The sequence below is a fragment of the Vigna umbellata genome, chromosome 4, assembly GCF_029865625.1.
Source record: "Vigna umbellata cultivar VRB3 chromosome 4, Vumbellata_1.0, whole genome shotgun sequence".
Classification (NCBI taxonomy): domain Eukaryota; kingdom Viridiplantae; phylum Streptophyta; class Magnoliopsida; order Fabales; family Fabaceae; genus Vigna; species Vigna umbellata.
Window position 1 is genome coordinate 8099504 of NC_142168.1, and position 72089 is coordinate 8171592.

General features: G+C 30.4%; 6 protein-coding genes and 1 long non-coding RNA gene across 8 annotated transcripts in view; 5 read left to right on the forward strand and 2 right to left on the reverse strand.

The window, feature by feature from the left end:
* Positions 1 to 8800: 8800 nt before the first annotated feature.
* Positions 8801 to 13384, forward strand: LOC124826469 (uncharacterized). Its single transcript, XM_047299296.2, has 8 exons — positions 8801 to 8931; positions 9311 to 9334; positions 9971 to 10076; positions 10187 to 10255; positions 10748 to 11241; positions 11931 to 12192; positions 12673 to 12881; positions 13008 to 13384. The coding sequence occupies exons 1-8, from the start codon at positions 8927 to 8929 to the stop codon at positions 13072 to 13074; spliced, it is 1236 nt and encodes a 411-aa protein (XP_047155252.1). The 5' UTR covers positions 8801 to 8926; the 3' UTR covers positions 13075 to 13384.
* A 686-nt stretch (positions 13385 to 14070) lies between these two features.
* On the forward strand, positions 14071 to 18227 carry LOC124826463 (cytidine/deoxycytidylate deaminase family protein). Of its 2 annotated transcripts, none has more exons than XM_088111825.1 (9): positions 14071 to 14558; positions 14713 to 14847; positions 15200 to 15299; positions 15393 to 15470; positions 15596 to 15909; positions 16528 to 16647; positions 16876 to 17121; positions 17199 to 17324; positions 17806 to 18227. In XM_088111825.1, exons 1-9 carry the CDS (start codon positions 14205 to 14207, stop codon positions 18067 to 18069), a joined length of 1737 nt encoding a protein of 578 aa, XP_087967951.1. In that variant the 5' UTR covers positions 14071 to 14204; the 3' UTR covers positions 18070 to 18227. The 2 variants fall into 2 exon arrangements, with proteins under 2 accessions (XP_087967951.1, XP_047155245.1); XM_047299289.2 differs by having other exon boundaries at positions 14072 to 14558; positions 15393 to 15518.
* Positions 18228 to 43235: 25008 nt separating this feature from the next.
* On the forward strand, positions 43236 to 47674 carry LOC124826465 (Protein phosphatase 2C family protein). The gene is made up of 6 exons (XM_088112425.1): positions 43236 to 43578; positions 43659 to 44370; positions 44906 to 45295; positions 45399 to 45516; positions 46492 to 46715; positions 46806 to 47674. Exons 2-6 carry the CDS (start codon positions 44122 to 44124, stop codon positions 47265 to 47267), a joined length of 1443 nt encoding a protein of 480 aa, XP_087968551.1. The 5' UTR covers positions 43236 to 43578; positions 43659 to 44121; the 3' UTR covers positions 47268 to 47674.
* A 2640-nt stretch (positions 47675 to 50314) lies between these two features.
* On the reverse strand, positions 50315 to 55218 carry LOC124826464 (serine carboxypeptidase-like 20). Its single transcript, XM_047299291.2, has 14 exons — positions 55073 to 55218; positions 54673 to 54824; positions 54137 to 54213; positions 53853 to 53975; positions 53521 to 53623; positions 53254 to 53291; positions 52953 to 53054; positions 52240 to 52332; positions 51864 to 52106; positions 51410 to 51475; positions 51178 to 51299; positions 50926 to 51039; positions 50792 to 50837; positions 50315 to 50646 (listed from the first exon to the last, which is right to left on the reverse strand). Exons 1-14 carry the CDS (start codon positions 55216 to 55218, stop codon positions 50563 to 50565), a joined length of 1509 nt encoding a protein of 502 aa, XP_047155247.2. The 3' UTR covers positions 50315 to 50562.
* On the forward strand, positions 54644 to 55290 carry LOC148199173 (uncharacterized). Its single transcript, XR_015786051.1, has 2 exons — positions 54644 to 54784; positions 55054 to 55290. It is a non-coding gene; the product is annotated as an uncharacterized LOC148199173 (long non-coding RNA).
* A 9909-nt stretch (positions 55291 to 65199) lies between these two features.
* LOC124826467 (transmembrane protein, putative (DUF2358)) lies at positions 65200 to 68039 on the forward strand. The gene is made up of 5 exons (XM_047299294.2): positions 65200 to 65398; positions 65817 to 66052; positions 66444 to 66524; positions 66943 to 67287; positions 67762 to 68039. Exons 1-5 carry the CDS (start codon positions 65260 to 65262, stop codon positions 67861 to 67863), a joined length of 903 nt encoding a protein of 300 aa, XP_047155250.2. The 5' UTR covers positions 65200 to 65259; the 3' UTR covers positions 67864 to 68039.
* Positions 68040 to 69238: 1199 nt separating this feature from the next.
* Positions 69239 to 72089, reverse strand: part of LOC124826466 (Eukaryotic aspartyl protease family protein) — a 5341-nt gene continuing 2490 nt past the window's right edge. The window contains exons 5-10 of the mRNA XM_047299293.2: positions 71837 to 71999; positions 71688 to 71761; positions 70749 to 70839; positions 70313 to 70388; positions 69912 to 69983; positions 69239 to 69663 (exon numbers count right to left, since the gene is read on the reverse strand). Of these exons, the coding sequence (XP_047155249.1) occupies positions 69521 to 69663; positions 69912 to 69983; positions 70313 to 70388; positions 70749 to 70839; positions 71688 to 71761; positions 71837 to 71999 (619 nt within the window). The 3' untranslated portion in view covers positions 69239 to 69520. The remainder of the gene's footprint in view (positions 69664 to 69911; positions 69984 to 70312; positions 70389 to 70748; positions 70840 to 71687; positions 71762 to 71836; positions 72000 to 72089) is intronic.

Genomic DNA, 72089 nt, shown 5'->3' on the forward strand with positions numbered 1-72089 from the left:
GAAGTCTTTAACATGGGTAACATTATTTGTGGCTCTTGTGTCTAAAATCCAAAGAAAATTACCTTGTTCATTGTTAGTTTTAAAAGACCCAATTATATTTCTTTGAACATGTTTAACAAAGTGAGTAAGGTTGTAATCATTTTCTAGAAGCTGCAAAATATTTTGCATTTTCTTAGGTGTTGATTGATTGAGAGTTTGTGTATTAATTTGTGAAGTTTATTCCTTTAGGTTGAGATTTCAATTTGCCTTATTGCCTCCATTGCCTTGATCAAGCTGATTATCCCTTATCTATTTACACCATTGTAGGTAACCATGTTTGAGTAGCACTCATTTACAGTATGGTTCATTTTATTACAGTATGAACATTGTTTACAATAGTTAGGATTTCATTCTCTTCCTCTTCCTTGATTTCTCCCATGTGTGTTTCCATGTCCTTGCATTTTCCTATTTTCCTTATCATGTTGTTTTCAATTTTCTGTCTTTTCAACAACATTAAATAGGGGTATGCTTTCCACTACCAAACTAGTACCAATTAGTTGTTGTTCTTATTGTAAGTCAGAGAGAAAACCTTATTGATATTTGATAAAGTCTCCATATGAAGAATTTTTATCTTGATAGTGTTGCATGTATCATTAAGGTCTCAAAAAAAAACAAATTGCATATTCTATTTCTATGTATTTCTCAAAGGTTTTAAATAGATCACAAGAGCAAAGAATATTAGGAATAGGTCTAAGAAAGTCAAGTTCTTCTAAAAAAATCTTTAAATTAGTAAATAGTTGACCAACATTTCTTTCCCCTTGTTTGATAGACTTTATCTCTTATAATAGATCAAAAATTATGAAATAATCTCCTTTTAAAAATCTTTCTTTCAACTTTTCCGATAAATCTTTTGCATTTTCAATATATATTACATTGTTGGCTATTTTTTGTGATAAGGTTGTGATGATCCAAGAAAGAATCATCACATTCATTTGTTCCCATGCATCACGTGTAGGATCATCAAATATGGGAGTCTTTATGCTTCTATCTAGGAATTTTATTTTGTTTTTGGACAAGAGAGCACACTTCATATTCCTTCTCCGAGAAGAGTAGTTAGTTTCATTTAAAGGTAGGGAAACCAAAGCAATTTCTTAATGTTCTCTAGGATGTAGATAACATATACTTCAGGGGTTTAAAGTCAAATTTATATGATTTACTTGATTGTTGATGATTGTCTCTGTGGTTGTACTCATGCTCTTGAAAAAGGAAGATAAAAAGAAACTTCAAGATCTTGAAACGAAAGTGAAGCAGCGAAAGTGATGGAGGACCATCCAAGTTACACATAGGACCTCTAACAAGAGACGTGTCTAGAAGAATTCAACAAGAAGAAGGAGCACTCACCACTTTACTTTTATGGAGTATCAATTATTAAACCTTCTTCTCTTTATTAAACATATTTATATTGTTTTGTAGGACAATAATCAAGCTTGGACAACATAGCCAATCATCCATAGAAGCTTGGTAAGCTATGGGAAGCAAAGGAGGCAAAGAAAGGAAGTGCTTTCTGGATTGGAAAAGCAAGGCTGATATGCTTTCGGATTACAGCATGCAGCAGCCGCTGCCACTCACCAATGTCCAAGTTTAAAGCACGTTTTTAATGTTTTCCTTGTATGGAATGTGTAACTCATGCTTGGTAGCATTTCCAGCCCATGTATCTTTCATTTTCATAGCTTGTTAGGCACTTCAGAGTCATCTCTTCCTCTATAAAAGAGAGACTCTCCTCTTTGTAAATCCAACTTGAATGTAATAGAGAAATGTTGCTGATTTTCTTCCAGCCACTCTGACTTCGAGTTCACTTGGTTGTGCCACTTTAGCACCATCTTCCTCTAGCTTCCTTCCCTCTTGGAAGGCTTCCTGAGTTGGAGAAACTTCACGCACACCTCCATACTTCACAAAGCAATTCATCAAACACCTACCGTGCGCTGTTTCCACCATCCATCTCTTCACTCCGCTGCCACCTTCTGGTTCGAGGAGCTGCTCAGTCTTGAAGATTGGACCTGCTTCCATCAGAAAGTAGAGTAGGTTTTTTAACTTGATCTAATACCATATTCGATGTGACACAAACATGTAGAAGTGTTTCCTTCAAACTAAATGGAGGTTGTATGCGGTGAAACCTAGAAGATTGAAGAAGAAGAATGATCGATGGAAAAGTTTACACACATCAAAGATTGAAGAAAAATAGGTAACACAACTTTCTTTCATATAGAAAAATGTATTTTGATATCTATAAAAGAAGAAATGAAGAATATCTTAAATAGGCTGTAAAACAAACATCACTAGGTGAAAAACAAAAAAGTCGTAAATGCAATAGCATATATCCATTTCAAATTCAAGAAACCTTAATCACAAAACCCCAATCACACACCTCTAAGTCAAATTCAAGAAATCTCAATCACAAACCTTTATTTCAAATTTAAGAAACCCTAATTGATTATGTGCGGTTATGTGTTGACAATTCTTAACTAAGAATATAAAGTTTATTGTGGTTAAAGTGGTGTTGGTTGTGTTGGTTTTGTGGAAAGGAAGATAATGCAAAGAAAGTTTCTATGTGTGTTTTGTGTTAATGATGGGTGGTTCAATGTTGAAAAAATATGAATGTGTGGAAATGAGTTTTGTATATGGAGGAAGAAAATGAAGTGTGAAGTTGATCTCTAGAGAAGGTGAAATGTGTGTTTTACGAAGATTAAAAATGAGTTTTATGAAGTTTGATATATGCTGGTATGGATGAAGTTGGATATGATGATGGAGAAAAAAGGTCCGGGAATATGAAGATGGTGATGGAGGAAAAATATTACACATCATACAAATAATGTCAATCTGTGTATTATATCGTTAACTATTTAAACACAATTATCAAAAATGACCAAATTGAACAAAATTAACAAAAATTGAAACTTTATTGACCACAAAAAATATCACATTGAATAAATTCAACAAAAATATAAACTAAATTAGTATTTAAACCTTAGAAAAATAAACAATTCTTATACAAACTAGTCCACAATCCCATATACAACATGTTATAAACAATTGGAAAACTCGATTATTTGTTTATATAAAAAAATTACCCAACAACATATCACGTTAAAATTCTTGAGTGACTAAACGTATCATCAACATATTTGTTTAAACATTTCATTTAGGAGTAAAATATAATAAAGTAGTTACTTTGTTATGTATAAACAAAAATTTAAAATAATATAAAAAATTAGAAACCTGCACATCAAGTAATTTAATTTATATTAGCAAAAGGGAACTTAATAGAAACTTAGGAAAACTTTCAAATTTTATGATTATCTTATTTCATGCCACAGTTCCATCCAAACCATCTTCCCTCAATTGTTTTTCTCAATTCCATTCTTTTTTCTTACTCGTCTAGAAAACTACAGTGCCACTAAAAATTGTACTATAGAAGTTTTAGGTTTATTGGTTATTAAAATATAATAAGTTTTTATTTGTTCTACTAAATTAGTCTTTTTTAGTTTTAGTCACCAGAGTATATAGGAACAATCGAGAGAAATGATCCTTTCAATGTAATTTATCTCATACTAAAATTTTGTCTTATTTAGATATTTTGCATTAAGCCTTGAGTGGAAATAACATTGTCTATTAATTGGAAAAAAATTGATTGAGGGGCAAATATTTTGAAATAAGGGATGTTAGTAAAATTTGAAATTACTATTAAATCAAAATTTAGAATAATGATGAAGAGAGTGTGATAAAGGGATGAGATATTGAACATTGTTTGTGAAATTGTTGTTTATGGTATTTTACTGAGTTGATTTTGTGCCTATGTGATGAAGCTATTTTAGAGAAATAAGATTGAGTAAAAGGTGTTGATTTGAGTATTGTGTGACAAAATGGTGTGATGGTGCTACCTGGGTTGATTTCAAATTAAATTGGAGTTATTTCGATACATGAAAGAAGTGAAATAACCTAGACACACTAATGGACCATTTTCATACACATTATAATTTATGAAAAATTTAGTGACGTTGAGCAAGATCTTATAGCTATGGGGCATCATTTGGAAAATATATTTCAGATAGCTTTAGGAGCTTAGAGCGTTGAGTGCCATCTAGAAAATATATTCCAGAGAACTCTAAAGGTTGTGGCACTAGGCACCAACAAGCCACCGCTGGACGCACAATGGGGTGTTGACTGTGAGTATTGCAGCACTAAGAGTGACATGCAACTTCAATTCTATGGAGTCCCTGTTTTATTTTCATTTGGTGATATTATGGTCTGGTTGGGAGTTTGAGAAAAAAAAGTTTTGTTTTTTAGCGTGCTTTAAATTATATAGAAGTATTAGGAGTGACATAATTTTTGTGTGTTTGTTATGAATATAGTAACTCCTAGGGAGAGAATGTCTACTAATATCGGACCCATGTAGAGAAATATATTGAATGGTGAAAGTCAAATATGGTTCCTGCCGTTTGAAACTAGCACATATTAAAAATGTGAGGGATTAAAAATGGTTATCGCCATTTGTTAGATCGAAACTAACAAATGTGAGGAACCTACCATGATCATATTAAAAGGGGATTAGTGTTGAGGCTTGCGTGACTTTCTTGTTTTACGGATGATTGTTGAGTAGATTGTGTTGCTTCTATTGGTGACACAAATTGTGTATCTGCTGATGAGGTTGATGTTGGTCCATGTGGTGGAGACTATGTTGCTTTTGTTGTGGAGATTGTTATGGTTGACATCTTTACGAACATGAAGTTCTATTTTGTCCAATTTCCTTGCACATAACACATCTTTCAAAACTCTTTCTTTAGTAATTTGGTTTCATCATTTTTTATCTCCCATGACTCTGGTCTTCTCTTTTTCTTAGGTCTATTGGGCAATACTTTTTTATTTAAGGGCAAGACATCAAGACAAGAAGTAATTTCCCACATCTGTTGTTTGTTTATAAGGTAGATTATTGATGTGTAGATTTCTTCATAAGATGAAGTTCTCTCTATTTAGGTTAAACAAATTTCATTGCTGCCCACACGTGACAATAATGAATTTCACTTACGTCCCGTTTTCTGCATGTGCATTTCATTTTGTCAAGATTGACCACAAATTGCTTCCTAATGTGAAGTGTGCTTGACTTCAAAAAGCTTGTTTGTTGACACTTATGATGAATATATTAATTTTTTTTCTCCTGCACCATGACCCTCATCATTATCTATCTCCTTTAACTTTTTTTCACCTACTCCATCACATTCACCATGATCCTCCTCCTCTAACTCTTTTTTACTACACCTACATTTATACATTATGTCCACAAATTAATAAACATATTATTATCCTTATCACTCAAACACTGAAACATGACACTCAAATGAGGAAACACAACTTATACATATTTCAAAGTTAAAATCAAATTGAGGACCATAACTTATACTCAATCAACAATAGAATATAAAATAAATAATACCTTATACCCCAACGACAAAACATTCTAATCTCAAAATAAAAATTCAACACCCAACCAATTATGAACATTTTCGAACATAAACTCATTTTCATTGTTGACGACTTTCCATCACCAATGAATAAACAAGGTTTAATACCTATTTTGGTCCCTCGGTTTGTAGGGTGTGTTCAAAGTTGTCCTCTTTTTTTTCAAAAGTTCACTAACGTCCTATATTTTGCAAAAACGGGTCACGTTAGTCCTTTTTGCTGACGTTAAAAAGGCTAACGACAGACTTGCTCCGCCGGCAAAAACTTGATGACATGTATAATTATTATTGACGTGTCACTGTGAGGTCATTTGATGCCAATGAAAAGATGTCACGTGGCAGATCCCTTTCCACCCAAAATTAGGGTTTCACAATTGCAACATCCATTTTCTTCCTCTCCAGCATTGACACCAATTTCTTTTGATTTTCTTCCACCATCAACAACATTGTTGCTCAAATTCTCCAGAATGGCAATCTTAGCATCCATTTTTTAATATGACATTCATCTACCCCTTTCCTAAAATTCTGATCCCTTTCTTCCATACTCCCCCTCTCAACAAATCCAGTAGATGGGAAAAGTTTGATGCAATCAAGAAACGGTATAGGCAATAACACATAAATCATTAAATGAAATAAAGAAAATGGAGGGTATTGTTTCTGTAAAGAACAAAATTATAGTGGAGAAACCTTTCTACAGCAACCAACCGCCAAGCTCCTACAAAGAACTACAACCCCCACCTAAAATAAACATGTTTAATTTTCACCTAGAGGACTTTCTACTATGATTGGATTATCTAATAACACAATACCCTCTTTCCTTGCTCTGTTAAAAAGTGTGAGCGAAATTAAACACAAAAATCCAGAAACAGAAACCCTAAATTGCATCTTCTTCCTCGCGAGTTCATCGTTCTCGCGGAACCTGTAAATGCATGAAACTCATTCTCCTCATAAGTGCCGCCATCAACCTGCATCCAAAATAGAACCAAAAACTCATTTACATCGCGAGGACCGAATCGTAGTGCCATGGCGTTCTCCTTTGTGCAACAATTGCGCCGCCGTTGTGAATACCTGAATCGTGCTTCCACGGCAATTCGTGGTAGAACCTCAAGTTATAGAGAAAGCCCTTTCCCATTCTACAATTGTGAAACCCTAAATTTGGGTGGAAAGGGATTTGTCACGTAACATCTTCTCATTGGCCTCAAATGACCTCACAGTGTCACGTCAACAATAATTGTACACGTCATCAAGTTTTTTCCAGCGGAGCAAGTATGTCGTTAGCCTTTTTAATGCCATAAGCAAAAAAGACTAACGTGAACCGTTTTTGCAAAATATAGGACGTTAGTGAACTTTTGAAAAAAAAGAGGACAACTTTGAACACACTTTACAAACCGAGGGACCAAAATAAGTATTAAATCAATAAACAATCAACTACATAAACTCACGTTCATTCGTTCACAAATTCTTCAAATTCCTAATTTTGCGTTTGGTTTAATTGCTTGCTTTGTCCCCAGCTTGGCTGCAACATGTCAAGTTAGTCCACCATTTTAAAAAAGTTTCAATTACGTCCAAACTTGGTTTAAAAGTGTCAATTTCATTCAAACGTAGTAAAATTTGCATCAATCAAGTCCCTTCCGTTAATTCTACAGAAACGGACGTTAATTTTTTTCTCTCTCCTCTGCTCCTCTGCTCCTCTGCTCTGTTTCTCTGCGCAACAGCATACCCTCTCTTTCTTTTGAATATTTATTATGTTTCAAGATTATAACGTTCAACGCTGAGGATTAATGAAATAGTAACCCAATCCCGTAAAACTTCATACGTATCTTTATCTTTATTTTTATTTTTGTTTATGATATCTCTGTTTTATTCCTTTTCTCTCAATAATGGATATATTAATATTCATTTGTATACTCTTCTAAATTTTGATGAAATACTTTTTATCACAAATACGAACGATAACAACTAATAAAAATAATATCAAAATGACATATTTTTTAATGTTATTATAATTTATATAAATTTTATGCTAGAAACAAGAAAGTATACAAATAAGTATATTTATTTTTGTTACTAAATTAAGGATTTACGTTATTGAATTCTCAGAAATAAGAGTAATATTTTTAATATGACAGAAAGTAAAAAAGATATAAATATAAAAATAATTTAATTTTATGAAATTGAATTTTGTATTCACATCAGTAGAGACATCGTAGCAAAAAAAGTTATTTAAACTATAAGAATAAAGGTTTTAAAGGATAGTCACTGTATGTGGATCTAATGAATTTCAAATTATGAGCCAACTCAAATATAATAAATATGTTTAATACTATTTTCAATCTTAAAACTTTGTGGATTTCTTTTTATGTATTACTTACCTCACTCGTTTTTCTTCTAACCTCACCCTTCAATTCCTAATTAATACCTATCCAGTGAGAACGGATTATTATCCAATGCTAATTTATTTTTCATCACTACTTTCAATGAATAAGATCATAATTTACATTGTCTTCCATTCAAAAGCATACACGGACTTTTTGTACCAGTTGAGAAAACCAAGCCTCAAACTGGATTTCTGCATATATTATTATAATAGTGTATGCAAATATTCAAAAGAAAGAGAGGCTATGTTGTTGCGCAGAGAAACAGAGCAGAGGAGCAGAGGAGCAGAGGAGAGAGAAAAAAATTAACGTCCGTTTCTGTAGAATTAACGGAAGGGACTTGATTGATGCAAATTTTACTACGTTTGAACGAAATTGACACTTTTAAACCAAGTTTGGACGTAATTGAAACTTTTTTAAAATGGTGGACTAACTTGACATGTTGCAGCCAAACTGGGGACAAAGCAAGCAATTAAACCTTTTGCGTTTTGAAACCAAAATGACCTAACATCAACATTTTATAATTTTAACTTAATAAAATATTAAAATTACACATTATTATTTAGACCTATTTATTACATATTTTTTAAAATGAAGACTCAATTAAAAAAAAATTTAAAAATCTATAAGAGATTTTCAAACAAATGAAATAACATAGTATTTTAACCTAATTTTTTTGTAAATCTCTCACCAACACATACGTGAATTTTTTCTTATAACAACTCTTTTTTAGCAAGTCTGAAAATCATTTGTGGATTTTTAAGTAATTATCTGAACGTTCTTAAATATCTTTTATTTAAGATTATTGATATTTATCTTCAACCTAACTGTTTAAGATGCTAATCAGTAAAATCAACATCAATATCAATATTAATATAATTTATTAAAAAACAATATTGATTAATTAATTAACGAATAATATAAATACAGGCCTTGGAGACCAAACTCAGTTCCGTTCTGTCCTATTCCTCTTTTCTTCCTTTCTCAAATTCTCTGTTCTTCACAACCAGCACCGAGTCACAGACTCACCGATCTTCCGATCCTCTTTCGTCTTGGTTTATGAGGTATCTATCTTCCTTCTCTTTCTTCTCTTCTTCGTACTTTCTCTTTTCTCGTTTCTTGTTTTGCATTTCACCGATCTAAACCACCGCATCGCGACCCCTTTATCAATTTCCCTCTACGCCTTTTATGGTAAAAATATTAGATCAACAATTTTTGTTGTTGTTCCTCGCGATTTAGCAGATCCATAGCCTATTTCCGATTTCCTTTTAGGAAATTTGTATCAATTTACCTTTTCACCATTTGCCCTAACGCCGTCCGATCTACCCTCACCGATTCGATTTCTAGCCATTTTTTTTCATTTTATTAAATTATTGTTGTTACTCGCATCTAGATAAGGATCAAAATTATTTCGGTTGCTAATTCTGATTTTTTTTTTTGCAGCTCGAAGGAGAGACCCACTCTTGGGTGAGTTTCGTTCTTTTTTGGCTGGATTATCTTGTTTTCTTGGTTTCTTGTTTTCTTGTTTTATTCTTTATGTTGCATGGCTGAGATAGGTTATGTTCTATTAATGCTGCATGGACTATGCTTGTGTAGTATGTGAACTATGCTTATATGACATGCCTTCAAGTGAAGGAAAATGATATTAATCTTGTAATATTCAAAATCATTTTTTTTTTTTGGATTTTCTTGCCTTCTTGTTCCTTCCCTACATCCTTAGCACGTCCCCAAAACCCTTTTGAGAGCCTGGAAGTAAAATATTTGTTGAACTAAAAGTGAGAGTTTTATTTATTTATTTATTTTATTTTAGTGCTACCTTCACGACCTTTTGTGTTGTCGTTCAATTGATTCGGATGCTCTTGCATTTCTAATATACTCTCCCACTGCACGAAAAATAAACAAAGCAATTTTTTTTTGCTTAAGATGCTTTATAACTTTTGCAGCTAGCGAGGTCTTGGTTATTTTCATCTTAATAAACTGTACTTTAGTTATTTACAATGATATAGCTATTCCATGTAACACGTATTGTTCTTATGTTTTTTTTCCATTTTTGCAAGTCTGTGTTGGGTTACTTATCCTTTTCTTGTTTATCTCCATCCCCAGTGGCACGCGGATTAAGACCCGCAAACGGAATATTGCAGCGCCCCTGGACCCTGCAGCATTCTCGGATGCAGTGGTCCAGATTTATTTGGATAATGCTGGTGATCTGGTAATGTTATAGGTGCATTTACAGTCTTCATTTGGGTTTTGTCTGCATTGCATACACACTGTCTTGCTATGATTTAGTCATACAACTGATGTAGTAATTTGTGCACGCAGGAACTTATTGCTAAGAGCATTGAATCTTCAGACCTTAACTTCTCAAGATACGGTGACACCTTTTTTGAGGCAAGCTTCCTAAACCAACAGAAAACCTCTGTTCTCTCATTGTTGATTTCAGTACCATGCATCTTTTGAGCTATTTGGAAATCTTTTTACTTTGGATTTTTATTACAGTGAATTGGATGCATAATTCGAGGAATTATGACATTCATTCGTTGACGATATCTGTAACTATAATCGTGTGGCTTGTTTAGATACTGTCTACTTTACGAAAACTTTCTCATTGTGTGCGCTTACACATAAATTTTATTTTTTGCTTTGCTCTTTCTATGGGAAGGGAGGAGATTTGGACTTTTGCTGCCACTGATCCAAGGCACTGTTATTATTGGATCCATGTCCTGATATTTTTATTAAATAATTTTTTGGATATTCTATTTACTAGAGCATTATTGCAATCATTATATTGTTACAATGTTCTTCATGCATTCTGATTTTTTAGTGTCCGTTGATTTATTTCATATACAAATGTTCTTCATGCTTAATTTTGTATCACTTTAGGTTGTTTTCACTGGGGGTCGTACACAACCTGGAACTACCAAGCCTGATGAAGGGGACCGCCATCCTTACTCCATAATAGAGTGTGAGCCTAAGCGTGAAGTCATCCTACCATCTGTAATCTATATACAAAAGATTTTGAGGCGAAGGCCATTTCTCATCAAGAACCTTGAAAATGTCATGCGAAGATTCCTCCAGTCATTGGAGCTTTTCGAGGAAAATGAGAGGAAGAAGTTGGCAATCTTCACAGCCCTTGCATTCTCCCAGAAGCTGTCTGGTCTCCCACCAGAAACTGTTCTCCAACCACTGCTTAAAGATAACCTTGTGGCCAAAGGGCTAGTTCTGTCATTTATGACTGACTTCTTTAAGGAGTATCTGATTGACAATAGCCTTGATGATCTTATTTCAATTCTGAAACGGGGAAAAGTAGAGGATAATCTTTTGGACTTTTTCCCCCCTACAAAAAGATCCAATGAAGCTTTCTCTGAGCATTTCAGGTCTTATATCTATATAGAAATAATATGCTTTACAATTATTGCTGCTTACATCATTGTTTGTGTTACTTGTACTGGCGATTGGATTCTATTCTATTTTACTTTTGGCAGTTCCAACAGCCTTGATCATCTCATTTTTGTGAACAACTTCTTTTGCAGAATACTAATGCACTCAGATCAATCTTAGTGTACTGTTTTTGCTGAATATAATATTTTAAAGTACTGTCTTTTCATTATTGTCTTTAGTATATGACCTTAGTAGGGTTTAATTACTAAGGGTTGCAAGTCTTCCTAACATTTTAAAGGACAGCATGTCTTTTCATTATTCCTGGGTTTTGTTAAACATTCAAGCTTTAGCATAGCACATGCTGTATTTTTTCTTTTTACGAGAGAAATGGAGTTTAATAGACTGCATAAGGTCTGAATTACAGCCTTACAATACTAGTGGCCAATTACCAATTTTGTTATCTGAAGTGTGTAATTATAGTTCCTGAATCTGCTGAAGCATGTTGCCATGTATATTGAGTTTTTTTAATCAGTTTAAAATTCTTGGAGGATTGATTGTGCTATTTTCATTTAATTTTTCTGACATTTAGCTTGATGTTAAGATAGGCCAGTGCACTGTGTTTTATCATTCCCTAATGTTCTGTTATCTACTATGAAAACTTATATATTGTTCACAACGTTTTTAGCAAGGAAGGACTGGTGGCCTTGGTTGAATATAATGAAAAGAAAATTTTCGAGGTGAAATTGAAGGAAATGAAGGCTGCTTTAACAACACAGATAACAGAGGAGGCTGATACCTCTGAAGTCATTGAGACAGTGAAGTTGCGGGTTAGGGATGCTAAATTGCCAGACATTGAGGTGGTGCGGGTAGTGTGGGATGTTTTAATGGATGCTGTTCAGTGGTCAGGGAAAAATCAGCAACAGAATGCAAACGCAGCCCTCCGACAGGTTTCCTTTAGATATTTTTCATCTATGCCAATGTTGTATTTGCATGGTTGAAAATTTTCATGTCTGTTATTTGGGACCCTGTGGACTCATGTTGATGGGGTTTTTAAAGTTCTTGTATTATGGCGGTGGTAAACTGAATAGGTTTTTCTTTCTAGAATCTGTATGTTAGTTATTTACCTGTCTTTTAATTTTGAACTTGAGACTCGTGTGAACTTTCATTGTCTAGTTTCAAAGAACTGCTGATGAGCCGATGGATTTGTGTAATTACAGGCTAGCTGGGTACTGCTAACATGTTCTTAGTATTGGATATGCTGTTATCGGATAGTTTAAAGAGATGCACAGTTGGATTTGTTTTAATTATATAAACTTTTATTGAGCATATTTGACATGTAACTTTATATCAAGCAAACAACTCGAATTACATTTTATGCTTGACTTTATCTGAGTAAAAGTTGTTGACGACACCCTGTATTCATGAAGGTAAAAACTTGGGCAGAACTGTTGAATACATTCTGTACCAGTGGGAAACTTGAGCTGGAACTGATGTACAAAGTACAAATGCAATGCTATGAGGATGCTAAACTTATGAAGCTGTTTCCTGAGATTGTTAGATCTCTCTATGACCAGGATGTACTGGCTGAAGATACAATTCTTCATTGGTTCCGAAAAGGAACAAACCCTAAGGGCAGGTATGCAATTTTTCCGAGGGCACGTATCGCGTTAAGATAGTAATTTATTGGTTCCTCCTTATGATGTGTGTAGATTTTCCTGCCACCATACGTGTTGTGTTGCTTACTACTGCTGAACTGGTACAGGCAAACCTTTGTGAAGGCGCTGGAACCCTTTGTTAATTGGCTGGAGGAGGCTGAAGAGGAGGAGTAAGTGTGATGTGGAGGTTCAGGGCCGAAGATAGCACCTTGTCTTCAGCTCTTGTACCATTAATTAAGATATTAGCACGTATTGCCCCAAGTTCGATTCTTCGTAGTGGTACTGTTAGCCTATTTTCTTTATGTTGTGTTTGACTATGCTTCATTGTACCCATGGGGACATATCACTGTGCCTGCGCCACTCTGATATGTTATACGGGTGCATTACTGTATCTTGAGTGGTCGTTTCAATAATGGGTGTACTGTCCCTGTTAACTTATCGTTTCTTCAAATCATTAATGCAGCCGTTGGACGTTGAAACTTTCTCCTGGTTTGCTTATTACCTTTTAATTCAACATTCATGTGTTTTCTATTTTGTTTAAGGGAAGGAGGAAAAAAGACAATGTTTTAATTGATATCCAACTGTTATATTGTAAATGTGTTTGCTATCTATTTTTTTTCCCGTTTGTTTGGCTGGTATCACGTTCTAGTTAATTAAATACTCAGTTTTGACCTGTACTTTTTGGGTTGAAGTTTTTCATCATCTAATATCTATCAAGGATACATAGACGCAAATAGTTTTAGATTTAAGTAATTTATTTGAAAGTTAATCCACGCGTATTTTGAAAGTTATTTTCCTCCTTTTGTGTAAAAATTAAGCTTCTTAGTAACCCTGTCAATATGGATAGGTAAAAAAGAAAAAATTGAAAGGTATTTCAACACGCAAAACAATATTAATATTGAGTTTGATGCGATGAATCTAATGGAATAATGGATTTTATCTTAATGTCTCGCGTCAAAATCACAGATACTTATGTAGGCAGTTTCACGTACATAATGTAAAACAATTAATCGATCCCAGTTTCACGTACTTATAAGTAGTATTTGTCCGAATTTCAAGTATTAGGATCTATTTATTGTTAAATGAATTAGAAATAATAATAATAATAATAATAATAATATAATAATAATAAAAAAAAGAGGTGAAAAAGGTAGATGATGGATGCATGGTGTTGATAGGTTGTAGAGTGATTTGGGTTTTGGAGGCATAGCGGTTAACAGGATCCAAACCCAAACATCACTACCTTCCTCATGTCGGTCACCGAAGTCTAAATCTAAGCGAACGAAACAACTCACTGTTCAAAAATGGCCCTGTCATGTCTCACTCTCAGCGCAAACCCTTCTTCAATGATCTGGAAATGCAAAGCGTCCCTTCCCACCTCACCACACGCGCTCGACGCCACCTACATCCGACGCGCCGCCCACCTCGCCGACAAATCCGCCGGCTTCACTTCCCCCCACCCCAACTTTGGCTGCGTCATCCTCTCACCCGCCGGCCACGTCGCTGGTGAGGGCTACCTCTACGCTCAGGGTACCGCAGCTGCGGAGGTCCAGGCCGTCGACGCCGCGGGCGAACGCTGCCGAGGCGCCACGGCATACCTGAACATGGAGCCCGGCGACTGCCACGGCGACCACAGTGCCGTGTCTGCTATGATCCAGGTTCTTCTTTGCCTTTCTTCTGTCTGTTACCGAACCCGCCTGTGTGTCTTATATTGTTGATGTTGTTGTTGCTCACGAATACGATGTTGTCTGGGCTCTAGTTTGTGTTTTGTAGTTGATAAATGATCCTACCCTGTCTGTGAAACCAAACTAGGGAGGGGTCAAAAGAGTTGTGATTGGAATGAGGCATCCCCTGCAACATCTCCGTGGCAATGCTGTGCGTGCACTCAGAAATCAAGGACTGCATGTTGATGTTCTTGGAGAGGATCTCACTGGTAATCTCGTTGAGGTGTGTCCATGCTTCAATACCTTGTGCTTTTTGTTTCAATCTAACAATAAAAGCAACATAGCTCGACCAAGTATCTTAATCAACTGACACAGTTGTTCTAGCTTAGTCAATGGTATTAATTTCAAGTTCCGAATTTGAGTCCCAAGCATGCAACCGCGTAGAAGTCTTGGACGGGGAGCTTTGTTGCTCGTAATAGTCTTATTTTGATCCAACAGGAGGACCTCTTGTGAAGAATATATGTGGTCTCATACAAAGAAAAAAAAACTATGTAATGTTTAGGTTTTTTTGTTAGACTTGTGTGATCGATTGATTTTTTTTATTCTATGCATGCATTGTTCTGTTCCATTTGCAGGATGCACAGAAAGAGTGTCTTCTTGTCAACGCACCTTTGATTTGTAGAGCTGCTTCTCGTGTTCCCTTTTCTGTTCTCAAGTATGCTATGACCCTTGATGGTGAGATTGATTTGCCCTTACTTGAAAGAAGTAAGTCAAACATTGATGTTTGTATTTGTCTGGTTAATTTTTACCCTCCTTTTGATGCTGCAGGAAAAATTGCAGCTAGCAGTGGCCATGCGTCATGGATAAGCAGCAAGCAGTCTAGAAATCTGGTGTTTGAGCTACGAGGTAGAAGCGATGCTGTTATTGTGGGAGGAAATACCGTTCGAAGGGACAGTGGGTATCATTATTATTGTCTTCAAATTTCTCTGAATTTGAATTTTCATAGCTTACCTCCTTTGAAACTCAATCAGATCCAAGACTAACAGCGAGACATGGAGGAGGGCATATGCCAATGCGCATTGTGATGACCCAGACTCTTGATCTTCCAGAGGAAGCAAACCTATGGGACATGTCGGAGGTTTCTACCATAGTCGTAACACAAAGGGGTGCAAGGAGGAGTTTCCAGAAGCTGCTTGCATCTAAAGGAGTTGAGGTTGTGGAGTTTGACATATTAACTCCCCGAGAAGTTATGGAGTATTTCCATGATCGTGGTTATCTTTCAATTTTATGGGAATGTGGAGGAACATTGGCGGCTTCAGCTATTTCATCTGGAGTAATTCACAAGGTGTTGTTCATACTTTCGTTTTCTTCTACTTTGAGAAAAATTTAAGTTCTACTTATTAGCATAGTTGGATACTTTTCAATGGTTAGTACTTGTTTTCTGCTATATAATAGATTATAGGCTAAAAATAGATAGGCAACAGAAGGGTTCACTGAATGCTTTCCTATGTTTTGATCGTCAAGCCAGATAATCAGTAATACCATATTTCTTGGCCTTTTGAGAGTGGGAAGTGCATAACTATTGAGCTAAAAGTAATTTTCTATATGCTTAACTTGATCATAATAGTTACTTGTTTTTCTTGCAACTTGACAAAATGAAAAATAAAATTCTATTAGCATTAAAAGTATAGACAAGAATGAAAAAAATCTTTGATATGGGATGACCCCCCTTCATGTCTGTCTAAATTTTCTCGTTCTTTGTTGTACTTCTATAGTCATTATTTTGTTTCTGCAAGGGGGTTTCTATTATGAATATTCTGCTACCTTTACCAAATTTTCTATTGGTTTAGATGGATGCACTTATCGCCAATTCCTATTAGAACTTATTTGATGTAATTAGCTTATCCTGTTTTTTGACTATTTTTATGATATGTTGGACACTGGTGATATTTATGCTCTTCAGGTTTATGCTTTTGTTGCTCCTAAAATTATTGGTGGAAAGAATGCACCATCTCCTGTGGGAGATCTTGGGATGGTTGAGATGACACAGGCTTTAAATCTAATTGATGTTTGCTACGACCAGGTTAGTAGGAGTCCTTTTGTCTTTCCTTTGTAAGTACTGGGTTTTGTTACCCTTTCATTCAGAAGATACATGCTTTGATCTAAAGTTGGAAAACTTTATGTGATATCTGTAGCATTGGATATTTTATACGAAGTGATTTCCCAACTGAGTTGCCTTGGTCTTGATATTTAATGTATAATGTCTTTACATTTCTTTGAAGAGGTTGTTTTACTAGATACTGTAATGCAGGTTGGACCCGACATGCTTATTAGTGGATTTCTTCAGCCCTTACCCGATGTGATACCCGTAATCCCATCACGTGATGAAACTTTTGTTGTTGATCCTACTGTCTCACCATATGAGTCAAGTATCATATTTTTCTATAAAACATGGGATCTTTACGGTGCATTGTCAAATTTCTCTCCTCATCCCATTCAAATACATGATGAAGACGGTGACTGTGTGACTTGGTTGAGTGTTGAGCATTACTACCAGGTACTTGATTTTTTTTATTAGTTCTGTTTTCCTTTGCTGTTTTGTGGTAATTCTTATACATATAATTCAATGCATAGGCACACAAGTTTGTTGGGGTGGATGATCCTATAGCACAAGATTGTGTTGAAAGGATTAAATCTGCAAAAAGTCCAGAAGAAGCTGCAAGAATTGGACGGTCAATGCAAAAGCAGAAACCTGATCTGGTATATTCGTCTGTGGTTTTCAAACTTTTCTCAAGCTCTTAATCGGATCTTGACCTACTGGCTCATGGACTTGATTGACAACAATATTTCCTTTCTGGATTGTGTCACTAATCTATTCTCTCAAAAGCTTATTGTTTGGTTGGAGGGAAATGGCGGGAGGGAGAGGGGTTGTTGAAAGATAGCTTGATTGATGAAGATAGTTGATGGGAGAGGATTGGAAATAAAGGGGCCAAAATCTCTCCCCTTTCACTTCTGTATTCTCTCCCAATATTGGGCAGATTGGGGAGGGAATAATACTAAAAGCTTGTAAACTTTGTTGACTAGATTATCCTTAGTTTAAATTTGTGAACTTAATGATTTTACTAGTAAATAACCACATGCATTAACTGATGTCACTGTGTCCAAATTATGTATGCTGATTTGGTTCCTTTCCCTTTTCCTTGTAAGAGGCCTGAACCTTTCTTTTTTATTGGGCACACAGATAAGATCTGACTGGGAGAACATAAAGATCGATGTGATGTACAAGGCACTGAAGTGCAAGTTCTCAATCTACCCGCATTTGAAAACTTTGCTGCTATCCACTGCTGGTTCTGTTCTAGTTGAGGCTTCACCACATGATCTGTTTTGGGGTGGAGGGCGAGAGGGAGAGGGCTTAAATTATCTCGGAAGATTGTTGATGAAATTAAGATCAGAGTTTCTTGGGGAGTCTTCATCATCAACTGAGACCCCTAGTTTAACTGTATAGTATTTTCAAAGAGAAGAGTAACAGTATTTAATATATAACTACCAAAACTGTTTGTCGTGTCACATCTTGTTAGTTTATTGATCAAGCCTTCTGTTTTGCTTAAGGGGGACTTTCATCCAAGTCTTCAATAATGTTATATGTTGTTTTTTTTTTCTCTCTTTTTGACCTGTCTTCCTTAATTGCACTTTGCTTACTAATCTATTTCTCAAGTTTGGTCTCTTGTTTTTTTCTCTGAAATTAGGTGCTTCATTTCTTTCATGTCAATGTGAAACAGAGTTTTCATATGGGTATTTTCATTACATATTGAATGCCAAATTAACAAATGGGTAAAAAATGCACAACCAAAAGATTGGGAGATCAAATTTGCACATAAATAAGTAAATCAAATTCGAAAAATACAAGTAGCAGATAGATTAATGCTTTGTTTGGATTGAAGTTGAACTGGAGAGGGAAAGAAAGAAGAAAGGTGAAGTTTTTTTTTTAAAAAAAATATTCTGCTTTTATGGGGATCACCCAATCCAAACACAGTGAAAAAGTATTATTAAGCGACTTTTGGGTTTGAAGAAAATGTCTGCAATTATATATGTGGATTATGATTGCTATTATTGGCAGCATGAAGAGGCCCTAGATGGGTCAGCCAGAGATACTGTAGAATAAAATATTGCCCAAAGTGATAGGAACATGACTTGGAAGTTTTTCAACCCTATCAAACTCCCTCTAAATAATTTTCTAAGTGGATCTCCTTGCCAACTATGAAAAGAACACAATTGAAGTAAACTGATTGAAAGCCATAGAACGTAGTTGTTCTTTATGATGAGGGATAGATAGATAGATAGAGAGTGACGACATTTCAGAAAGGGCAAAAAGCTGGTGTCTGTCATAGTGCTCCTCAGATATTGAAGTGAGAGTACTAACTCCCAAGGTAACGGGAAGTGTCATTGATTGATGTGAATGTTTACTCAATCATAGCAGTGACGGGTCTAAGCAGCAACCACTACTTCCTGCATTTATTTTCTCAGTCACGCAAACTTCAACCAATTTCAGTCATAAAAGCCAAACTGTCCCTTTGTGTTTCTGTAGAACCAGGATCTAAATTTTTAAGCCTATATAGCAGCTGCAAATTCGGCTTCTCTGATATTGAATTTTCAATCTATTTTTGTTGTTGGGATTACAAGATCTATTCCAAATTTAGTTTTTTGGATTGTGTTTTAAAGGGGATTTAACAAGCCCAAACGTTATATAGTTATATTCTGATTTGTTATCGCGAAATGTTCGGTCAATTTCTGATGGAGACAAATGAAAAAAGATATATCAAAACTTCCATCGAATTCGGCTTTTCAGAAAGTGAATTTTAAGTGGGTTTCATTATTGATGATACAAAAAAATAAGTAGAAAATTTGATTTACTATAGGGTTTGATATCATGAGTGTTAACTTGAGTGAATTTAGTTTACACCGATTGATTTATTACATGTTGAATTAAACATGAGTTAGTTTAAAGTGACTTATATTTTACAAGTTAATTTTTTTTAACTCAACTTGATTTATTATAGGTGGATTCAATTAAAGATGACTTGTTGTTTTGATTTATTATATTTTTATTACAATTGACTTGATTTACTTTTTTAATAACTATATATAAATTGTTTATTTATTTCATTAAACATTATTATAAAGTTATATTTAAATTAAAATGTCGGCTTATATAATTTAACAAATAAATAAATTAAACACTCAAATTATTTAAATATTATTAAATAATATTATATTAGTTAATCTATAATTAGAAACGGGAAACAATTATAATAAAATACCTATAAAAAATGGTAAAAAAACTAATAGAGTTGTTAGTGGGTTAGTGTTAATTTATCTTCAGTTTTGTCTTGAATTCGTTTAATTAAATGGTTACGTAATTTGAATTCAATTTAATTCATAGTAAACAATTATAATAAAATATTTGTAAAAAATGGTAAAAAGTTAATAAAAGATTGTTCTAGATAAATTAGGGCAATTTATATTCAATTTGATTCAAACTTATTTAATTTGTTAGTTAAGTGAATAAGATTCAATTTGATTTATAGTAAACTTATTTAATTTTTTGAAACTCAATCTAATTTGAATTTATAGTTAACTGAGTTGACTTATATTGAAATCCAATTGACCATTTCTATTTCTATTTGATAATAATATGAAAAAAAAAACTTAAGAGGAATTTATTCATGTATTTAAAAATGGTATTATTGGTGGAAAAAATTCACTAGTATAGAAGAAAAGAAAAGAACATAGGATAGTGATAAAGTATGATTGATTAGTTTTTGTTGGATTATCTAATTTTGTGAAGAATAAAAGGTAAATTTATTTATGATGTGAAAATATAATAATATATGTTTACATGGTAGAGAGAGTTTGTAAATTGAAGCGTGTAGAAATGTTGTTGGCGGAGGAAGACGATAGATATGTGGTGTGCAACACGTACACGTTTAAACAAAATCCTTTCTCCTTTTTTTATCTTTGCTTTCCCTTCATTTCCAACCTTTAAATAATATATTCATTTACTGCTGCTTAACAATTCAATAACTTTCACACACCATATTCTCATGTGGCTAAGAATTTTTTTTTTTTAAATTGTTCTTAAATTAATCTTGAAATAAGTAACGAGATTTTAACGCCAATTTAATTACTGGTTTTCAAAAATATTAATTATATTTATAAAATTAGTAGTCTTGTATTCATGTTTTTATTAGAATAATATTTATTTTCAGAGAATAATAAATCAAATAATAAATAATAATTGATATATAAAACTACTTAGTTAGATTTAGTTATAATATATTTAAATAAATATAAGTTTAATTATTTTTTATTAACAGACTTGTTAAACCACATTTTTTAATATATTTATTAAATAGTTTAATTATTTTCTTTGGTTTAGTTACATTGTATCAAGTTCCTGTAACATTTTAAAAAAATTTCAATTTCAGTCGGTTAAAAAGTTTTAATTTTGTTCAAAGTTGATAAAATTTGTTTCTATCTTTCGTTAAATAGGCATAAACGACATTAACTGTTTTTTTCTCTCTTTTATGTTGTTTTGTCTCCCTTTTTTTCTTGTCCATGCTAACTTTAATATGATTTGTTTTGATAGTGTAAATCCGTTCTTTAATATATTTATTAATGAATAATAATTAATATATAAATACTTATATTTAGTTATAATATATTTAAATAAACATAAATTAAATTACTTTAGTTAATAATAGACTTATTAAACCACATTCTTTAGTATATTTATTAAATTAAATAAAAACATAAGTGAATATTTACCGCATCTTATTAAGTATTCATACCTTATTAAAGTATTCACATGTTACATTCATAAGATCCTTGTAATATTTTAGAATCTTTAATATTGCTATATGATAAAATAAAGTAGCTATGGTAGTTGGTTTGTGGCCATTGGCTGATTTATGAGTCCATCCATCATCTTTAACATTTTCTTTTTTTCCATCTCTTTAGGATTAAAGGTTTGTTAAAGATAAAATTCCAAGATAAATATTTATGGGATTTCATAATATGATTTATCTAATATTGTATTCTTAATTTCTAATGAATTTAGTTTTAAATAATTAAAGTTTTATTTTTATTATTTTAAAAATACTTTTTGAAGAATTTGTTCGAACATATTTGTAAAATCGTTGGTAGCTTATTCCGTAAGTAATTTAAACAAATAATTCATAAGTATGGAAGCATCAAACTTAAAAAAAGAGAGGAGAAATTGTATTTATTTTACTTCAGATTGTATTAAATGATACTCACATTAATCCTCTTTAATATTTTGATAAAATAATACTTACAAATGTTGTTTTTTAATAGATATTTATCTTATTTTCAAAATAACTTGAATTATGCATGTCTATGATTATTTTTTTACTTGATTTCTGGTTTTGAATAGCCATATTTTCCTTTGAGGAAGCATACATACAAGTTGGATTCGAAAAAGTGTATTTTATTTTATTGTTTTAAATTGGATAGATAATTTTGGTTTATAATTGTATCACTAGGCCAGACGTCTACAGTTGACTAAAACACGCTACTCTTCGGTTTGTCATCGAAGGTTCGGCGCACCAAAACGGACGCTCACACGTCCGAGATCACACAACCTTACCCTCGTTTTCTGGATACACTAGGAGGTCGGCCGGTCATGCCGCTTGCTACATATGCCGCCTATAGGGGTCGGCTAGTTCAAAAGCCAACCTTTGGGAGGCCGGCCGGCCATACCGCTAATTAACCAGGTTTAAGGTAAGTTGAGGTTAAAAGCTATTTTGCTGAATTTGGGCCGTGATTAACTTTTCACTAATCCCAAGCCATAGCGAAAACTATAAATACAGATCTAGGGTGAGTGGTAGATAGGTTGTATTTACTGCACATTTATTACTGTTCGATAGAAAAACGTCATTGCTCTCAACTGATTTTGGCATCGGAGAATCTTTCGCAGGTCTTCCACCCGCAGACTGAAAAGGAAATTGAGGAGCGAGTACGGAGGACCGGACACACGAAGTACGAGCAGAAGAGGACGTGGAGACATAGGACGACACAACCCTTCACATCTGAAACAATAATTAAATAAACTTTTATGAAATTCAATAAATTGTTAGTTTTGCATAGTTTGTAAGTGGGGGAAAATTTCGTTCATTGAAATCTCTTTTAGTGAATAAATGATTTTCCGAGTTCTACCTCCTTAACCAATGAAGTGCTCACACAATAAATGCACTAATCACTTTCAAAATCACATAGTTTATGCTTAATAAATACATTGATTTCACTAATTGGATGAGATTTGGCTCAATCAATCTCAACTTGAAAGTAATTGGTATTTTTTTCTAATTACATTCACTCAAAAAGTCTACCATATTCAAACATGATTATTTATTCAAATACATGATCATGCTAGTAAGTAGTTATATTAATTTACGAGTTTGAAATGTTTATTGCAATGAAATTTTACATGTATATTATTAAATTATTGTATGTTATATTATTAGATTATTTTGTAGAAATAAACATATGAACCTATTAAAAGGACATGACTTTTTTTCATTGACGGTTAAATGAGTTAATTAATAAATTAGGTGGTGATAAGTAAAGGGAAGACTTCCAACATCACCAGTAAGAAAAATTTAATACAAATCTTTCGACAAATATTTGTTTGATATATGTTATATTATTTTCATTGAAGCAAATATTAATTATAAATTAATACGATAACAGCTAAGAAAACTAATAAAATAAGACTTTGAAATAAATAAGACGAAGCCTAATGTTATATACCATCAGTTATAAATATTTTATATATGATTACATATTATTTTGATGTTTGATAATTTAGTATAAATAAATAATATTACTGGTTGTATGAATTCATAATAAATATTTTTAAAAACAACATTGTAATTATGTACACCTTACAACTTGTCTTAATGTATGTATATTGGTATAGTAAAACATTTTTTTATTATGTTATAGTTAGACTCTTTCGAGTGTTACTTATCTCCCTTATAATATTTATAATGATTTTTATATTTAAAACATTATTTTTAATAAAAAATTGTATTAATTTTTTGTCGACATAGTATTTTAAAATTAAAAAAATGATTATTATTTTATTGAAAAAAAAGGAAATTTTATATTAAAAGCAAAAGAAAAAGGAATTTTTATTTTAAACAAATAAATATAGATTATTTTATTAAAAATATAAAATGTGAACATTTATTTCGGTTATGTATATTTTTTTTTTCTAAACTTAAGTGAAATTAGAATTCGTACCTATCTTATATATTTTAATCTTAAACTTTAAAAATAAATATAATTATTTTATTCCAATAACGTTAATTATTTAAAAGTTTTAAATAATATTTTATGTTGATATATTTGAATTTAAACATATCAAACAGTAAAAGAAATATAAACTTAATTTGAAATATTAATATGTCAAAAAAGTTTTATTGATTATATTTATTTAAGTTAAATTTAAATATTGAGTTGTATCAAAATTTGAAATAAAAAAAAAATAATTTTTGTGTTAATGTTTAGATATTAAAAACCTATTTAACTCTATTTTAAAATTAAAATTTACTGTATCATATTGAAAGAGATAAATACAATTTTGGTCAAATAATAAGTTTTGTACTGGATGGGCCGGACGACATCTGATCGTCTTGATACAGATTCGCCACTTATGATTCATCTTCACCAAGTCTTGGTTAGTAGACCGAACGGTCGAGAAATTATCTTGAAAGGTTTAATTAGACAAACCGGACGATCAATGATGGACGGCCAATCATAATCTTTGATTTAAGACGAGATTAAGGTAAGATGCGATTAAAACTATTGGACCGGGACTAGGCCGTGATTAAGATTCTGCTAACCTCATACCCATGGCAAAAACTATAAATACAGATCAAAGGTATGAGGTAAGGTGGTGGCTATTAACTATGCATTTATTAGGTGAAACCAAAGCGTCGGACAAGTTTTATTATTTTTTTTTGAACGATACAAAATAGAAAAGTAGAAGAGGGTAGGAAGAGGACATTAAAACGCCCAGTTAAAACGTTTCCAATTAAACCTAATAAAATATTTGTGGGTGGGAAATTATTAAATCCATTGTTTTATTAATACTTTTGAGTAATTATTGGAGTCTGGTGGTGATGTTAACTTTGAAATTAATCCAAAACGTTAGACAACTTTTTTGAAATTTTGACTGAATCGTTTTAAAAAGATTGTTCTACAGAAAATTAAATTTTACTTTCATTGGTTACGTTACACTCTCGGGGAAGTTATTCTAAGTTTCCATCATAGAATAAGCTTTCCAACACGAGAAAAAAGCACTTTTATTTTTGTATAAAAGTGCTTTTTTTCATTAACTTGTGTACTCTATTCATGATTTTTTATAATAAAAATTTATTCAATTTAGAACAACTAATCTCACCTAATTCCAACCATACTCTTTTTAAAAAGTCAATTCATCATTTGTCAAAAGCCAGACAAAGTTAATTGTTTGGTTCAAAATTTTTGTGAAGTTCTTATTTGTAAAGAAAAAGTAAAGGCATTGTTTGTTTCTTTTTAGTTGGTATATTTTTGTCAGTTATAATTTATAATTTTATTTTTAAAATTTATAAAAGTGTTATATGTATTGATAATATATATAAATAAATTCTCGTATTTTAGGAAGAAAAAAAGTATTTTGAAAGAAAATATCCACTAAAAATGACACCACAATAAATAAATACGAAAGTCTCTTTCGGCAAGATAAGATGGCAACCCTAATTAAATAAACTGAATGTGAAAAAAAAGATATATATTTTCTTGCCAGGTGATAAACTAAATAAAACATTTTTTTAAATAAGTGGTTTTAATAAATAGACTGGTCGTTGAGTGATTACAAATTAGTTTACGCTTATTGCCTGATTTTTTTTGTTAGATATTATTGAAAGAAGCGAGTAAGTGCATAATTTATCTTTATTATTATTATTTATTATTGCAATTTCTATATTTTTTAAATAACTATTTGATTTAGAGGAGAAAATGAAAAAGGGTTCAAAATTAACTAAAATCTCAAACTATAATTATCTAAACACTTGCTTTTATCTAAAAATAAAAATATAAAGATTCCTTTTCTTTATTTTTGTATTAAATAATTCAACACTAACTTCTACAAATATATCTAAATCTAATTATTAATTTCTTAAAAACCATAATATTATATATATATATATATATATATATATATATATATGATTAGTGATAGAAAAAACAGGAAATTCGTGATGAGTAGTTGATATTTATAAGTATTTATTATTTGTGGATTATTAGTATTTAATATTTTAATACATGTTTATAAATAGATTGAGTGCATATATTATATTATCCGACTTGTGGGTATGAGTTATCCATTAAAAATAAAATTTTAATTTACATTTTATTAAATTTAATTTTAATTAATTTATATTTTAATAGATTAAATTTAATTAAAATTAAATTTTAATTTATATCTAATTTAATTTATGTTAAATTATATTTTTTGTAATTTTATTTAAATTTTATTTTAAAAATGTATAAAATATATATTTTAATATTTGTGATATCCACGAGTATTCAATGGTTTTAAAATATTCATGAGTTTTTTGTTTACTTGAAACAGGTATTGTGCAAGTAACAAGCGAATTGTAGGTTGAGTTTTCATTTTGCAAGTCAATTAGACATTATCTATACTAACCTAACTTATTTTCATTCCTATATAGAATACACACTATACATTTATATGTTTATTTTGAAAATAACAAAATATAACATATGATATATGCGTATTAAAAAATATGCAAAATTTTTAAAAATTTGATAAATGTATGATTTTTATTGTGTAAATACAAACTTAAATCAAATGTATTAAATGTTAATAAAAAATATTATAAATAATCAAAATCATAAAAGTATTACTGTTTTATATACTTCATTTATAAATATCGATATGTATTGATACGTGTAGAATATGAATATGTTACACAAATTGAAGTATCACGCATCATAATTTAAAACTAAGTTGTACAAAAGAATAGTTGACTGTCAATCAATAGTCTTTTCTTTTGTGAAAAATAATTTTTAATGTTTGGCTAGCTTCTATCTAATTGATTAACTACTTTTTTAAATAAAACTACTATTAGTAAATTTTAAGTTAAATTAGTCTTTTGTTTCTAATTTTGATTGAAATTCTTTAAGTAGATTTTTTTATATCAATTAACTCCTGTTTATTGAAAAATTGATATAATTAAGTAATTTTCATTAGAATTGATATAATTAGGTAATTTTCATTAGTAGAGTAGGTTAAATACATGTAATGTGTTAGTTTATATATATATATATATATATATATATATATATATATATATATATATATATATATATATATATATATATATATATATATATTTGTTTGTTTCATATCAATGTCATGTCAATTATATTATATTTATAACGTGATAGTAACAACGTCACATGTTACTTTTTAATATCAAGTGTTATTTTTTTATACATGATTTTTAATTTATAAAAACACATATAATAAATTTAAAAGAAAACAACTAAATTAAATATGAATTGAGTGTTTTATTATTTAAAAATGATAAAGATTACATACATTTATTTAATATACTTTATCTTTATAAAATATTTTATTTCTCTTCAAATTTTTAAAGTTTTTTCCAAGGTAATTAAAATTGAGATTATAGTTAGGATAATGAACAATGAAGGACTCTTAAATTGTGGAATCGTAACACATTATTTAGGTTTAGAATTTGTTTTAACTGAAACTTTATTCATGAAGAAAGTGAATAAGTGCTCTAATTGAAAATAAAATGTGAAGTTTAATTGCATTAATTTTTAATTACATGATGTTGCTATAGACAACACACATAGCAAGATGATTTTTTAATCGTTTTAGTTTTTAGTTAGGTTTATGTCTTATTTGAATTGAATTTATTCACTAAAAAAGGTAAAGAGATGGTACAATGGACAATTTAGAAAAACAATTATCCACATGATTTTACGATTTTGTTCGACAATTCTGACAATTTTATTATACCAAGATCATGCATGAGATTTGAACCGGAAATACTACGTAAAATTATAGGTTCTTATGATTTTACGAGTTAAATCTCAATTTTAACTACATTGATTTTTTCTATTTTATTGTTTTCTTTCTATTGGAGCATTTGAATTTTGAGGTAATAGAGTATAAGACGTGATGATTTGATCACATTTGGGTTTTGAATAGATTTTTATTTAGATATATGGTTATCCTATTTTTCTTGTTAGATGTATGGATGATACTTTATACTTGTATGTGATATATAAATTGAATAAATGGATGGTCGTAATATACAAAATAATCATAGACTTGAAATAAAATTTGTTGCCCGATTTATTAACAAAAAGATGTTGGTAATTGGAATTATAAGTTAGTAACAAAAGTTGGTAATACAAATTGTAATTTACCAACAAATTTTATTTATTGTATATCTAGATTGGTTCTTGTAACCTATAATCTTAAGATTTCAAGTCCGGTGTAATTCCTCCACTTCTAGTTGAATCAATCATTGTCTAAAGTGCAAGACTTTATATTTTGTCCACCCTTTAAATCATGTCCAAACTTCTAACAAAAATGAGATAATTTGATTGCACAACAATTTAAGACTAGTTTTTTTAACTCGATTCAAATTAGTGAAATAAAATGAGTTGTTAATTCATCCAAACAACAAACACAAATAAAACCACAAACATTTGAATGAAAACATAAATACAAATCCAAGAAATATGAATACAAATAATTAAAATTGATTACATCCAACCTTAATACGAGAGAGTTCAATGCATCTCTCTAGCCTTGCAATATTGTATTCTACTCTACTATTATTTATTTACTTCTCCACTCTGTGTCTAAAACCAATACATGAGTTCTTTATTTATAAAAATTTCTATTGACACTCAACTCCATTATTTGGCACTTAGTTGCAGAGGTTTCCTTCTCAGAAGGTTTTTTTTTCTTTGTTGCCTTAATATTGAGTGTTACTTTCTTATGGTTCAGCTGCGCACCGCCTTTGACGTTTCTTTAGTCACCTTTGACTTTTCTTGTTAACCTCCTTTAGTGTTCAACAACCCTGTCTTGTGACTCAATTGCAAAAATGTTATATTCAAAATATTTTCAATCAACATTTCTAGTGTCATAACGATAAATTTTGGGAGTCAATTGCATCATCTTTAATTCATTGAAAAAATTGTTGTAAATCACAAAAAAAATCATCAGTTTGAAGTTTTTCTAAATTCCAATACCTCATTCCCTCTTTTTAAATTAAAGAGATTTAATTCACTTATTTTTTTTCTATCAAATTCATGCAAAAGAAGTGTCAAAAGATATAAAAAACGTACATAAATTTGACACTTATCAACAAATAAATTTATTACTAATAGTAATTAAGCAAATATATGAACTTATACTCAGCTTTAAAATATAATTAATTAAAATAAATCCTTAAATTCTTAACTAAGACAAGATGTAATAGAATAAGAAAAAAGAAAACTAAAAAGGAAGAGGATAAATAAACTAGAGAGAGAAATATAAGTTGGAGGAAAGGGAGGCGTGGGGCTACACGTGTACCCTTGACCGATTTGCCTTTAAAAGAAGGTGAAAATAATTTGAAATGTCATTAAATTCATGTAATTGTGGCCATATTTTCTTTATTTCCCTCTTCAATGAATACCCTCATTTGCCCCCTCACATCTCTTCATGCCTTTAATGATCCTCACATATAATAAGACACACACATACATATTATATTATTTTGGAGACACACCAAAAACAACGTAAGATACCATAATCTTATCTTCACATGCTCTTTGTCACATAAGTCCATGTCAATGCAATGTTTCATGCATCGTGTAAACCAAATCAAACTATCACAGAATAATTCAACTTACTGTTATAAAAGAACCATCAAATTAGTCAATGTATAATATGATGGATCACTCAGCGGTTATATGTGACTTTGTAATTTAATTGATTGGTCGGACGAAAAATATAATTAATGTTAAGAATAAATACATTATCTTTAAGCTATACTATTACCGTGTAGGTCTTAATTAAACTATTTATCTTAAAATTTATAAATAGTATTCAGTTAATTGATTATATTATATTCAATTAGTTAATTAAGTTAATTTCATATTTATTGTCAACATTATCAAACATAAACTAACTTTAATATTAGAGTGCTTTTTCAATAGTATTCCAGTTTAACCGAACAACAACTAACGTAAAATGAAGGAAATATTTAGATTTGAGCTTAAAGTTTGAAAAAATAAATTTAATCTCAGACTCCTTAAACCAAACAGTTAGTGTCATTATAACTTAAACTTTTAATTAATCTTTTAATTACATACTCAAACTTAAAAATCTCTTTCCAAAACTAATATTCAAAATGAAATATATTGCTGTCACCAATTTCGTACTGTTAAGCAGAAAAACATCAACAGCTGTTGGATCCTTCCATATATATATGCATTTATTTTTGAGACATGAAATATATTTAATATTAGAAACTATGGTCCAATTCCAATTTAATATGGCAGTACATTTTTGCTTTTTATTCATACTTCGATTTTATCTGATTTTAGGTTATAATAGCTATGTCCTTTTTTCCGAAACTTCTTATTAACGTATTAAAGTTATAAAAATAATTATATAATTTAATTGATGCTTCATTATTAAAAAGATAGGACTATGCGTGCTTCACGTTTTGAATGTCAGACTCAATGTGGGCATGGTTGATAGAGATATTGGGACCCTGATGCCTCATCCTTCTATATTCACTAATAATTGTGCCATTTACAAATTACAGTATAAAATATGTTAAAATGTTGACGATTATAAGATTATAGTTATACCTAAAATTTCTTATTTATTTTTATTACATTTTGGTGTACTAGGTACTGCTTAAATCTTGTAAAAAGAGGCAGGTGTGTTCTTCAATAGTTTTATAGAAATGAATGAACCATAAAACTATTTGAAAAAAATTAATTATTCATTATTATTTTTATCCAACTTTTAGTCAAATCAAATGCATAGGTGATTAAAAATGATAAATAAATCAAATATGTTTTTAGTTAAATAAACTACTATAATTTTTGTAATTATAGACATTTTTTATTTATGAAAATAAATTTGTTGATAAAATTGTTATTATTAATCGTTTTTTAGAATTTTAATTATAAACAAAAAGATATATTAGTGATGAATTTGTCCATAATTTTTTTTAATAACATTTATCAATAAATTAAAATGTATATTATTAATAAATAATTCTATTAATAATACGTAGTAAATTTTGTGAATAAATTATAATTGTTATTACTAACGAATTTATCTCTTTGATAAATTATCTATAAGTGATACTTTTCCTTTTGAGTTTTAACCAATTTTTATAAAATCTGTGGATAATCATGTCTTAAAATCTATCAATAAAATTTGTTATTAACTTATAACTTTTATCGTCAACTGATTTTTCTATCAATCAATTGTTTGTAAAAGGAGGACAAATACTTTACAAAATTTTGTGACATTTTGTTTTTATAAATTAATGATGTCTTTACTTCAGCAGATCATACTGTTTACGCATATTTGTGAGCGAGGAAATGTGATGATTTTTGTGTTCACTTCAGACGAAAGGCGAGAAAGGAATTGCAGCGATTTGCGGAAAATATCACTTTTTGATCACTCGCGAGAACGAAGAGATTTGGAGGGATTTACGATGCAATATCTGATTTACCCTTTCATTGTGGACTCACGAGTATGCACGTGCTTCAACAAAGATTCTTGAGCTGCTGAGTTTCATTGCTTGAGAGAAGCCTTACACATTAAAGATGGCCATATGAAGATGATGATTGAAGATGAAAAGGAGTTTGAAGTTGTAGAAGATGAATAACAGTGGCGGCTGAAACGAAATTTGTTGGAGGTGTATTCGGTTCCCTCCACTCGTATTTGATTCCAGGAGTGTGAAGAGTTTATATGAAACCCTGTATTCGGTTCTCAGTTGGGGTTATTCGGTTCTCATTCTACACAAGAAAGGTGTATTCGATTCCCAACGTTGGTATTCGGTTCCTTCTATGTTTGGGGTTGTGTTTCATAATGGATTCAATTACAACGTCTTCTTATTCGGTTCCCTTGGAGCATTTCTTTCGAAGCTTTGTTGTGGAGCTGCAGGCGCCATGTTGGACAAAGCTGCAGGCGCCATCTTCGACGAAGCTGCAGGCGCCATGTTCGGCGAAGCTACAAGCGCCATGTTTGGTGGTGGACACCGGAACTGGTTCGGAATCCCTCGCTCTTGCAACGACTACAGTCCTTAAAGTTGTCGCGTCTGTATAGATCAGAGTCCATAAAGGGAGAGGATCCGAGTGGCGGGTCGGGTAAGGCGGAGATGCAAAAATCGGCGAGCAAGAGGATGGGCTCGATAGAACATGAAGAGGAAGAGGAGGTGGAGAGACGGAGACCACAAACGGCGAGGGTTTGAAGCGACATCGTGTAGAGAAGACGAAGAGGTGGACGCGAAAGCTGATGATTTCATCAACAGGTTCTGTAACATCCCAAAAATACAGTATAAAACCATACCATAGAATATTCACGATTAACAATATTACAGTTCAGTTCTGAAAGAGAAGAGGTACGTTTTTGGCCGAACGACCTTACAACAATACTTCAGAATTTAAACTTTACAAAACAATAAACTGAACCGAACGGTTCCAGAACTAAACTTACACCGAACGGTTATACAAAAACAGAACAAATTCTATCGACCGAACGGTCCTACGATTTAGCTTTTACTTCCACTTCTTCCAGAGCCTCTTCCAGTAGACACTCTTCCCCCTTCTGCTCACATCCACAGGATGATCATTGCAACAGGAAATGACGGCCGAACGGATAATACAGACAAGACAGAAAATAGGGTAAGCTTATGTAATTTAATTAATTCAGTAAAACATATATTTCACATAAATCTAATATAATTCAATAGTCAATCATGCAACAACCAATCATGCATTTCCAACCATAACAATACATCAATGCATGCAATGACCGACCACTTTACTCTGACTGTCGGGACTGTATTAATTCTGTGTAGCTACGATATTTTTGCACCCGGGTGATGTAGTAGCTGGGATGTCCTCAACAACTGTCACCCGAGGTTAGTCCGTTATATCTCGCCCATTTTAACCTTATGGACTAGGACCTCCTGCCATTCTCACACATGATTTACTCCTCTCTACTTGAGAATGAGTAATCATAGAATATCAGGATAAACGCCACCTTAGCATGACCACATTCATACTTTACCATTCCATAACAAATCCTGAGATATTCCTCCCTGGAATACTCTTTCATATCCATACTATTCCATTCATTTCACAATTTAAATACCATCATACTTCATCATCAATACAATCAGACTAAACACTGAAAACAAGATCCCATCTTAGAACAACAATGAAAGAGATAACTTCCATCTTATAAGCAAGACCGAACGAGAGAATACCTTTTAGATTAATCTAACCGAACACTTAATGTAAGACCTAGCGATCTTTCACTTATCCACAAAATAGGACCGAAAGGTCCATACTAGATAAGACTTTGGTGACACAGAATGTTTACTCGATACTCAACAGTTATTACCGAACGGTCTTTACTAGACAAAACTCTAAGAATGTACGAAAAATACATATAATTAGACTTATCCTAAAATCATGAAAGCTTTTAACCGAAACCTAAGAACTTAAACCGAACACCACAAGCTTTTAACCGAACACTACTAAGTTGGACCTAACACTCCTAGTTTCAAATATAAGTACATAATTGAGGATTATGACAAGACCGAGCGCTTGGTTCAAGACCGAGCACTACTAAGACCGAGCGCTTGGTTCAGGACTGAGCACTACTGAGTTTATACAATGAAGGAATATATTCTAAATACAAATACATATAACTTATTTTCAACAAAGGATAAATATAATATTTAAGAATTTAAGTATTATTGAATACCTTAACTAAGCTGATTTAAGAAGTAAAATAGGAAATTATATGTTGACCGAACGCTTATTTACAAGTATAATAATATAAATCTGATCGGTCATTAACTGAAATTCTCTACAGAAGAAGAATCCAGCTCAAACCGAATGTTCAAAGGAAAACCGAACGGTCAAGACTGACTTTTGGGAACAATTACGTAATACTGCAGATTGAAACTCAGACTCTATTCATACCCAGTTCTCACAATGTATAACCATCACTCGCATACAGACAATCATACAACAACATTTATAATTCATCTCAACCAAATATATATATAGAACATCAAACACCCAAGCCAACATTCCAAACAAATAATCATAATTAAATTACAAGCTTCCCTTACCTCTAAACGTAGCCGAACGCTCACATATGCAGGATATGGCTCACCACTACCAGTCTTATACACTTAGAGTTCACCGATTAAGAAACTAGACCAAATACAAGACCAAAATTGCTATCAGAATTTCATAGAAGACGATGATAAACTCATGCAACCAGTATCTGGGTTTGCATGTGACAGCAAACAACTGTGCTAAGAGAAGAATGAACTTACCAGTTCAAACCAACAATTGGATCGGTGCAATAGAAAACTCTTGACACTAGGAGAACTCAGACGTGGTTTGATTGTTGATCAAAAGAAGAAAAAGATGAGAATTCGTAGAGAGAAGAATGAGATTTGTAGAGAGAAGGAGGAGGAAATGAAGAACTCAGAAGGTTGAAGAAGATGAGTGCATGCAGAAAAGTGGCACAAAATTTGAAAACTTATAAACTACCGTCAAAACGGATCGTCCACTCTGCAGCTCACACCTGTCTTCAACTTTCAGAAACTCTTGCACCTACACCTGTCTTCCACTACATGGGATTTTAAGGGTCCTGACAGATTCAAGAAGTAGTTGAGGCTGCAGAGGATTGACTCTCTTCTCCGTTACAGAACAGGTAGCTGATAGATTATCGTGGAAGAACAAAAACAGGGCACATGCGTCACTGAATCTACGTCGTCATTTCATCACCTTTGTTGTTACTTTGTACTATTATTATTAGTATAATACTAGTTTGTATTAAGAAACCATAACTTGGTCAGTAGTATGCCAAAGTTCTTGTTGTAAGGTCTTTTTATTATTTTAAATCTGCATATGTGCTATAGTAATGTTAAAAATTAATAAATATTCATTCTAAAGTGCACCTTGTTAAAGAAAGTTAGATGCTTATAGAATTACAAAAATATTACAATTAAAAATAAAATTATTTTACTAAAATAATTTTTTTGTACAATATTAAAATTAATTTTAATAATTAATATTATCATTTTATATAAACATTTTTACAATCAAATATAACATTAATAAATAACATTTTATAAACATTCCAAAAATATAGTTGTAAACTATATTTAAGAGTACTTACATTTACAATAAAATAAAACAGTTACAGGGAAAATAAAGTTAACTTACAGTTATCCTAAAATAACCATAAATTAAAAACTTTATAGAAACCTATACTGATACAAACCATAAGAGCAGACCGATCGATCATACAAAAGGTGTATCAGCCGAACAGTCCTACAAGCAGTGTATTACACCGAACGGCCCTATATTGATACAAAAATAAGCACAAGACCGACTGTCTTACTCTAACGGAAATCATCTTCTCCAGCCAGTGCCTGCTCCAAAGAACCCTCATCACCTTATGCTCACACCCACAGGGTGATCATTGCAATGACAAAGACGACCGAACAGACAACATGACAAGACAGGAAAATAAGGGTAAGCTAACATATTCATACTATAACACCACTTTGATACACTGTGAATTTCACTATCCATATTCATACTATAACACCACTTTGATACACTTTTCACTGAGACAATTACCACTTCAATACACTTTTCACTGAGACATTCCTCCTTGGAATTCTCTTCCACATTACTTGAAACATATGCCTTATTGGAATGTCAATAAAATTTCCCATACACAGTAGATCAATACAACTATCTTAACCCATCATAGTCAAACAGTGATAACAACATTTAAAGACCAAATATTCATTCATATAAGAAAACCGAACTGCAACAATACAAACCCCGAATACGACCGAACGGTCAATGACTAGTCAGGCCTAAGCATAGGCCGAACTCAATTAATGACCGAACAAAAAAACATCAACATATATGAACAAGACCGAACACCCTGTGAATGATGAAGACCGAATGGTTTCTCACTTTCTAATGGACAAGACCGAACGGTCCATAAAAGATAAGACTGAAGAAGTGGCCGAACACTATTAAGAATCGACCACTAAGAGAGACCGAATACTTCATAATAAGGTCAAACCGAACAGTAAAAACCACCAATACCCATGAACACATCCGAACGGAAAACACCCATAACATGCAAATATGACCGAACGATCATTTAAAGAGTGAGGCTCAAACGTGAGCCGAATACAAGCTAAGACCGAACACCAATACAAACCGAGTACCCGTACAGGACCGAGCACTACCAAGACCGAGTGCTAGTACAATATCGAGCACTACCAAGACCGAGTGCTAGTACGAGACCGAGCACTACCAAGACCGAGTGTTAGTACAAGACCGAGCACTTCTGAGATCGAGTGTTGGTAATTGACCGAACACTACCAAGACAGTACATGACCGAGCGGTCAATAACAGTTAAAGCCTATGATAGACCGAACGTTGTTTACAATCAAATGTTATGTCTAGACCGACTATTATATTCACTTGAATATCAACACAAGACCGATAGGTCATTAACTAAGAATCCACAAAAGTAGAACTCAGTTAAGACCGAGTACCAGAGAGAAGCCGAACGGTCAATTAAAGACCCTCAGCGAACTACATAATTCTGCAGAATAACTGCATAATTATGATCAACACCAATCCTTACCAATTTCACTACAATCTTCCAACTTCTAATCCTCTAAACATATATCAAATACTTCATTTACACTTGATTAAGATTGTTTAAACCTTTCTAACATCTTTAAGAGAGTTTCATCTCATATTTGAGATTCAATTATGCAGAATCATGAACTCAAGGACCGAAAACTAGATTTCTCATGTTTAGTACAATTTTGAGTGACTTAAGGCCCCCTACAAATCCTAAACAACTTGCCCAGACTATCTATACAAACCAAACTCACATCGAACACGATGTCCCCAATTTCACCATCACACTTCCTCACAATTCACTCGGCCACTAAACCAAAATTCTGTAGAACCGAAATCAAACATGACCACAGTAGTTAACATCCCACACAACAATAACAAACATACAAACATTCAATTTTCACATACATACAACAACAACAACCAGCATTCTCATATATCATAACCAAATCAATTAAATTAACTAGCTTCCCTTACCTCTAACCGAACCGGACAGCTTCCAAAACCTTCAAGAATTTGCTCTCAACACTAGAAAATCCTAAGAATACCTATAGTTCACCGATTGGTGATAAGAGACCACCCAAAGGACCATAATGAAGTTAGAAAGGGGAAGAGAATACAGTTAAACACATGCAAACATCAAAGCTTTCTTGCATGTACCAGAAATCCCAGAAATTCACGAGAATTTAAGGAACGACACTTACCTGTTCTAAACACAAAATTGATCGGGGGAATAGGAAGCTTGTGATGCTAGGATCACTCAGGTGCCCCCTGATTGTTGAACAGATGAACTATGGGTGAAGATATCTAAAGAGAAGGGAGAGGGAAATTAGAAAATAGTGGTTCTAGAGAGATAAACAATTTTAAGATAATGAACTGAGTGTTTAGAAATTTCTATTTATACTGTTGGTGTATTTCAACATTAAAAGCTCGGTTCAGTTATTTTAATACCTCTATCTACTTTATTATTCTATTTCTCGGTCTTTACGGTAGGATAGGTTTAGATTTTGAAAATGATGAACTTATAATTAATCTTATAATTGGAATTACTTTTATTTTTAAAACTAATTTACTCAATTTATCATGATAAAAGAGACATTAATTTTAAATAAAAATATGTTTGTTTTAATTATGTAAATTTTGTTGAAATTTTTAATTTTAAAAATGATTAAATACATTTTTTCCTTTTAAATTATTATAAAAAATGTGTTTGACCTTTAAATTAAATTATAAGATATTTATTTATACTCGTTGCGAAAGTCATATAAAAGATTCATTTTAATAAATAAGTATTTTTCATATAATGAATGACATTTCTGATTATAATATAACATCCACGTATTATTTGTTATATTATTTATTGAAAATGATATTTTATATAAATTTGATCAAAATATAAGAAGAAAATATTTTATAATTTAGTCTAATAATAAAATATATACGTTTAGAATAATTTAAAGATGAAAAAAATATTTAATCATTTTAATATTTATATAACTTAGAATCTGAATGATAAATACAGTAAAATAGTTAATTAAATAAAAAAAATTATTATTTAAAGTTAACACTAACACATAATAAATGACAGAAGTTAATGTTATGTCATTAGTTAGGCAATTAATATTATCCTAATATAAAATATATTGAATAATAGTTTTATTTAGTTTTGAAGTAGACAATATGTAAAAAAAAATATGAAGAGAATTTTTTAAAGAATATGTGTTGTACTTAAAAAGACGTCAAATCACTTTCTTATGCGACCACGTTAAGCTTCTACTTTTCTCTTTAATTGTACATTAAATTTTATTTAACTAGTTTCCGTATTAATATACTATTTTTTTCATCTCAATATCAAAATTAAATTTCATTGTATTTTTTAAATTATAAATTATAACATAATCTGAATTTTTTTTAAAAAATATAAAATACTTAAAACATTTATACTATAAATTTTATCTATAATGTAACTTATATACTGAAACATATTTACTTATTATAAATATTAATTCTTATACAAAATATTCATAATTTTAAAATAGACATAAACTTAGAAAGTTAAATGTTATTTTTGTAGTGTGAAAAGAGTATTATAAGAATATTAAAACATATTTGAGGAAGGTGAGAGGGCATGTTCTGTCCCAAACTACTCCACCAACCTTCTTTCAATAATATTCACATATTTGAAAATCTCCAGTTGTTATATTAAAGACAGGAAAGAAACCCTAGTCTGTTATTGTCATCCTAAGCAAGGAAGTTAAAAACATAATATTAAAATGTGAGAAAATTTAAAAAATTGATAATTAAAAATAGTTAAATATATAAAAAATTATGTTTCATTGTTAAACTAAATCATAAAATATTTATTTTTTAGATAGACTTTATGTTTAATTCATTTTTATAAAATTGACTTACAATGTGAATTTTAAATTTAATTAAACTTTTTAAAATTGATTTATAAAAATAATTTATTTTTATTTATAAATATTATTTATAATTGATGCGATTATTTTAACATTTTATCTTTTATAAAAATAATATAAAATACCATTCCTGATAGTTGTAATGTTTTTTGTATGCCAAAAGAGTTATACAATTTATTATAATATAAAAATTTGTCTTGAAAAACTGAAATACTTTATAATCTAATTTAAGAGTGAAATATAATATTTTATAATAAATTAAAATAAAAAATATATTTAATTTTAAAGGAATATAAACAATTGAATGATAAAGTTTGCAAAAAATATAATAATTGAATGATAGTACATATATATATATATATATATATATATATATATATAATTATTTGAATAAATATTATGAAATTTATGTTGGGTTTTGTTGGTGGTTTGATTTGATTTATAAAGTGATACCCATGGCTGCTTCATTTCTTTTATTTATATTTAGTGATGAGGGTGGACTTCAGATAGGGATGGTGATTTGAAAACTCAGCCACATTCCACACACCAAAATTGAAATATTAAAGTATACAATTAAAAATATGAAATAAAAAAGGAACTAAAACTTTGACCAAGAAATTTTGTCAAAATTATTTTATAAAAGAGAAGGGAATTAGAGAATAATAAAAGTATGTTGTGTACAAATAGAAAAGTCTATATATATAAGTTACAATCTCAATATCACCAACAAGATTGCTTTCTGTTTCAATATATTCAAAGAAGACAAAAATATACACACAAACATTGAAATTAATAAAATTCTCAATCAAAATTAAAATAATATATATGGTTAAGGAATTAACTAACAAAATTATTTAAAGATAAGGATTCAGAACAAATGTATTAAACCTGATTCCAAACATTTATTAGTTTTGGAAAAAAAACTTAATTTTGTGTTTGCTTCATACGATTTATTTACTTTTTTTTCTGTTGATTGAAACGATAAAAATATGAAAAAAAATACATGAAAAACAAATATACTAATTAACTTTCTGTGTTGTAAAGTTAAGATTTAAAAAAAAGCTATATAATTAATTATGATTTTCAATATAATAAACTATATTAAAAAAACGTAATCGGTTATGATTAAGAATATTATTTTATTACTTAAGTTTATATACAAGAATGTAATAATAATTATATTATTAATACTTTTTAATGTGTATAATATTATATATTAAATTTTAAAGAAGATTTTAATATAATAATATATATATTTACATAAATGTAACATCGATTATTATATAACTATATATTTTTTATTTGAGAAATAATTAGATAATTGAGTATTTTTTATTAAAAATATTTGTAAAATTATACTTATATGTTTATCAATAATATCAATAGATCAACAAAAAGAAATATATATTCACTTTCCAACCTAATCCATGTTGAGCAGATATAATATAATCCTAAGTTTCGTTTATGAGTAGTTTAATGCATTATTCTAAACTATCAAAGGTTTAAAAAATATATTTGTAATAGAAATTTATTTCTTAATATTGTAATTTTTGTTTTACATTGTTTTAATTCATTTTTTACTATTTCAAACTTCAAATATAATTATAATTTTAGTAAAACAAAAAAAGATAAAAACTAACAAATTAATTGTCTTTAAAATATAAAGCTAATGTATTTATATTATCATTAAATGATTATAAAAACATACATTAAACCTATTAGATGAGTCTATAAACACATTCAGTATAAAATAGTCAAAAGAGTTTAATAATACATATTGAATAATTATTTCCATGAACTAGTTATATAATTATAGCAAATATGTCCATATACTAATTAGACGAATATAGCAAAAGAATTAGATGTGTTACTCCATTAATTGATTAAACAAATATAAGAAAAAAAATCAAATGAGTTTATGGATGCATTGATTAAACAAGTCTAACAATACACATTAAACGAGTTTGTCATAATAGTAAAAAAAACATTAAATGAGACATTTCATACATTGATTACATAAGTCTTAAAATACTTATTAGAAGAGTCTCTCGAAACATTAATTAAATGAGTCTACCAACAACATACAATGGTAAGATGACCTTATCAATATACATTAGAAAATTTTATTATACATAAATTAGGTAAGTCTATTAATATAATATAAGTTTGTCCATTCATTAATTAAACGAGTCTTTTAATACACTTTAGATAAGTCTGAACAAACAATCATTAAACAACTTTGTCCATAACCTAATTAAACAAGTTTAGGAAAATTTTTTGATAAGTCATTCTATAAATTAATTAGATGAGTTTAAGAATCCTCATTAAACAAGTTTCTTTATACATTGATTAGATGAGTCTATCAACAAACATTAAATCAATTTGTTCATATATTGATAAGAAGAGTTTAACAAAATAAATTACACAAGTTCTTTCATACATAGATTAAACAAGTTTATTAATACACATTAGATAAGTTAGTCCATTATTGATCAGATGAGTACTGCAATACATATTAGATAGGTTTAAACATACACGGATTAGACAGATATGTCCAAATACTTATGAGACAAGTCTAGTAATACATATTAGAAAAGTTTGTCAATGCATTGATTAGATGAGTCTAAAAATACAAATCAGACAAGTCATTTCATACACTTATTAGACGAGTATTGCTAAAAATATTATATGAATCTAACAATACATATTAAAAAAAGACTATAAATACACTAATTAGAAGAGTATAACAAAAATATATTAGATGAGTCATTCCATACGTTGATTGGATTAGTTTAGAAATACTTTGATTAAATAAGTTATCGACGAATTGATCAAACCAGCTTATTAATACACATCAGACAACTAATTCATAGATTGATTAAACGAGTCTAATAATATATATTAGACAAACTTTTTCATACATAAATTAAACGAGTCTATTAATACAAATTAGACGAGCATGTTTATTCACTAATTAGATGAATCTTACAACATATATTAGATGAGTTTATTCATACACTAATTGGATGAGTTTAACAATACACATTAGTCTATCCATGCACTAATTAGAGAAGTATTTTATGCATAAAACATAAAAACAAGTCATACCATACATTAATTAGAGGAGTCTAAAAATACTTATTAGACGAGTTTAATATTATATATAGATGAATCTACATTGATTATACAAGTTTAACAATACATAATAGACCAATATGTTCATACACTGATTTGTATTTATATCGAATATACTCAATATATTTTTACAGAATCTATTATTTGTATTTTTATAAAGTTTAGTCTATATTTTTTCACATGTTACATCTTTTGTAATTTTGCAAAATTTGTTTTTCATATTTCTACATATATATTAACTTTCCAAAATAATTTTTCAAATTGATTCTTTCAAAATTTAATTATAAATTTATAAAATATTGTTAACTTTTTCTTTCACCTCTAAGTATTTGTTAAAGTAATATATATATATATATTTAAATATTTTTAATATAATATATATTTACTAACATAAAAAAACACATTTACGTCAATTAATTAAAATGCTTCATAATTATTCATTTAAAACTAAATGTAAAATACTAATTGAACGTTACATGTTTTATATAAATTCTTTAAATGACTATTTTATAAAGTTTTTCATTAACAAACAAATTGAATGGAATATTTTTTTTCAACCGTTTGAGAGTCTAGAAACATTTTGAAAAAGATAAATTTATTTAAATTTGATAAAATTGATGATAATAATAATGATAATAATAATTTTTATTTAATGGTTAACGTAGATAAATTTAAATTTCATAATATGATTAAAAACTAGTATAATTATGCATAAAATGTAGAAACAATATATTGCAAAAAACCATGTTGTTATGTTTATAAAACAATCAGAAGTAAAAATACAATAATTAAAAAATTTTCAAAAGAAAAAAAAGAGAGTATATTTGGACATAATTGACACTCAAACTGTTTATACTTTCTGCTAAGATAAATGTGAAACTCCAATACATAGATAAACATGCATTAAAATGGACAACAATTGACCTTCAGTAAGAATAAAGTTACTTGGTCGGAAAAATATACATTAATTTAATTTTATATGCTGTTTAACGCAATGATAGGAAAACTTGTTTTTAAAAGTGGAACAAAGAAGGCTTTGTCCAAAAATTTGCTTTGTCTATCTTCTGTTCTGTGTTAGTTTTTCCTTCTCTCTCCGTCCAAGAGTGACGTCTTCCAGAGACAAGAACGGCTTTGTTTCTGGGTCTCTACGCTCTTAGTGGTTCAGATTCTTTCCCCACTTTCAACTTGTCCGTTTCTCACTCCATTCAAAATCTCATAAACACAACTTCATCATCAAATCATACATACATGCACTCTCTCTCCTTCTTCACATTCTTCCTTTTCTACCAACCCATTCTTTTTCCTTATTCGACATTCTAGTCAATACAAGCCCCATCGACGCCTCTGATCCAAGCTGGGTTCGCTTGATGTTCTCGTATACTGATGTGGGTTACCTTCAAAATACCACCTTTGAGTTCATACATCTCGACTTGCTAACTAATCCCTTTTGTTGATTTTGCAACAGAAGGCTTTTTAATATTAAAAAAAAGGGTTGTGGCCTTTGTGGGGGATTACGCAGATCTGCATGTTATCTATTATTTGACAATAACAGAAACCAAAAAGAGGAAGAGAGAGAAAGAAAAGGAGTGTTGTTTCTTTTTTCTGGTTCTCCTCCCATTAAAAAAAAAGGAGACATCTTTCTTTCTTGTTTTATCCTGAATTCTCTGCCTTGGTTGATGACTGAAGTTGGTTCACTGCCATTTTAGTCATCTCAATCTGAAGGGTGCTGGTGTGATTGTTGTGGGGTGGTGAAGAGGTTGCGAAAGTGAAAAAAGAAAAATTGAAGGTGGAGAAGTGGTGTTGGGGGATTGCGAAAGGTTTGATTTTTGTTGGTGATTCTCAAAGGGGTTGTGACGGATCCTTCAAGGGAAGAAAGTGGGTGCTCGAGTGGTTTGGAGTGCATTCTTGGCATTCTAAGGGCCCTTAAGATGGGGTCCTGCTTCTCTGCGGAAAGCAGGAGCCCTCACCCCACTTCACCCTCTACATCTTTTCGGAAGCGCAAGAGCAACGCCAAGAAGAGGCTTGGATCAAGAGCTTCTTCCTTTGAGTATTGGAGGAATGAGCCTCTCCATAGGATCCCTGGGAGGATCTTCCTCAATGGCTCCTCCCAAGTTGCATCCTTGTTCACTCAGCAAGGCAAGAAGGGTACCAACCAGGATGCCATGGTGGTTTGGGAGGTTAGATCCTTTCTCTCACTTTACATTTTCTTATATTTGGCCAATTATTCTCTTTGTGTAGTCTTTCTTTTGCCGCATTTTGCTCACAATTCAGATCTTTTTCCATCTTAATGTCAGCGAGGTTGGTTGATTTTCCTCACATTGGATTTTGTACCCTGCTATATACATACGAACATGGGTTGTTATGTTTATACATACATACTTATATAACTACTTTTCATGGATTTGATTGTGACGTTTATTGATTGATCAAGTGTGTTCTATCATGGTTTCTTTGCATATGTAGTTTTGTGCATAGTTATGATTGTTGCTGATCCTTGATTCTCTTCTACACGACTTTGGTTATGACTGTTTCTGGTTTTGTGCACACTTCCCGTTTTATCTGTTTCTTGCTATTCTCTCGATTATCTACCTTTATTTTATTTATTATGGATATGGGATGGGGAAGCTTTTTGTAGCTATTTAGGGAATAGCAACTGTGCATTTATTTCTGCTGAATAGAGTTTTAATTGCTTCTGTTTGCCATGTATTGCAGAACTTTTGTTCTAGACAGGATACTATTTTCTGTGGAGTTTTTGATGGCCATGGTCCATATGGTCACATGGTTGCAAAAAGAGTGAGAGATTCTCTTCCTCTTAAACTGAATGCCCATTGGGAAGTTAATGTTCCTGGTGAGGAAGTCCTCAAGGAGGTTAGCGGTAATGCTGCAGGAAGCATGAATATAGAAGAGGCTGCCTCTGCATCTGCTGATGAGGATTCTCGGGTATCTCTTAATGCTGAAGAAACAGAAAAGCACCCTGAAATCTTTCAGACACTCAAGGAATCCTTTTTGACGGCATTCAAAGTTATGGATAGGGAACTGAAGACCCACCAAAGTATTGATTGTTTTTGTAGCGGAACAACAGCAGTAACTCTGATTAAGCAGGTGTTGCTTTGTTATCTTTGGAAGATTATATTTTGTTAGAAACTTACAGTTGTCTGTGATAGAGAGTTATTTCTGACCATAAAGAATTTTGGTTCATTTGTAGGGCCTTGATCTTATCGTTGGAAATGTTGGTGACTCTAGAGCTGTGTTGGGTACAAGAGAGAATGATGATTCTCTTGTCGCTGTCCAGTTAACTGTGGATCTGAAACCCAATCTTCCAGGTATCTCTCTTGTCTGGCCATCTGGGAAATTCTTACCTACTTTGTGGAACAGTGGCATCAGATTGTTGAGCATCCATTTAGCTATGAAACTTATTTAAATGTCAAGTTCAAATACATGTGAGATACTTGCACACATTGTCTATGATTTATCTAATGAATTTGAATTCTCAGCTGAGTTTTTGGTGCTGTCCCTATGTTGTGTCTTCAAAACAGATTGATGTATACTGATTTTGATGTTTTAAAGTATATTAAAGACTCTTTTAATGTTAACAAAATCAAGGTATTTTGAAGACACCATAGATAGACCAACACTTGAAAAAACCAGTAGAAAATCTGGACTCTTAATGTACACAACAAAAGTTGAAGAAAAAGTTAAAATCAGTTCTACGTCATCTTCTCCTGAGACTCCTGATTTTCTGTTTGGAAAATTTCCCTTTAATTTTAGCAATTGAGAGTTCTCCCCCTGTCCCCAATTTCACTTTTACTTCTATCATTATTGGAATGATCTTGATCAGTTGATTCCTTGTAAATTTATGCAATTGCTGGAAATCATGCATGGTCCATGCAGTATGCTAAGATTTTTGATACATTTGAAATATTAGTGGATAAGAAATAGGAGTCCACATACAAAATCTGTTTGAAATCTCTGGAATACACGATTCTGAATAAGCTAATCTACACATTTACACAATAATATTGAAATGAGCCATAAAAGGGACGCCTGCACTGGTAGAGACACTAACACCTATTTGGCCATGTAAATGGACAAAATTTTACATTTGTTGTTGTCATGGCTCATCTCAAATTCAACTTCTGCAGAAGCAACTCATTCTTGGTTTTAATGTTTAAGTAGATATTGCTTTAGCCTGTTGATCACTTTGTTTTAAGTCGACAGCTCTCGAATGCTATTTTTATGCTGTGTCATATATACACATTGTTCATATGTCTGACCCAGTTTATTTTTCTCACTTACAGCCGAAGAAGAGAGAATTCGCAAATGTAAAGGCCGTGTTTTTGCTCTTCAGGATGAACCCGAAGTAGCACGTGTCTGGTTGCCGAACAATGACTCGCCAGGCCTTGCCATGGCCAGGGCATTTGGTGATTTTTGTCTTAAAGATTTTGGCCTGATATCTGTTCCAGAGATGTCATACAGAAGACTGACCGAAAAAGACGAGTTCATTGTCTTAGCAACAGATGGGGTAGACGACCTAACTGGCATTGCCAATAAAGATTTATACTTTACTTGACCTTTTCACATTCATCTGAAGCTTGTTGTTTGTTGATGGCAGATTTGGGATGTTCTCTCAAACAAAGAAGTGGTGGACATAGTGGCGGCCACATCAAGGCGTGCCTCAGCTGCTCGAGCCCTGGTCGAGTCAGCAGTTCGCGCTTGGAGGTACAAGTATCCAACCTCCAAAGTGGATGACTGTGCTGTGGTTTGCCTCTTTTTGGACTCTGCCTCACACAAAGTATGCAGTGCTTCCATTGCCAAGTCCAAGGAGCAACCTGGTTCGACCGTCCAAGTCCACAATGGCAACAGGGGAGACGTTTTGGCCCCGACCGGGCTGGGAAGGTCAGGAACATGCAGGGAGAACGATGAAGGTGATGACAGCAACAAGAATGAGGAGGAGAAAGAGTGTAGGGAAGAGGAAATAGATCCTGAGTCAGAAATAGAATGGTCTGCTCTTGAAGGAGTGTCTCGTGTGAACACATTGCTAAACCTGCCAAGGTTTGAACCTGCCAAGGTTTGAACCTGCCAAGGTTTGAACCTGACAAAGAAGACAAGGGGATGAGAAAACAAAATTGAAAGAAAATGGTTCAGTTGAGTTGAGTTGAGATGGTCTTTTACTTTATATTCCTTTATTTTATTTTGTTTTTGTTCTGTTTTCCATCATCATGATATAGATACATACACACCCTTTTCCTTTTTTGTTCTTTTGCTCAATTTTCTTTTGTGTTGAAGTATTCATGTTCCCTTCACCAATTGGTGTTCTTTTGTTTCTTCTGAGTCATATGTTTGGACTAGAGAAGATGGCCGGGCTGTTTTAGTGTGTCTGGAAATCTGCCCTTCCTCTCCTGTGCTTGAAAATTTTGTAAAATCAAACTCTTCTTACCATATATTTTTTCTATCAAAGGCCTTATCTGCTTACTTTCTGCATTATGCAGTCTTTTTTAAGATATGTTATTACAATAACACTGTTCTTCTTCTTTCATCCATGCTTTCTAATTTTATCAGTTTTTGAAATAGTTCAATGAAAATCAATTTCATGATTCTGGTAAACTAAAGATGAAATCTTTTGGAGAATTAGACAAGTGGGTCTAATATGATTATACAAGAACACTGGTATGGTTGAAATTAGTGAGTGACGTGGTGGAAGTAGCATGGTTCATGAGTGAGTGTTAAATGTATTGGTTAATTATTGTTGAAGTAGTTGGTAAGTGATTGAGAAAGAAATTGGATAAGGTTCATAAATGATGGAAATTAATGTGGTGTGGTGTGGACAGGAGTAACTCGTGTTTGCTATTATTAGGAGTGTTGTGTGTGAAGCTGCTGACACCAATCTGTTCACACCGATCGATTTCACTGCAAAATTGTCTCTCATTTAATTTTCATTCAATTATTCATACTTAGATTGAAGGCCTTTTCTTCTGCTCCTCTGATCTAGTTTACCAGATCATGAGTTTATCTTTTCAAATTTAGTTTCATAAATTTCAAGGATAAGATTCAGAACTGCACATCTTCCAGCTAAAAAAGTCAGAATCTCATTTCTGATTCTTAGTTTCATATATATTCATGAACTAAATTTGTAAATTATGTTAAGAATAATTTAAGTTTAAGTATAAGTTTTATATTAGATAAAAATAACAAAATTAAGCACTATAAAAAAAAATCTATAAAAATGATATCAATTTTATGTAGATTACATTCATGTAATATATATAATCTTTCCTATCAGGTTATTTGGATGATGTAATTGTCACTGGCAAATATCAACTGGCCAATTAGGGTTTTAAAGATTGTTAGTAGATATATATTGAAAAGCTACTTTTTTTAATGCATAATGTTGTAACCTTTTAGTCAATTATCTTTTTGTACTACTGTTCCTATTTTTGGTTTTAAGTTGTTGATATATGTCATGAATATTAACTTCTATGATCTAGATGAGACTAATATTTGATGATTCGATTCAAAGGTTATGATTACTTGTTTTCATTCTCACTTATATATATAATTTTTTTTTATAATTTTTTTTTATGTTTCTCTCTTTGAATAAGATTTAGTTAAATTTTAAATGTATTATAAATTTATGTATTTTCAATTAGGTTTTGAATAGTGATAAAAACGAATTTGTACAACCGTAATTATCTTCCAAAAAATTGACATTATTTCATTTTATTAAATTTATACTAAAATAAAAATCAAACTAATCATATAGAGATGCAAGATAATGTTGTTTGATAAAAATTTCATACTTTCATTTTTTTTATTGTCGAAATTTATATGTAATTTTAGTGTAAATTTTTACCATACAAATTATTGATATAAAACATTAATTTTGGTTGGGGAAAAAGTAAATAAAACCTATAAGTATTTCAGTCCATCATAAAAATTTTATGAGTTCCTTTTATTTAGGCTCACAATCAAACAGGGTTTTCACTTTAAATGTGCTAAATTATTTTTTAACAGAAAAGACAAATAACTGAAAAATATGAGTCGGGTTAAAACACTTTTACTATAATTTTCTTAAAAAACATATTTAATCTGAACAACACATAATAATAAAAGTTTACTCATTATACTAAGAAAAATAAGAATCAAACAATCATTATAAGAAACTAATCTTATAAGCTGCAATTATACATGTGATGAAATAACCAAATTCAAAATTTAAAAGGTTTTAAAAGAAAACTTAGTATAATAATGTTTGTGTTTAAGAATCTTACATCCTTTTTATAATATAAATAACATTCGTCGAATTTAAATAGAGAAACTTTTTCTTTTTTCAAAACTTATCGTAATCTTTTACTTTGAATGCATGCTTATAATATATTATGATAAGAGTTGAAGTCCTACAAATTTAGACCCATTTTATAACTTTAGGACAAGATTATCAATTCATCTTTCATCTTTTAATCTTTAATATATTTAATATATGTACATAAATTAAGAAATCTAATATGATATTTCCTCCTAATTAATCATATATATAAACATAAGAAAATTCTTATGAATAAATTTAACACATTAATTATGTAAGATTCATTAGAATGAATGTTTATATAAATTTAATATATAATAATAATTGATAAAAGATCTTGAATTTATTCTATAATTTTTTAAAATCACCATTTAACATTGAAAAGTTTGAAGTGCTAAATATTTGCATTATTAATGCCATATTAATATCTTTCACCAACAAGTTGTTGACATTGCTAAACAATGGATTTTATGACTGAGCAGAGAAGGTGCTAGACAATGGATTAATTTATATCTCAAATGTATTAAATACCAATGAAAGATTTCTAAATTCGGTTAAAGATTTGGAATTTTTTTTAACAGATTTAGAGTTGAAGCACGTACAAAATGGGATGAAAGATTTTTTGAATTACTTTGAAATTTTAAAAAGACGTGGAGTATACAAAAAAAAAGTGTAAAAGTACATGAAAAAACAGTCCTTATTTTATAGTGAAGACTTTATAAGTTGAAAATAATTTACAAACATATTAGAGGGCTGTTCTAAAATCTAAAGAAACCTAAATTCAGAAGCAAATAAAGAAAGGTGGTATAGAATGAGACTTACAAAAAGAGAAAAGTTTATGAGATTACAAATTTGTTGCATCAATATCCTCTCTTCGAAAGGATTGATGTATGAAACAAAGTACGCTTGAATAATAATTAATCCATTACATATTTTCTTAATAACCCTAATCCATTGCACATGTAATGTAAAAGTGATGTATATATTAATCACAAACTTAGGTAAAACTAGAATTAACACAGTGTGCTTATTTTTACCCCCACATAAGATCAATGCATGCATTTACTTATATTGTCTTTCCTTCCAACCAATGGCTGAAGAATTCCAACGCTTCCCGTGGCTTATATTCCGGCACGGTGTGCCCAGCTCCCTGCACCAAACCCATGTCTAAGAGACTTTCTATAGTAATACCAGTAACAGTTTTCATTTAACTGTTTCTGCAAGTTTAAACTTATCAAAAGTAATTTCAATTCAGAATTACATCTAAAGAAATAAAACAATATCAGTTGACTTACCTTGATTGTTAGGAATGTGAGATTGTTCTCGTATTCTTGCAAGTACCTGTGTAATTAATTCCATTTCAAATAATTGAACATAGTTTATGTTAATTAATTGAACAACTTTGTTAATTATGTTAATAAATGCATACCCAGCAACTTGGTCGTTTGAGTTCCATGGCCTCCATTCGTCCACGATCTTATATCCCAGAGATCGAGTCCAAGCCTCACTTCCAGTAAATGGTACACACATATCATGGTCACCACTGCCATGAACCATGATCATACATACATACATACATGAAACAATGGAGGAGGTTAATTAATTGATTAAGAATTTCACAGAAGTAATTAATAATTAACCAAGTTCCAACTAGAAATTATAGTGAAATTGAAGATGATACCTGAAAATAAGTGCCTTGTAGCCCATCTTGGTTAGGTTCTTGTGGTAGGGAATCATGCTTCCAGCATTGTGATCGTACTCTATCCTATCTGTACATAACTCCCATGCACCTGCCACACTTTCCTGTTCATGTGTATCAAAACTAATCTATTAATTAATCCTCATTCGTGATTATACTTTAATAACTGTTAAATAAACATAGTTAATAGATGCTAATTAAAATGATTGCCTACCGATCCAGCATGAATGGCTTTCCTGACAGCATCGTTGTTCAGCCATGAGCTTGCTACTTCATCATTCTGCTCTTTGCCAGATAAAAGAACAATTCATTTCATCATTTTATCTAAGCTATAACATGTTACCTATGTATATGGCAAGTCTTGTTGGAATCCAAAAGTGAGTCTAAGTTCCACGTTGAATAGAAGTAAGAAAGTAGAGTATATATATAAAAATGAAAGACCGATTAACTCACGATTGGTTTGGATAAAAAGTTATGTCAATTCCTTATATAGTTTGGCTGATGTCTCATATCATTGTCTTTGTTTTCAAGAAACTACTAGATTGTTTGGGACCAATCTCTACGACACCGTGTGTTTAAATTTTTAATCCATGAAAGAACATTATTAGCAGCATAAATTTTTAATCTGTGAATACAAAATGATTTGTGAGACATGATTGAAAACTTACAACACAAGCGACATGCCTCGTTTGAGTCTTTTCGGCCAATTCAGGCCATAATGTGACAAGACCAGGTTTGACTGGTGCTCGAAAAGGCCATGCTCTTCCAAACATTCTCTTCCTCACTGGGAGAGGCTTCTCAGTAACTCCTAATTGCTTGAAACTTGTTGGTAAGCTTCCATTTTCTTTGGTTGTGTCAGGGAAGTGGTAGCATGGCTCGAGTATATTGTACACGTTAAGCCCATCAATGGCCTGAGAACATTAATATATACATATAGCACTCATGATCTTGTACTGGACAGTAATCTTAATTAGTTGTTATGGTTCATAATGAGCTGAAGGAAAAAAGAAAACCATGGATGCTCTTTCTTTATGAATGTCTCACCCTATCAACTTTTACAATGCTCTTATAACACGGATCATTTTCGTCCAAAGAGTAAGCATCGTAGTAGTTTCCTTTGCATGTAGCTTGTAAATCCTGCACATAATTGAATTCCATAATGAAAGTAATAAAATAAGTATGTTTGTGCTGTTAAAATTCTACTGTTGTTCAGATAAGATAAGAGTCTCTATTTAAGGCTTTTTTTCAGTGACTTCACTTTGAACGTGTCCCCTCATCTAAGAGAGGGTATTTATTTTGCTAATTATTGATAACCTAGCATCTTATAATTTTCGTGATGTCTGAGATTTTCTTGTGTACATAAATGTCGTGTGATTATGCCTAAAATCTTACTTCTCAGACAGTGATCTAAGGAATTTTTCTGAAAGCATGAGATAAGCAGTGAAGACAAATCAGTCATTTTCTAGTTTTCATATAATTGCTGCAAGAGTTTTTGGGTGCATGATGAAGTGTTACGGACTTTTGGCTGATAATAACATCATGAACATGCAAAACTCTATAACAGGACATAACATCAAAGGAAAACATCAAAACGTGATAGCCAAAGTGTATATAATAATTATATATACTTATTATGCAAAACCATAATGCTGCATAATTCTTGTGATATTAACTTGGAAAGTGGGGTACACCTTGTATAAAAGAAATTAGATGGTAAATAAATTAAGTCCTACGAGAAATTAATATTTATTCAGCACCTCGTAGATACTGTCTGATATGAGGCCCATCCCATGCACAAATGGGATGAGAGCATTGCCATCAAATCTTTCGTCCGTGACAGCATTTCCAACCATGTAACCCTACATAAAACAAAAACTCAAAGGTAATTTAAGGTTTTCTTGTTTTCTACGTCAAACTATAAAAGTAATTTTCATATATAATCCCTTTATTATTTTTTATTCATCTTATTAAGAAATTGATCTCATTCTTAATTAGGGAAATTTCCAATATGAAACCATCTCATAAAATATTTTATTATATACCTAAAAAAGTATGTACCTTAAAATTGATCACGGGCTTTGTACCACTCTGGATTCCTGGCATGTATACACAAATAATTTATGCTCATAAATAATCGATTACGTAAAAATATATACATAGCATGTTGGAATTAAAAACTCTAGTGTATATAGTACATTTTGAGTAAGTAAATTTTTTAATACTATAAGGGCTCACAGACATTTAAAATTTAATTAAAACTATATAATAAATTCATGAACAATGCATGGTATTGTTTACTGTAGAATTGGACTTTAGCATTGTTACCTTTAGCAACTTCAAAAGCCAGAGTAGGCACATAAACTCCAGCGTAAGACTCTCCAGCAATATAAAATGGATTAGCCTGAAATTCTGGGAATTGCTGAAACCACTGCCAATAGAAGAAGAGATCCAAAACAAACAAGTATCATTAATTATCAATACTATTTGCAATTATGCACATGCTTCGTGTATTATTGTGGCGTGCAAACTTAGAATTAATAAAGATTGGCGTGTCGTGATATACCAACTGTATTGTAATCTCTCCTATTAATTTGTACATGTTCCAATGTTAATGTTCATTCTGTTTCAAATGGCAATGTCTTTTTTGTTGGATGTACCTTTAAGAGAAAAAGATGGGTATCAGACGCAGTTTGCAGGTCCCCAGTGGCATATTTGCTGGTGTTCTTGGAATAAGAGAGTCCAACACCAGCAGGAGAATCCAAATATATAATGTTAGAAACCTGAAATTGATTAAGATGGATAAACACGGTTACTATAAAAATATATTAATTATTTTATCTTTTAACTCTCTCAATGTAATTAATAAATAATTGTTCTATTAGATGGAAACTAATATAGCAGCATTGTTGATTTGCAGAGTGACGTTCTTAACCAAACCAACCTTTGACCAGCTGTATGGATTGATATGCAAAGTGGGTAGATTCTCTTTTGAATTTGCAGCCTCAAAGTTGAATGGTCCTGCATGCACCCACATTTCACAATCACACACATAATCAACACAAAAAGTAATAATAACTATAATATAATAGTAATGATTCAAGGTGAGGAAAAAAATACCTCCCATGAAACAAAAATATCTAACGTTTTACCCTTGTGTGCAAGTGTTCGAACAGTTGGGGTGCGAAATTAATACAAAAGCGCGTGACATTTATTAAAACTCGGTCCCCAATTTGATAAAGAAACGGCAACTACCAACCAGAAAAAAAGAAAAAAAAAAAGTGACAAAAGGTTTGAAATTTGAAAATGTTCCTAGAGTAGATGGAACATGACGAGGTTAATGAGGCAGAATTAATTAACGTAGACCCCTGTCCATACCGAAACAGTTGGAGATTAAATACGATGAGAGACATGAAAATAAAGTAGCATGATTATTGTTCCCCAGGAATAATAAAAAAAAGGGTACAATGATTAACATACCATGCTCATAAACGAAGCCATCGAAGCTTGAACACCCAGGTCCACCATTCAGCCATAGCACCACTGGGTCCTTCTCTGCACTTCTTTCTGAGCTCACCAAGTAGTAGAACAGGTTCTTCCCACTCTCATAATCTCCATCAATACTTATATATCTGAATCCACACAAAGTTCTCTCACTCACCATGTAAAACTACTCAGACTATCATTTTAAATCATTTTTCCAACAAAATTGTACCAAAATTAATTACAGTCAACAAAAAACTCACAAACTTTTGGCAAACGAACGCTATATTAGGATTGAAATACGAATGCAAATTATAACTATTACAAAATGGAGGATGTATTCGTTTATATACTCTGTATTGCCAATGTTTCTGTTAGATGTGGGACAAAAGCGTACCCTGAATAGTGGTTGGATGGGAAACTGGAGCTGAAGCCAGGGAGTTGTGTGACGAGAGAGTGAGGAGGAGCAGCTTGAACATGGATCCAATGAGCCAAGAAAAGGATGACGAAGAGTGGTAGCAAGTTTTGATTTTCCATGACCATTGAAATCTGGTGGGTGTTTTGTTGAATTGCTCACCCAATGGGTCTCTCAGAGTGTGTTGAGAAGAAAACAATCTGAAGGAATGAAGCAATGAGGAAATCATGATGAGTGTTTATATACATATATGTATAGATATGAGGGTTGTGTGTGTGTGAATTGAAAGGTATTGAAAAAGGAAAGAAAGGAATCAGTGATTAAGCTGTAGTGTAACAGTGAAGGTGGGAGAAGGAAGCATTATTCGATTAAAAAATGTGTTTTAGGAAAAAGGTGAGTTTGGAATTTATACCACAGAAATGTAAGAAAGTTAAGAAGAAAACTGCAGCATGGGCGAGTCAGAGTCACCACGTGTGTTTATTTCTCTAACCATTTCCTCTGTTGTTTTTGTTCCACACACTACTGTTTTGTTTCTGTTTCTGCTTCTGCAATCATATTTATAACACAAACTTCGTACTTCGGTTCTATACATTCTCGTACAAATACACCATTAGATTATGTCACAGTTACATGCTGGAAGAAACTGAGTTAATTTTCGACCATTAACAATTTTCTGCATGGTTATAATTGTAGAACGTGTGGAATTTCGACAAAAGCACGTTTAGGAAACAAAAGAAAATCCTAGAATAAATTATGAAACGAAGAATTGGAAATAGTAACTTAGTAAGTCTCCCCACAGAAATCACGGAGGGAAAAGCGGAGAATACTTACAAAATAAACAGATAAGAGATGCTTCTGACTTGACACGAACAAAATAAACAGCTATGTTACGAAATAAAACATTTATATTAATCTCTTAAAGTTAAGGATTAAATAAATATTTTTTTTAATGCACGTAAAGAAACTATTGAATGAAATAAATTCTTCTTCTTTTTTTCTTTCGACCAGAAGAAATTCTTCATTTTGTGGTTGCTAATTCAAGTCAACAAAAAAATCGTGTCCGATTATTAGAAGATATTTTTTTTCTTACGAATATGTGATTTAAATACCTGAGGGCGAAACCCATTTCGTGACGAATGGTGCGTAATATAATAGAATTTGATAACATAATTAATATATTACTATAACTATTTTTTTTTATGTTGTTTTATTTTGTTTATTTTTATCGTTTATTATATTATAATGGTGAGATATATTCAAGGTTTCTATTCCTTTCCATCTATGTTTTTTTTTTATTTTTATTATTATAAACATTACTTATAATTATCCACTTGCTTAAAATATAGGGTAAAATAATTTAATATAACTTTGTGTGTACTAATTGTGGACAGAATTAAAGTTTATTGTTCTTTATCGTTTTATATATTGATATTAAATGAGTTGTGAAGCATTGGTTTCGACGTGAGCATTGGGCATAAAGTCATGAAAAAACAAAGTATGCAAAGGGTCTTCCTACGCGTGTCTTGATAAATAAAAAAGTATTTCTTAATGATAAAAAAAAAACTTTTCTAGTAGCGTTTTATGGTAGGATTGTTTAATAAGAAATACTTTTATCTAGAAAAATATTCATACTGTAAATATATCTCAATAAAATTCGTTGTTGATATTATAAATATATATTTTTTAAAAATTTAATATTTAATATTTATTTATAAACAGGTTGAATGTGATATCATATTACTAATATATGTAAATATCTATTATAAATAAAAAAATAAAATTAATTTATATTTTATTAGGTTAAATTTAATTACATTTTAATTTATATTTATATTTTATTTAGTTTATATTATATTTTATATTTATTTTTAATTTTATTTTAAAAATATATAAAATAATTTTTAAAAAATATATATTAGTATTCATGGATATATATATATATATATATATATATATATATATATATATATATATATATATATATATATATATATATATATTTTTTAAATAAATATTTCACGAATGACGGGTGATTTTTTTTTCTTTGCAAGTAGTAGGATCCAATTCTATCTGCGGTCATTCTTACTTTGTTTATTTAAAGTTATAAGGGTGTGCGAGTTATATTGAAAAGGAGTCTTCAATACGTTTGAATAGTCTATCACATAAAAATGACTTATACATACACTTTATTTATTTATTGTTTCTTAAGTATTTCACATAAGATGATAATATTTTTATAAAAAATTGGAAATAATTTATAATGTTATTTTTGGTAAGGAATTGAAAAAAATGCAAGTATAAAATTCTATTGAATAATTGAATTATTTAAAATTAGATAATTTTTTCAAGTAGTAATTTGAAATTTTTTTTAAATTCTAAAATCAATTTATTTCTTCTTTGTGTCACCGTCTCTAAAATTGACACATTGTTGTTAGCTTGACCAAATTAGAAGAAAGTTATTTCCAACCAATGTTAGTCAGTGTTTTTAGTTGATGTGAGTCATTTTTTTTAACTAATATTAATTAGAGTTGCTTTCAGAACAATTTAAATCAGAATTATTTCTAGGTTAATGTTAAATATAGGATTCTTCTATCAATCTTAAGAGGACTAATTTTCTGTAGATATATATCAAGTTGATATTTTGTTTATGTTAATGAGAGTTCTTTTTTTGTTTATATATTAGAATTATTTTTATTGTAGACCAATGTTATTTCTTATTTGATGTTAGTAAGAGTTTTATGTGCAATATCAGTGAGATTATTTTTTATTTTTTATTTTTGCAAATGTGTAGACTTTTTATTAATTTGTCATAGTTATACTTCTCTTCAGTTATATTTTAGGGTGATGTAATTTTGAATTTTTCCTAGTGTCACTTTATGGTTTGGTGGACAATCCTTGTTTAAAAGAAAAATTCTCATAAGTTGAAGATTGGTGAAGTAGTTCCACCAAAAAGTTGTCATTAAAAAAGAGCAAAAGGATGAGATATTATTTCTTGGTGAACATGAAACGTTTTGGTTGTTTTTAGTAACATGGATCACTTGAAAGAAACTTGTGAATGTCATTGCCGGCATTAATTAAAGAAATATAGAGGGTGAGAAAATTAAGGAGCCAAAACAAAACAAATTTTTGATGGAAAAATGGCAGAGTCCTATTTCGAAAAGTAATCACAAAAATCAACCTTAGTTAAACAAAGACAAATCATTAGGGTGGTCTTTGCTGTAATTAATAATAGCATCAGCATGAGAAGTACTTAGTTGGATGTTGCCTTCCTTTGTGGAATAATGGAACACAATTTCATCTCACAGGTTCTTTATATCAATCAATTATTCCATTCTGGCTAACATGCTTGCACTTTTGTCTTCATCCTTCTTGGACTATTGCTTTCTAATGCAATGTGCTTAACAAGATTTTATTGAAGATTTAAATATGAATATAAGGCTTGTATTAGATAAAAATAAAGAAAAATCAAATACCTTGTAAGAAAAATATATTCATAAAATTATTACTTTTAAGTTTTTAATTAGAAATAGTGTATATATTTTACATAAACTCATATTTCAAAGTGAGTTTTTTTTTCGACTTTTTTAAAGATTTTATAACAATACCAAGATAAAGATAAATCTAATAAAAATAGAGTAAAAATAAGTTTTGAAAATATTAGAAGTTTCATATCGATTAAGGCGAATTTAGAATATATAGGTCGGTGCAAATCTTATTTTATAAACCGGTTTCATAAAGTTAAATAAGATTTAAAGTCCACTTTTTAACATAGTATTAAAGTGAGGTTATAATCTATCATAACAAGATTTGTGTGAACATATTATTTCATTTAAGCTAATACGTCTAATCGATCGAGTTTTGTTGATGTTGTATCTGTGTATTATTTATCGAAGACTTGGTTGGTAAGAGCTGTGAACCGAAGAACACTTTATGGCTGAAAAATAAGTGGCATTGACATAGGACACAAGTGTAGTAGTTAGTGGGAGATTAATCATGGCGTTGATTTCTGTGAATTATGCGGTTGTGGCCCCTTCCTTTCTCCACCTTTCATTAATTCAAACAATGGACAAACGTGGTTTCCTTTTCACAGTTTACTTTTTGTGAATCTCTATGTATGACTGAACTTCAGTTGGGGTGGTTGTTGTAGTTGCTTAGCCACTTCATTATAAAATTGCTAAGGGTGTGTTTGAACGTAAGGTTTCACGTTCCAATGCATATAAGTGTTAGTTAATTTCTTCTGTTTCTCTAAACAAATGTAGAATAAGAAGAGACTATTACCAAAAAGTGGTTAGTACATGAGCTCACTGTAAGTACCACTTGTCCTTCAACTTTGCAAACACATACACCACCCCTTCCTCTTTCACTTTCACACAATTTTATCCACACACTCCCTTCAAATTTATGTCATAGGCTCCACATTCTGTTATACAACACTTTCAACAATCAAATATATTTGTTCATATATTTTATATTGAATAGAAATGAAAATAAAATTTATTTTATATATTAATTTTATAAATATTATTGTTGTATGTATAGGTTGAAATCCCTTATTCAAAGCATTTCAAGTTGTCTTAAAGATAGTATGGACTCCCTAATATCTTTCATTATCCAAGTTATGTTGTTCGCTCTCCCTACTTTTTGTCCATACCATATGGATGAGTACCTGTCAAACGCACTCCAATGCTCAAATCATTAATGTAACCGAACGGTTAGCACAACAAGTGATGCATATATATTTTGCATCTGTGACCTTTATTTATACTAGTTGTGATGAGTTTTAACCTTTTGTGGACCTAATGACGGCTTAATAACACTTTAATATGCATTAGGGGCTTAATGAGTCATTACTTGCTGATAATCTCATTATATTGTTAGGTCCTATTAAGCATGGTCTAGGCCTGGTAGACGGCTGAGAAGGACCTGGTAGACGGCTGAGAAGGACAGCTTAGGTGAATAAACAACCTATTAGAATGACCTGGATGAACGATCTGAAAGAATGACCTAAAAGAACTACTTGAATGTTAAACCTGAGTGCTGCTTGATCTCTTCACCAACACAATACAATTATAAAAAATATAAAATTATCAATAAACCTTTATTAACTAATCGTAATTTGTTAATAGTAATATATTATAGATTTATTAAAAAAATTATAATTAAACTGTGAATAAAATTATTTATCGATAAAATTAAACTTATCCATAAAAATTCCACCAATAAATTGTATGTATTATTACTAACAAATAAGAGTTGGCGGTGATGTCCATAACACATTAACAATTTAGGAACTCTTTTTTTTTATCTCTTTTGGTTGAAGAAGTGGAGAAGAAGAGAGCAAACCCTCAACGACAAAAGAAACGTGGTTGGGGCCATTTTGAGAAGCAATGTTAGGGGCCGTGGTCATGTCTGCTCCGTTGACCCTCCATGGTGGTAGTCTCTAATAGAAGGCAACCCTTTTTCATCTACATTTTCTTTGACCTAATAATTTCAAATCATTCTCATTTAAACTTGGGATATTCGGTAAAAACAGATGCAAGTTTACTTCTAAGGCACACCATTAGGTAAAAACAGAACATGGATACGTACGATAACATTCTAGTATTACAAGACAAAAACAAATGTAATGTATTTTTTCTTTCTTTCGATATTTCTCTCATTTTCCTCCCAAACTAGGTGGATGAATATCACTACCCAATTACTAACACTTATTTTATTTATTTATTTATTACACTTTTTTAAAAAGGTTATACTTTTTTCTTTCATTTTGAAATATAAATACTATTTTGGACCTTTGTGGAAAGCGTGGTATAAATTTCCACGCCTAGTGAGTGGCTTATGCTAAAGAGGAAAAGATGGGTAGGCAATGAGACAACCTACTTTTTTATGCTTTAGTTTTGGTGCATATATACCATTGACTAGTTGAATGCTTTATTTGCGTTGAAAACTTTTAATCAAATATATTTTATTTAAAAATTATATTTTAGATAATTTAATTTACAATAATTTATATAAACTATCTTCTAAACAATAAAAACATTTTTCATTCTTTTCTTTCTATACAAATATTTTCATTCAATCTAATTTTGTATTTCCAACAAAAACTATTTGGAATTTTTCACATTTTATTAGTATGTTTCATTTCTAGTTTGTTCTTATAGATGGTTCACACATGTGAAAAGAAAGTAGAAAAAAAAAATCTTTTATTTTTAAGTATGCAAGCATACCAATAATTCGTAATCGAAATATTTTAAGTTATTACTAAACTCGCTATTGATTGGTTAATCTTTCAATCAATTTTCAACCATTAACAAATATATTAATATGGTATTAATCAATAAAAATAGTTAATCGTTTTAGCACACAAGAAGTTGTATAAAAGAAGGAATAATTACTGATATGAGTTAAGAAGTTATGCAAGACTAATATCTACGAACCAACCTACTATAATAGCCATTACCCAATAATACATGGAAAATATTATTAATAATACATTTTTTTTTGCTACAAATTAAGATCTATCAAAGTTATAATTTTTTATTTGTTTCTTGTTTAATAGTCTCAATTATAATATTTTTAATTTCAGTGAATTTTAAATATCTATATAAATTTTATCTCATAATAAATGTGATAAAGGTTATATTATTATCTTCAAAGATGCTAACAAATTTATTGATTTTCTTAAACTAATTTATTTTTTGCCACTACCAACAGAGACAAACAATTGTTGATATCTATGAATAAAATTATTATATTTGCAAGTATTTGTAAATAAATTTTTTGATAAATAACTAGTATTCGTATATATTTATTACTGAGACGGGTTGGATATAGTATCGTATTATTCATATGTGTGAATACTCAGTATTTATAAAAATTAAAATTAAAATTATATTTTATTAAATTTAATTTAATTAAAAATAAAATTATTTTTTATTTTATTAAGTTAAATTTAATTAAAATTAAATTTATATTTATATTATATTTATATTATATTTTGTAATTTTATTATAAAAATTTATAAAATACATTTTTTAAATATTTACTATGAAGGTTTTAAAATACAGATAAAATAATAAATAAATATTATATATGTTGGAACAGGTCGGATTATAGTATTTTTCAGATTAGTTTTCTCTTAAATGTTGATCCTTAGGCTACATGAAACAGACATTTTGAAAATAATTACATGCAAGAAAACAAAGCTTGAAAATTTATATTTAATGGATTAGAACTGAGAATTGTTTAGGAAATCCTGTTGAATGCAGAAGTTGAGAATTTTGTTCTTGTTGTAGATTTTCTTTTCCAGGTAACAACACTTTATGCTTTTGTGTGACTTGACTTTCTCTTAAATTAAGGAAAATTCTAAACATTCATCTTCAGATGCAGAAAAGAGAAAGAAGTCAAATAAACAAACACAGAACAAAATGTGAAATGTGATGTCAGGACAAAAAGAGTTTATGCTTAAAATGTAAGAAATTGGATATATATACCATCTTTTTAATTTTTTTCTCTTTTTTTAACTGTTGGATTTTTTTTATAATTTTACTCCTTCATTTTTTTTAAGTTTAAGATAATATATATTGCTCTTTATTAATTCTATTTTATTACTTGCCTGTTTTTTAATTAACAAAAAGAAATATTGATAGTACATAAAGTATTTCCAGACATGGATTATGAATAAAAAGATTAAAATATATAATTTGTAATTTGATTTATATATTTAAGTTTTTGATATGTTTTAGTTTTTATATTTATCAAAATTTAAATTTATATCATAATATATGTATTTTTTATTTTGGAATCTTTAATTTTGATAAAAAGGAATTACATCGAGTCTTTTAATAATAAAATTAAGGACTCAATTAAGTTTTTCTATTAGAAAAATAAAAATTTATTTGAGCCTTTTTTTTTAAAAAAAATACAATTAAGTAAAAGAAATATAAAGACCAAAACAAATAAATACTTAAATATAACAACAAATTTTTTAATTAAATCAAAGATTAAATTACTCTTTGATGTTATTATATTGATTAATGATTATTTTATTTATTAAAATTATTATTTGATGTTATATATGGTCTAAAAAGTTCTTAAGAAGTTCGAGGTAAGTGAGTTAAACCTTATCTTACTCAATGGTTTATTATGATTGAGATAAACATAAATTTCATATTTAATTATTACTATTTTAATTTCTAAATATGTGCTAATGTTATTGGTTGAGTATTTTGTCTTTATGTTCAATTCCTTGTGACAGGTGATATTTTAATAAATTTTTCCTTAAAATTTTAAAAATTAAAGTAAGTTACTCATTATTAAATTTGATACTAATAATAAGTGGATATTTTAAATAGATATTTGTAAATAATAGCTAATCATAATTTAATATTTATTTATAAATAGATTGATACGAATATCATATTTTCAATATTCATTATTCATAAAAAAAATCAAAATTAAGATTTAATTTATATTTTATTAAGTTAAATTTAATTAGATTTAAAATTTTATTTATATTTTATTAGGTTAAATTTAATTATAATTAAAAATTAATTTAATTTACATTATACTTTTTAATTTTTAATTTTATTTAGATTTCATTTTAAAAATTTATAATATTTTTATAATATATGAGATTTAAAAAAAACTCAAAAAAATACTTTTTAAACATATATTTGATAAGTAACAGAACAAATTACGAATCAAAGGTATGTATTTGTTCTAATCTTATTCATTGTTATTCCTAATTATGATATTAAGTATTTTACAATATTTTTTGAAAAAATATCTTTAGATATTGTTTTTTTCAAATATCATAATTTTTTTGTTTAAAAAACATTTTCATGAATTAAGGTAAAACATCTTTAAATATTTTAAGTCCCAATTTCTAATTAATATGAAATTTGTTTTATAGTAGTCGAGCTTCTTAGTTGAGAGTTAAAAGGTAAAAGTAATATAAAAATTTTGTTTCTGTTTTTGATATAGACATTGTTAATATTCAATTTTAAGTTTACTAAAATAATGTTATTTTGATCGATCATTGAACTATTTTTTATTTTGGAGCTTATATACTTTGTCTTGAAATGATATATTAATAGATCAATAATTAGAAATGTACCTTAAATTACTCTAAGTTTCAACTGTAATATTTGACTTTTGACCATCGACTTTTGACCATTGAAACACGTTTCCCACTTTAAAACTAAAAATTAAAAACCTCTTTTTTTTATTATTATTATTAATTGACATATATATTATAATATCTCAAGCTGGTTAAGATAATACTATTAACATTAATTATCTCTTTTAAAGTATTATCAACTTTAAAGTTTAATATTTAAGATATTTTTCCTTAAAAGGTGTTTTAAAAAAAAGTTATACATATATACTCATAACCTTACTTCTCTTAAATCATGAGAAATTTTTTAAGCATATTATTGAAGTATTTACTCATTAAATTTATATAATAAAAATAACCTTTTTTATTTATAAGACTCAGTTACGTAATTGAATAAAGGAAGATGGATTTAATTTATGTAAACATATATATATATATATATATATATATATATATATATGTATGTATGTATATGTCTGTATATTTATTACGTTGTAGAAAATAAAATCTGAAATAATGGGATGCAAGAAGAATAAGATGTAAGAACAAAACTGCTTTTCTGTTTTTGTATTTTTTTTTTCCTGAAAGCACACAAAAATAAACCGATAAGAAGCTAGTGCTATTTACACTCCCCTTTCTCATTTTGTTTCAAACTATCTGCTAACCACACCCCTCCCATCGTTCCATCTCTTTCTTCCAATTTTTAACTTCCCTAAAGTTGGGATCAATGCTTTGGAATGTAGTCAAAATGTAGTTCGTAAAGAAACAAAATATATTCAAATTATTAATTTTTAAATTTTTATAAGTATTATAATGCAATAAAATCTTATTTTTACAGATATATTCAAATTAAAAAAATATATTTAATTTATATGAAGGAACTCATGACTTGTAATATTGCATGCATTTGCATGGCATTTGATAAGGAAAGGCCCCACCTTATCCAGAAATTAAGTGTAAAAATTAGTGAGAAAAAAGAAGAGGCTCATGTTCTCTCCATATCTGGTTTGTAATCCAAAACAACTCACCTTCCGCCACGGAATGGGGAGACATGGCTCTCACTGCCGCTCTTTCTTCTTCTCTTTCTTCCGCCGCCGGAATATTCCCTCGCCCCACTAAAACCACACCCTCTTTCCACTCCTCCACCACCTTCCACCACCATCACCACCACCACTCTTTCTTCTTGCGAGGTTTCTCTTCTTCTCTTCACTTTCTCCTACACACATCATTTCAATCACTTCAACATATGCAACTGCTTTTGTTACACCTTTTTCCTTCCCATCTACTTTACAAAGTTTAATTAATGATCATGCATGTATTCATAATATAAAATATAGAGAAAGATAACAAAACAAAGTTGATAGTTCATGTAGAATTAAAGGGTTTTTTTTATGGATCAGATCGTGTAATACAGTGAGAATTGTCCTTGATTATAGTTTAATTGGTTCTTTTATGATTTGGATCTCTTCCTTCTCTTGCAGTTGCTTGAGAAAAAGTTTATCAAAATAATCTTAGCACATATATATATGTATGAACTAATACTACTTTGGTGTTGTGAACTTGTGATAGTAGTGGCATATGTTGATATGTATTTAAGATGTTTTTCAGTTGCAAATGACGCTGATAGGAGTGAAGTTTCATCTGATACTGGAACCAAGGCATCATCGTACTCAGAAGCTGATAAGATGGTTGATGGTATGGACTTTGGTGAGCTTTGCAATGAGTTTGAGTGCATCAGCAGCCCCTTGGTAGAATCTACTGCAAGACAACTTGCACGAGATATACTTGAACAAAGGGAGGGAAATCGAGCACTTGGAGTCTTTGCTGTTTCTGTCACATACAAGGTCTTGCTTTGATTTTCCTTAACACACCCCATTTTCTGTATATGATCTGTTCCACGTTTTCATCAAGAAAACAACAGGCTTCTTTTCTGGTAACAGTGTTTCCCCTTTGTGACAGAACAAGGGATACCAGTTTGTTTTCTTGATTGAATGTTTATGCCAGGAAACAGAAAGTTTGAAGGACTTCGGGGTTATTCAAATAATAATAATGCTTAACTAGTACATTAAGCACTATAATTTTATGTGAAACTGTAGCATACAATGTTGTTAGAGTAATATTATTATGGTTTTTGATATAAACAAATTGAATGATTTACTGTTTAATTGATATTCTTTGGACAGTCCTCCTTAGCTGAATTTTATGTTATGTCTATGATTCTGTGATCGTTTTTAGGATCCTATCAGAAGTTTTACTGGTCGTGAGAAGTATAAAAGAGCACTATGGGCTACTGGTGCACTAGACAACGCATCTGTGGTGAGCTCAATTTCTAGGATCCTTCTCCTAAAGCAGCAATTAATCCATGAAACAGGGATATTCTGTTGTTCTTCTCATGTGATAGCTTCCCTTGTTTGATAAATGCTTTGTTTTTTTAAGTAGGTTGGAACATATTACTAGTATCAATAAAGAAAATAACTACATTATATTGAGTTTTTCTTGTTGCAGTTTTCATTCTTTTTAAGATAGACTCTTCCAAAGTGACAAAATATGTAAAGATGTGCCTTGATTTGAAGTTATTTTATCCTAATAATTTTTTTTCACCTAGTAATATACTAGAAAACAGATTAGAAACAAAAATTAATGTGGTGTTTATGTAAATGAAATAAAATAATATTTCCTAAATATAAGAACAACAAGTCAGTCTTAGAGTTTCTAAAATGTTTATGTGGTGCAGACTGTGCAGGAAATGGTGATGCTGTCAACCAGTGTTTTGAGTATCAAGTGGACAATAAGAGGGAAGCCAAAATCTGTTATTGGAGGAGAAGGTTTAATACTTAGAATCACTTCCAAATTTACTCTTAACCAAATTAGTGGTCAAGTCATTGAGCATGAAGAGTTTTGGGACTTATCAGCTTCATCTGCTAGTGCTCAGACATTTTTCTGGACATCACGTGCTCTTTTCTCTGCTATTGAATCTGTCAAAGACTTGGTAGACAATGCTAAGAATTTGAATAGTAAAATTTCAACCAAAAAAGAGAACTTGGAGATGTATCCTGATCCTTCAGGAGATCCAACCAAGGTTAGTTCTTTTTCTTCTATAGATGAATTCCAAAATGCCAGGCTTCAATGTCCTATCTTTTCTCATATTGGGGGCTTTTCTATTTTACTTAAATTAGTTAAATGCTTAATCATAGTTTATACTATTGGTACCTAAATGAACAAGTGACTTTGACTTCATTTTTTAAACTTCTTAAAATAGACTAAAAAGTGTTGTTTGAATAAGTATATAATGAGTACTTATTAAATTCCATCTCATTTTCTTCTCTTTCAGGTGTTTGTCGGTAAGTTTATCCAAATATGATCAAATTCATAATCCACTTTCTTAAACTCAACCAAACACACCTTCATAATGAATCAATCAAATTGTTCAAATCTTAAGTTTATGCCACTGCATTCATTATCACAAGAATCTGATTATATGAAGGCCTTGCAATCTGATTAGTACACATGCCATTTTCTTTCTGAGTTGTTCATTGCTTTTACTTTTATTCAGTTCTTCCAGAGGGATGACAGTTTTCAACGAGATGCATACCAGATTGCACTATTCCTGGCAGTTATTTATTTGGTGGTACAGTTTCTAAGGACAACTTTGTAGAGATATCCTTCCTTTATACCAACTGAACTTGTGTCTCTTTGTTCTCCAATAGTTTATCATTGTAAAGTGTGATTATCAGCTTATACAGTCATCAGGTTGTTTTGTCAAAATTACAAGTAAATATGTATGCTCTTATTTGTGAGTGTGTCTATAAAAATTAGACAATTCTGTTGCAACTTTTAGCAGGTTCTTCTGATGCCACAACCTCAAAGGACCATTTGATTATTCTGCAACAAAACAGGCTAACAAATATTCAGGATGTGTGTGATATTTTGTTTAAAACTGATAAGTTTTACCTTTTAATGAGGGAAAGCCAAAACAAACCAGGATCAAAGTGGAGAAAACCTTCCAAGATTGTAGCAGTAATTGGTATATGGACTATTCTTGTTTAGCACAATAGGTATAATAACAAAACCAACCAGAATTTTTAAGGTATACTAAACTAACTTCTGAACTATTCTACATACATATTATTATTGAAATACATTTTGAACATCTAATTAATCGTTTTTTGATGAATTGATGAGAAGCACTCTCTTATAGAAATTGTATAAGACTTTCACCCATAACAGTGTGAGAGATACCTACTATAAATATAAAATCAAAGGTTCCTCCCATGGTTGTGGTTGGCGTGTTGATATATAAATTATATTAGAGGTTAACTCGTAGGAACGTGGTTGTGCTTACAAGAGTGTGGAGACACACTATTATAGAAATTGTATCAGATACGTGAATGTTGAAGACATCCTAGTACAGAGATTGAATTAAAAGTTTGACCACAAGAATATGACTGCACCAAACAATGCTCATTTTATTATAAGATAAACATTGCTTAAAAACTTCATATTTTTGTTTAGTCAACTGAACCCTTTTTGCTATTGATTTTCTTTGACTGAAAACTATCAAAATTATTTTTCATACAAGGATTTACATATTTGTTATGGCATTGGAATATAAAATGTACTTTCAAAAATTAGGCAAACTCTTTAACTATTACGTACTTAAAATAGTTTTATTTATTTTTTATTAGTTTTGAATAGGAAAGGTACTGAACAATTTAGTCAACTTCATTTATGGTGATTTTAAGTAAAATGGTTAAAATTTAAAGTTTTACAAGGAAGAATTGTTTACTCGGGAATGTTTATGCAGTTGACTTTAAGGTAACAGAAGTACAAAATTACAGTTCAGAATTTGAAAAATGTCCTTCTGATAGATGGTACCCAACCATGCATTCAAGGTGTAATTTGATGCCGACTTCTTCAATCACAACAAATGACCATTACTACATTTCAAAATGTAATTAAGAAAACCAGATTCATGTTTGCAGATCGAAAGAGCAGTGTGATTTACTCAGCAAAAAAATGTGGATCTTACATGAAGAACAGTTTACAATAAACTATTTTTTAACAATTTTCCTATGCAGCAATAATGCAATATCATCACAAAAATGATATTGTATCCTTTAGAACTTTGTGCCTTTCTCTTTTAAAAAAAATTATACAAGGAGACAATTGAAAATAACTCAGAAATCCCTCCCCTATCTCACTTCTTTTTCTATGTACTCGAGAAATGGTTAATTTATTCCAATGAAGCTTACCACCAAGGAATTAAGTTACAACAAATTGAAATAAATACCACCCTCGTTTACACTGTTGAATTAAGAGCTTAGCATTGTAATAAGCATCATGAAGAGCGTTAATACACTTCCAATTATCACGGTGGAAGCTGAAGAAAGATCATGTGCGCTCACTGCATATACCTTTCCAGTTTCATCATCCTTCACTTTGATGCTGGTAGAGCCTACACAACCAACAACACAATGTTTAAATGATCTTCTAGTACATGTCAATTCAACAAATTTATCAGTAAAAGACTATAAAATCATAATGAATGCAGATATAATATAATAAATAGTTAGAACATATCAAAGGCAGGACCTGAAATTGATGGAATATGATTCTTATTAGCAAATATTGGAAGAAACAATCCTAGGTGATATCATTGATATAACCTTAAGAAACTTAGCATATAAATAAAAGGGTACTCACAATTGTGGTCAGTCCATCCAATGGTCATGTTTTCAAGATCATATACAACTAACTTGTTTGACAGCACCAAATCTGCAATAGGAAACAATTCCATGTAAATAAATGATAGTCATCCAATGACACTTGTTTCCAAGATGATCAAAAATTCTGAATTATCATCAATGAGGTTATGTCTATAATTAAATTTTACTACAAAGAACAAGGAATGTACAAACATGATATGAAAGTTTTTAATTTAACAAAAACAGCTATCATATAACAGAAACAGACTCTTCAGCTCAGCTAACATTATATACAAGGTCCTAATTTAACATAAAAGACAATTAAGAATAGAATGGACAAAACAAAACCATAATAACAAATAGATTAAATCATAAGTGAATCATAATTCCAAAATTTACCTCCAAGAAGAATTATCTCCTGTCCATCCTTAGTTTGTGCAATACTTTTTTGCCAGCCAACACACCACATGTTCTCCTGAGGGCAATGACAAAAGAAAAGATAATACTAATAAATAACAAAATTGAACATCTGAAACACATTTTTCAAAATTGAAATTTTCTTCAAAAAAAATGGGCACATTATTGAAAGCAGATTGCACTGAAAGATAAATAAACCACTTAATTTTCAAGTCCAAAGTGTACAAAGCACCTGGTAAATTTAATTTCCAAGAGGGAGAAATTAATCAGGCAATAGGTTAAACTTCATGGTATAGTTTCCATACTAAAATAAACTTGTATATTGTCTGACTGGTTAAACATGTAACAACCACAAAGGTTATCATTAAATTAGAATATGTATTCATGAGGAACAACCACTTGTTCAAATTCCACTCACTTTAAACAGGAATAGGTAATCATGAGGATAAGTTGTCAGAGTTAGTCCGTCATCAAAGGTAAACTTGACAATTGGAAATCCATCATCAACACTGCAAAATTACAATGGTCAACAAGTTAAGAGATGCATATGCAAGAAAATAGATGTGAAATTATTGCATTCTTGAACTCATGAAAAATTCACTTTGAGAATACATTGTTTATATCAGAGAACCATCTGAACAATTTGTGCTCAATTACTATTTATGTATTTATAAGACTATCTCATTTGGAACAAATGTGGAAAGAAAATTTTTGTTTTATACTTCTAGTAAAGTTGAACAACCATACAAAAGACTGTTAATGATCATTTAACCAACTCTACTGCTGCTTTACTGAACAAAGAAAGAAAGAAAAAGGACAGAGCAATACAACTCAACAAAATCCAATAGAAAAGGAAATCAAGAAAGAACATCTTGAGGGTAGCATTTTAAGAAAGTTTCTTCGATGCATCCTTGGCTATTAAAAGATCCTCACAGTACCTACCAGATTCATTCACTTCATCAATAATCAAAACAGTAATTTTAAAGTCAATAAATTGATTATGTCAAAGTTCTGTCACTGCTAAAGTTCAAAAAATAACAAAAAAACACATGTGTCATGCCACAACCATTCCACCTCCGCATACACCAAAATAGTTTATTACTAATATCATCTAAAGAGAGATAGCTAGATATTTTTTGAAGATAAATTTTCATGACAACCTGGCGTCAACATACTGTATGGATCTAACAACCAAGAAAATATACCTTAGTATCTCCCATTCATAAATTATGGTGTATATGTAAATTAAACAAATGACAAATCAAATAAAGAGGTCATCACACCTTTATATAGGAAAATGATATTTATTTCAAAAGAAAATTGAAGCAAAATAAAGCCACAGAGATGAGTATCATACTTATCATCAAAACGGAAACATGTAAATTGTTCTTCAACAAGATATAATTTCATTCCAGGCTGTGCAGCCAAAACCTATCACAAAGAAGAATAATCATGAGAATTCAAGTAGGAAAAATTGATTTACTTAACTCTTAAAATTACTCTTACCTTCTCTAATATTTGATCATAAACTGTGGATGGAAGATAAGCCAGGGTTGTACCACTATCTATAATTGCTTGCCTCCCATTTGAAAAATCAAATATATCTGTGGGGAGTTGTACACTATCCCCACCAACCTCCAAGTCCTTCAAAATCACATTGTAGTGTGCCCTAAAATAGTCAGTAGACTACAATTAGAACATAATTCCAGTACCAAAACTTAAACATGATTTAAAACACACTAGAAGAATCTGATATAAC

Coding starts and splice junctions, on each gene's coding strand:
- LOC124826469 (XM_047299296.2), top strand. Junction 9,335..9,970: donor AAGGAGAGACCCACTCTTGG/GTGAGTTTCGTT, acceptor CTCCATCCCCAG/TGGCACGCGGATTAAGACCC. Junction 10,077..10,186: donor TGGATAATGCTGGTGATCTG/GTAATGTTATAG, acceptor TTGTGCACGCAG/GAACTTATTGCTAAGAGCAT.
- LOC124826463 (XM_047299289.2), top strand. CDS start 14,205: ATGGCCCTGTCATGTCTCACTCTCAGCGCAAACCCTTCTTCAATGATC. Junction 15,300..15,392: donor GTATGCTATGACCCTTGATG/GTGAGATTGATT, acceptor TTGATGCTGCAG/GAAAAATTGCAGCTAGCAGT. Junction 17,122..17,198: donor GTGTTGAGCATTACTACCAG/GTACTTGATTTT, acceptor TTCAATGCATAG/GCACACAAGTTTGTTGGGGT.
- LOC124826465 (XM_088112425.1), top strand. CDS start 44,122: ATGGGGTCCTGCTTCTCTGCGGAAAGCAGGAGCCCTCACCCCACTTCA. Junction 44,371..44,905: donor ATGCCATGGTGGTTTGGGAG/GTTAGATCCTTT, acceptor CATGTATTGCAG/AACTTTTGTTCTAGACAGGA. Junction 45,517..46,491: donor TCTGAAACCCAATCTTCCAG/GTATCTCTCTTG, acceptor TCTCACTTACAG/CCGAAGAAGAGAGAATTCGC.
- LOC124826464 (XM_047299291.2), bottom strand. CDS start 55,218: ATGGTCATGGAAAATCAAAACTTGCTACCACTCTTCGTCATCCTTTTC. Junction 52,107..52,239: donor GCATTGTAAAAGTTGATAGG/GTGAGACATTCA, acceptor TAATGTTCTCAG/GCCATTGATGGGCTTAACGT. Junction 51,040..51,177: donor TACAAGGCACTTATTTTCAG/GTATCATCTTCA, acceptor GGTTCATGGCAG/TGGTGACCATGATATGTGTG.
- LOC124826467 (XM_047299294.2), top strand. CDS start 65,260: ATGGCTCTCACTGCCGCTCTTTCTTCTTCTCTTTCTTCCGCCGCCGGA. Junction 66,525..66,942: donor CACTAGACAACGCATCTGTG/GTGAGCTCAATT, acceptor TATGTGGTGCAG/ACTGTGCAGGAAATGGTGAT. Junction 67,288..67,761: donor CTTCAGGAGATCCAACCAAG/GTTAGTTCTTTT, acceptor ACTTTTATTCAG/TTCTTCCAGAGGGATGACAG.